Source organism: Rattus norvegicus, chromosome 8 (assembly GCF_021556685.1).
Source record: "Rattus norvegicus strain SHRSP/BbbUtx chromosome 8, alternate assembly SHRSP_T2T, whole genome shotgun sequence".
In the NCBI taxonomy this organism is placed as follows: Eukaryota; Metazoa; Chordata; class Mammalia; order Rodentia; family Muridae; genus Rattus; species Rattus norvegicus.
The window spans coordinates 77,764,121-77,825,068 of NC_141541.1; the positions used below are offsets into that span (position 1 = coordinate 77,764,121).

The window sequence follows — 60,948 nt, forward strand, 5'->3', positions numbered from 1 at the left end:
ATTATTTTAAAATGATAATAATAATAATAATAATAAAAAGCTATTTTCTGACAGTTCTTTGTGCTGACTGGTGGAACACAAAAGGGTAAATAATAATAATGATGATGATGATAAGCACCTTATGGTTGACTTACTGTGAATGACAATCCATCTTGGTGTCAAGGACAGAGCCCTGTTGTCTGGAGTGGGGGCTGAGAGTCAGAAACACTGTGCTCAGGGAACTTCTAAAACTCTTAAAACAGGGTGGCCAGTGGACTGGGACAAATTGTGGTTTTACTATTAAAAACAACGATGGTAACAGTATCCCTCCAAGGCACAAGCGAACTGTAGAGAAGTGTCTGTCTGTCTGTCTGTCTGTGTGAATTCTTCACTGTCTCATCTTGTTGAGTTCAAAATTCCCGTGTTTCAAAACACGTTAACTCCTGAGGCTGTGTGAATGGAAGATGAATCCGGGAGTGACAGCCTGTCTGCTGTCCCCTCATAATTCAAATGCTCCTGTGAAACTCATCTGTAAACAATTTCACATTCTATGTGTTATGAATTTAAATGTTTTTAAACCAGCAGGAAGACCTACCTATCAGTGCAGTGGCCCACAACAGAGTCCTTCAGCGCTAGAAAACAGAGGGGTATTTCACTGTATTCTCCAGGGGCAAACCAAACCCCCATTGTGCAAAACAATCCCTATTCTGCATCCCTAGCATTTTTGATTTGTGGTGGTGGGGGTTGTTTGTTTTCCTGAAGAGCTGCCATTTAAAGACAAATTTGTCCCTGCGTGGCATAGCTTTAATTTAAGGGAGTCTCAGCTCAGAACCACAGTTAGTTCAGACGGTCCCATACACCACTTTCCATAAAGCCAAAGAAGCTCATTGTAACTAATGGTTCTGAGCCTCTTGCCCCATAGCACACACTTGGCAGAATTACATAGCTTCTTACTACAGTAAGCAAACTTGAGGTATGGGAAATCTGTCCATCAGGTGACAGTGATACCTCACACCTTGTTTTGAGTGTAGGTGACAGAAACCTCCCTCTTCCCCCTTTATCTCCCATACATGCATACACATGCATGTGATAGACATTCTTATACACCATCACAGGGCCACTAACAACTCAAAAAGCTGTGGTATAGAACCCTACAACAGCGGTCTTGTACTGTGGATCACATATGTGCCCAGAAATGCAGCTGCCACAATCAAATTCTGGTCAACGGTTGCTGTCTGTCATGCTGGTCCTTGCTGTATTCCCTAAACACTAATGCATGAAATGCTTCCATCGGCTCTGATGATAGGGACCATCCCACTGCTGTTTAACTAACGCAAAGACCAGCTATCAGTGTTTTCAAAAGCGATTGGCTGCACTTCTGTGTGTGTCTGCGCGTGTGCGCAAGCCCTGCACCTGTACGTGCTTGTATGTGATCAGTCTGTCAGACTCTCAAATTATTATTTTTTTAAACAAGCAGGAAGACTGGCTTCATACCAGGAAGCCACCATGAATGGGGGCAGAGCATGCTCGACCACAGCCTCAGAACTTAGAGCAATAAACACTATTCGAGTCGCTTACTTACTTGTAAATGGGTGACAGAATATTTGATCCAAATAGAAACCTTTTCCCAGGGTCTAGTGTGGAGAGTGGAGATGAATGTTTGGAAGAGATCCGTGTTCTCTGTTTACATCCAGTGTGTTTTGCCACATGAGCTGTCCCTATGCTTTTTCTTTGGTCCTTCTAGAAGCTAATGCCAGCCAGATAGCGGTTTGGCTTTATGGGCTGTGCGTGTCCTTGCATTGTTCCCCTAGAACAGCAGGCTTCTCTCCAGTGTTCCTGTGTGAGCCCTCTCATTCATTATGACTTGTGTGGAGGAGTAACTAATAAGATCATAATCACTCAACACAGTACACAGATAAATGCAGATACTTCTTGAGCAATATAGTGACTATGACTTCATACACACACACACACACACACACACACACACACACACACACACAATCTGTACGTACTGTACACATCTTCCTGAATCCCCAAGTCTCTGCTTCATCATAATGGTTTGAAATCTCATCTACAACAGTGGTGGCTGCTTTAGACAGTAGGACATTAGCTGGCTGCTTCTTTAAGTGTACCTGTATTATCTGCGTGCTTCTTTAAGTGTACCTGTACTGTCTGCGTGCTCCTTTTGCGGAGACAAGTTTTTGTATTGGATGTTTGGGCCAATGGGAGGCTTCAAGCTACAACATATTTTCCCAGTTTAAATATATTGAACTTATGACAAACCCCAGACAAGGCTTTTAATCTGTAAAGAACTGCAGTGTTGGGTGGTTTATTTACAAACCGTTTTCAATGTTGTCCATTTTTATGGCACCTTTAACAATATACTTGTTTCCAAAGTACAAAAAAAAATAGGTTAAATAATCTAGCCATAACTGAATGTCAAGCAATAAAACAGACGACTTTTGTGCATAGACTTTAAAAACTACAAATTTTAGACATCTGCATGTAAATGCAATCTCTTGTTTACTGCTTTCTTCAACTCAAGCAACAGATTCCTTATTTACTATTAACTTAAGAACTGGTAACGGCCTGTACACATTTTCTCTCCTACTCTTCTTTCAAATTTACCTTCACCCTGCTTTTGAGTCGTAATATTTAATGTTGTTCTGCACACCTCTATACAGTTAACTTTCTGGCTTTTGTTCTGTATAGATAAGAAGATGTTATATTATAAACAGCCTACTCAGTGCAAATATTTATCTGTTTATCAAATCCACAATATGCTGTGTAATACTGGTTTTCCTATATAATCTATTTTAGACATAGCTGTTTAGAACTAGAGTGTGCTATTTTTGTGTTTTTCTGATGTGTGGTGCTAGATAAGTTACTTTTGTGAACAAAAAAAAATCCCTTTTATTCCTAGACAAAACCACCTTTGGGTCTTGTTAATTTCACTGAGTATAACTATATATTTGTATATATATACATATATATATATCTATATATATATCTACCTGTACCCAACTGGCAACTGTATCAGAGTGCTAGATTTGGGACATGCTTTTCTCTTTAAATACATAATATCATTATATAAATTATTCTAGAGTGTATTTAATTAGGATAAAATTACTTCCTTAGTGTGGATATTTGACATGTTGGGTAAATTTGTTCATAAATATAGACATGGAAAACTGTTACCATTTATTTCAGTGTGTTGCTCAGCTCATCACATCTCCTGAGCTGAAAAATAATTTGACGGGCCTTGATCCCAAAGCAACAATCTTGTTCAGTGGAGAAATCCTTTCTTCCCTTACTGGGAACTCTGTAATTGGCACCTGACTGGACTGTACATTTAACTTCTCGTATAGATAATATGTGGAATATTCATGGAAGATTGCTAGGACCCTAGGCCATTCACCTCATCTGAGTCACAAGATGTATAAGCATATACATTGGGATAAATGTAAATTCAACAAGGGACGATGTTCTAATATGACAACCAGTTCTGTGAACTGAGTGGAGGACCTTTGCTTTAAAACTTGTTTAATGATGAGCTGAGTAAACACTCTGACATCTTTCCCCAAGAGTGATTGGCATTGTTAAAGTTGTACATCAAATAGCTCACTAAGGATGTAATTAGCCTTCTTAAATATTGATTAGAATTGTTCTGTAATATTACTGAATTTGTAAGATCTTTAGCAAAGATTTTTGAGCAATTTATAAACATAGAGCAAACGTTTCTGTTTATTGCACTTTTTGTAACTGAAGGTGATAATTTCTCAAGTCACAATTAGTGAACCCCATGCATCCCACTGCATCCTTACCCACCATGCTGGACAGTCTCCATTTTTATTGCTATCCCCTTGGTTTTTCAATGCAATCAGGTGGTTAAAGAAAGTTGATGAGAACAATTGACTTTTTAAAGTGAATTTGTTACAATTTAGAGAGAAATCTCTTTTAATGCAATCATGCCATTCCTTAACTGTCTAGCTTGAAGAGAGATTGAAACTTTTGTTTGATTGATGGATGGATCGATTGACTGGTTTGTTTTTTTTTTGTTTTTTGTTTTTTTGTTTTTTTGCACAGTTTAGTATCCCAAGCTTCCCTAGGGCAGTGATTTTTCTCTCTTTGTACTTGCACATGGCCAGCAAATGTCAACACTAGATAACTGTTTAAAATGACAGGTGTGCCCACAACTAAAACACTCCCCAAACCAGGGTGTTTTTGGCAAACGGATCAAGCATGCAATGTCTTACAGTTAACCATTATAAACAAGTCTAAGAGTCACACTGTCCTCCTGGAGGACATGAAACGCTGAGTCTACTTGTGTGTGGGTCTCCAGGATCCAGCACACAAATGTCACACAACTCTACGAGTGACAAGACTGGCCTGCTGTGCATAGTCATGAAAGTCTGGAAGCAGCGATGCTGAGCCTGTAGCTAAGACGCTGTCTCTTCTGTGTACAGGATGTAAAGCTTCTTTCTCTGTCACACTAGAAATGCAAACCATTTACGGGATTCCTAAGAACCATAATATGGACCTAAACTTTGCTAATGATCTTTCCTAGAGGCTCATCCCACTTTTCACTGACATTGGGTTTTCTTTTCACAGTCCTCTCTCTACAGTCGTAGATCGCTTATTCCCAGCTGTTTATTTTATTGAGTCCTGAATTTAAAGAAAAAATATTTTGATTCATTTTGTAAATACAAGCTGTAAAAAAAAAGAGAGATTTAATGTTGTCTTTTAAATACTCCAATTTTCATTCTAATATGGATGTTGTTATATTGTACTTAGAAACTGTACCTTTAACATTACAGTACCTTTATTAAAAGTGCATTGAACACATCAATTTTAGATGTGCTTTGTGTGCTATTATCCTATAATAAAACTTCAGCTTCTAATGGAACACTTGTCTCCCATTTCTTCCTTACCGGCTGGCACTGTGTACTTTCCTAACTGAACAGCTGATAAGTATGAGTATCACATCATTTTAATGGTACAACAAAATTATTGTGATTTTTAGAATAATATCAAAAAACCTCTTAGGGAGTGTAAATGTATAAGAGTGTGTGTGTGTGTGTTCCTCAGTGGGATCTGGGCCTCATGAAGTAGACTAGGCTGAGTGGCCAGAGAGCCCCAGGGATCCTCTGTCCCTGCCTCCTCAGCACTGGGATAACAAATGTGTACTACCAGCCACATCAAGAATCGTATGTTCATATTCAGTACCAAACCCAGGCCCTTATTGCTGAAGTGGCAAGCACTTTAAGGTGTGGGGTTTTGTTTGTTTGACATATGGCCCAGGACAGTCTAGGGCTCCCTGCAATCCTCCTGCTTCAGCTGTTGTGTACGTATGCATATTTTAAAATATCCTGAAGCCAGAATACAGTGTCTTTGTGTGTTGACACACACACACACACAACACTCTAAGCATTTTTATAAGTAAGGGATGTTCCATAAATATCTGACCTGGTCTGAAATTTGATTTCATGTAAGAAAATCATCCCCCATCTTTTTCTTCCCAAGTATGTAAACAAAGAGGGAAAGATCTCGCACTTGGCTGTCTTACAACACTGCCCTGTACAACTACAACTCCTCCCTTCTGCTGTCTCAGGAAACTGAGAGTTAACTATGAAGTTCACAATCATAATCTGTCACCTCTAGATCTCATCCAAAGCCATTCCTTCTGCTTAAGACAATTAATTCCTGGGTCCATGAGACCACTCAGATGGGAATATAAAAAGAATTTCTTAGACTTCTCCTCATAATGATCAAACAGGAAAGGCAGAAAGGAGAGCAAATTCAGGTCAGGAATAAACTCTAGGAAAGAAAGCAAAAGCAGCAGCCACTGACCAGCCAGTAAAACCTGCTCACGGGAATGTTTTAGTATCTGGTTGGAATCACTAGGCTCCCCGACCTCCAGAAAAAATGAAGCTGAGAAGCTTCCCAGTGTAGAAATCTAATGTGCACACAACTCAAGTGCACAGGGACCAAGGGTCTCAGTTTCCCCCAAAGCCTGTGAAAATGCCAGGCTGAGTCCATAGTGCCAGGGAAGCCCCTGCTGTGCTGGGTATCCTCTCTTTTTAACACAAGTCTGGAGATGTGGTCTAGTGGTATTCAATGCCACCATCCAAAATCGATATTAAGGTCACAGAGGCCACTAGCGAAAGGACAGTAAAAGTAAAAAGGATGAGTAAATGGGTCCCAAAATACAATTAGATTAGGAAGAGAACATTCTCCTGTGATAATGTTACAGCAAGCAGTAGGGCAACTACAACTGGTAACAACACTTTGCATCCCCCAGAGTTCCCAGGAACTAAACCACCATCCCAAGAGTACACAGGGATGGACCTATGGCTCTAGCAGCACATGTAGAGGATGGCCTTGTGGGCATCAGTGGGAGGAGAGGCCCTTGGTCCTGTCAAGATTTGATGGCCTAGTGTAGGGGAATGTAAGGGTGGGGAGGTGGGAGTGAGTGAGTGAGTGAGTGAGTGGGGGAGCACCCTCATAGAAACAGGGAGAGAGTTTTCTGGAGGGGAAACTGGAAAAGGGGAGAACATTTGAAATGTAAATTAAAAAAATATCCAATAAAAGAAAAAATGTCAAAAAACAAAACACAGAACTTTAGTCTATAGCCAATCAGCCACATCTTGAGAATCTAGTGACCTAATTACGCTATGAATGGTTTGACTGATTGTATCTTTTGAGGGATACTAGGTTAGTGGGCCTTTGGCTATTCACAACAAGGATCCTTCTTAAGGAAATGTAAATTTCTGTTCTATAAAAATAAAACGCCATGCAATAGATGAGTGCCAAAAAAGAGAAATAAGAGGATTTGATCATTACCAACACAAATGAGCAAACTTCAAAATGATGGACAAGCTCATTAGTTCGACTTAATGCTAATACCTTGATCCAAACATCACTCGGCAGTCCATAAACGTGGACAATTATTTTTACCTACGACAACTGTAAGAGATTCCTCCTGAACCCCATGCCAGCCTCACCCCCACACCCCCACACTCCCCGCCCCCCGGAGATGCAGAGGCCTCCTGCTCAGAGATTGGCTCCAGCTGTGGGCTGAGGAGTTTGCCTTGTTCTGGCATCAATGACTTCTGGTGTTAGAAACAGTTAAAAGTGGTGTCTCTGAATTTAATTGTATTCTGAATTTTCTCTTTCTCTCATTGGAAAGCAAAATAATTGATTCCAATAAAACACAGTCACCTCTCAGGAACCACATGTTCCCATCCACTTGAGGGAATTCTGGGGTTACATTTCTACCCACAGACGACTTTCCCTTTGGGGAGGAGAAGTTGCTTTATCAATTATTATTTATTTTTTAAAGCCAGCATTTGAGAACATACATTTTTTACAGACTTATTTATTTTTATTCATATGAGTGCACTGTAGCTGTCTTAAGACACACACCAGAAGAGTGCATCGGATTCCATTACGGATGGTTGTGAGCCACCATATGGCTGTTGGGATTTGAACTCAGGACCTCTGAAAGAGGAGTCAGTGCTGTTAACCGCTGAGCCAACTCTCCAGCCCTATCCATTATTTTTCATTTAGAAGGCATTGTCTTTACTACTAGCCTAACTCATCGTGGCTGTGAACCAGCTCCACCCTGCAGCTTCTAACATTGTTAGCCTGTCCTTCTAGTAAAACACTCACAGATCCTAAAGACAAGAGGAAATGATTCATTCATTTTCAAAATTAGCTGTTGCAATCAACTTCTCTGAGACATTTAGGCACACACAGAAAAGATCACCATTCCAATGAGCAATTATTTTGGGGTCCCTTTTGTTCTGCCCAGGGCCCACATAATACAGAACATAGTGAAACATGCTGTAGAAAACATTAAACACCAAGTATGAAATTCTGCAGGCTTTTTGACACTGCCCCTGAGCCACAGTATATACTGTGTTGATTGCATGATGGATCACTCACATGCACGTACAAGCACGCACGCACGCACACACGCGCACACACACACACTCTGAAAATACCACTTTATTGAAAAGCCAGACTTATGCAAACTGTTACTAGCAACATATCCTCACATTTCTAAACCAAACATCTTTATTTTGGGAATATTTCTGGACTCCCACATCCAGAGTACCTTATGGATGACTAGTGATTCGTGGGGCAATTCACAGAGTGAAGTGTTTATCAAACTATAAGTTCCCAAAGCCTACTTCGCTCCACATCAACAAAGGAAGCTCATTAGCTGAGGGGTTCTGGAAATGCCTGAGACCTGATGAGGTTAAGGGGACAGGATTTTGTCTATTTCTGCCTTCATTTGGTCTGCAAGAAGAAATACACACCTAGTAACGACTGCCATCATCAAAATTCTGGCCCAATAAAAAACACTGTACAAACACAAAACAAATATAGACTCTTGTCAATTATTCCAAAGTCAAATGGGCTCACTCAACTTAGGAGTCTGTCCTGAAGTTTTGCAGAATTTAATAGAAAGCTGAGGCTTTCACTGCTTCAAAGTGCAGAAAAAACAATGGTACAATTAACTTGGAAAATGATCTGGCAAATCCTTAAAGGGTTACTCAGGTAATTTCTCATACTAGTAGGCAATGCCTTGCCTAGGGATCTACTCAAGCAAAACAAGACCACAAAGGTCTCACAAAGACGCTCAATGTTCTTAGCCACATTTTTCATACTCTCCCCAAAGTGGAAACCGCCTCCAGTCACAGATGTTGAATAAGCATATTTGGATCTGTTCATAAGTGAACTACTACCTACAAAAAGCAATGGATTACTACAGCAGCGTGGGCAAATCCTAGAAGCCCTGGCTGAGAGAGTATGCACAGAAGATCATGTGTTGGACCACCCTGTTTGTATGGAATATCCAGGCAAGGCAAACACACAAAGATGAAATTCATGATTGTCATAGGGCTGAGGCTAGAAAGGATTGAGTGCTACCGGACACAAAAACAGGAGTAATAAAAGTGTCCTGAAACAAGGTAGGGTTGGTGGTTGCAAGCCCTATACATTCACTTCAAGTCACTTGATGATACAGTTAAAAATGAAGGGCTATGATATGTAATCTAAAATGATACGTAGATTACAGCTCAAGAATCTGTTACACAAAGTTGTTTTTCAATAACCAGAAAGTCCAATTCGCTACTATCTTAAAGACAGTCCTTGCTCCAATCCTCTTTCTACTCCAGAGCTCCCCCTCCCTCCCCCTACATAAGGTAGCCACTTTTCTTCCCTTCCCAACATCCAATGGTGCTTCACACTGGAGGGGGGAGGGCTTTTTACACAGCTGAAGCAACTTCTGTCCTCGCCCTTCAAGATCCAACACAGGAAGAGCAAGATGGCCTAACAGAGGCTCCCAGCACTCACCTGCTCCTCCAAGAAGGAGATACTAAAGCAACAGGTGTCCCTAGTACACAGTGAGAAGAGCAGCTAGGATAGAATCCTGGACTCAATGGTAGGGAAGGGGAATCCTGTAAGAGACAGATAAATAAAATACCCTGGTCTTTGCCATTCTGGAGCTGGGGTGGGAAGTGCCCCTCAGCAGAGAGAGTGGAAGAGAGAGTCCCAGCAGACTTAACCAACAAAGGTCATGGTGCCCCTAGCTAGGAGTCTCCTGGGCCCTGCAGGCTTTATAGGTTAAATGGTGGGAGACCTCAGTCAGCACAGTGCTCTGACTCTGGACAAGGACTTCATTCAAACAGCTTCTCAAGGCTGTAGCTGGAAGCCATCTTGAGGTGGTACGTATTGTCTAAATTTGAACTACATTGAGGGTCAGAGATCCTCATGTATTCCCATCTCAGAAACCCCACAGACATTGCCCTGTACTGGTCAGTGGGTAGGTGCCTCACAAACCAACTTTGGGGTAACTGAATGACTGTTACAACCTAGCATGATTCTTGTGGGACTCTTCCTAAGGAATCTATTTTTAATAGACACAAAAAAAACAAAGAAGGGATCCCATCCAATTACAGTATGATGAACCCGGACTTACAGGATCATGAGCCAGAGGAAGCTGGATCATGAGGAAGCCTTCACAACGCTGAGGAACAGGTACTCCACAAGGCATCATCTCTTCCCTGAGAGTGCTTCTGACTTTTATAACCTTGGGAGGGGGCGGGGCAACATGACTCACACCTCCCACCCACACACGCACGCACATACACACACCTGAGGATGTTAATAGGTCCAATCTAAAGAGAGCTGTCTGTTAATTATCACAGATGCTCTGCTTCAAGATGGCAACAATTATGTCATTGTAGAGGAAACACCTGCTCTCTTTAGGGCCACTGCACCACTGATTAGGGGATAACCAAAGGAATGAACCTAGAAGATCCTGCCCTCCAAGGCCACCAATGGAAGGCAAGCAGTGAACTGAGGAGGGAAAAGTACTGCCCCGGGTCCATGATACACTGGTAGGTAGGATTTGACATCCTGTACCCACAGTAGCTGCTGTCCCCACACTTTGACCATATGCTTTTGAGAAAGCTAGACATGAGCACAGCACAAATGGACCACCTGGTAAAGGATTCAGTAGACTAACTTCAAAAAGCTCCAAGAAGCCCAAGAGAGCACAGTTAAGTGGAGCTAGGAAGATTGTGTGAGATATGAAAGAGAAAATCAAGTGAAAAACCACTTCTGAACAAGAACCAAACAGAAATGCTTAAAATTGGGAGTGGATCTTTTAAAAAGTTCACTTGAGGATTAGAGAGGTGGCTCAGTGGCTAAGAGCACTCAGTGGTTGCTCTTGTAGAGGACCTGAGCCCTCTACATCATCACCATCGTCTGTAACTCCAGTTGAAGATGATCCAACACCCTCTTCTGGCATCTGATACTACATATACATAATACACATACATACATACTATGTATGTACATACACCCATAACATAACATACATGTGCAAACATACAAGTAAAATTAAATTAAGTTAAAATAGAATGGCTGGAGCGATGGCTCAGCAGTTAAGAGCATTTGTTCCAGCACCCACATAGTGATTCACAACCATTCATAGATCCACTTTCAGGGAATATAATACCCTCTTCTGATGTCCTACAGGTACTGCACACACATGCTGTCCAGACATACATGCAGGAAAAACACTTATACACATTAAATGAGACACATAAACCTAAAATAATTTATTTAAAAAATATATTTTAGAAAAATCATTTGAAAGCCTCAACTACAGAGCACATCAAGTGGGAGAGAGAATGTGAGAACTTAAAAAAGACATACCTTTCAAAATATAGAATTCAGACAAACTAGGAAAAGAGGACATTCAAGATTTGAGGGATGGGCTGGAGAGATGGCTTAGTGGTTAAGAGCACTGACTGCTCTTGCAGAGGACCTGAATTCAATTCCCAGCAACCACATGGTGGCTCACAACCAACTGTAATGGGATCTGATGCCCTCTTCTGGTGTGTCTGAAGATAGCTACAGTCTACTCATATAAATAAAATGAATAAATCTTTTTTAAAAAAGATTTGGGGGACAGCACTGAATGGGGGACAACCATTTCTATCACTGCCATACCCAAGTCAAGAGAATAAAGTTTAAATGTGTAGAACGATGAAATGCTAGGAGAAAACTTCCCTAGCTTCAGAAAGGCATGGACATGAGCAGAAAGAACCCTCATCGTTACACAGCCACAGTTACTGTCAAAAAGACAGAAGAGCACTGGGGCTTTAGCTCAGAGTGCCTGGTTAGCATACATAAGGCTCGGGGTTAAATCCCCAGGACAGCAGCAACGATAACCAATCAATAAACAGCTAAATACATGACAGAAAAGAGCTGCAAAATCTGCAAAGCGCTAAATCACATTTAATAGAAGCCTGGTTAGAGTAAGAGGAAATTTCTCAGCAAAAGCCCTATAGGCAAGGAGAGCTCAGAATGACATATTTCAAGTCCTGAAAGAAAACAACTGCCAATCAGGATCACTATACTCAGCAAAGCTATCCTTCAGAAATGAAGGGGAAACAAAGAACTTCCAAGATAAGCAAAAACTGAGGAAAGTGGGGACTAGCAACCCCACCTTACAATGGGGTATTCAGAAGTGAAAGAAAGATATCATCCTGACAGTATGCTAAAACAGTAATATTAAGAGACACAAAAGAGAAACCAAAGGATCAAATATTGTCCATATAAGTAACCATCACATCGGGAAGATGTGTTGGAGGGAAACAAAAAGTATCTAAAGCAGCTAGAGTAAAACCAACAAGGCGGCAACCTGGATCTTTCAGTGAAACCTTTGAGTGAAAGCAACTAAATTCCCCAAACAAAACATAGAGGGTAGTGAGCACCATAGTGTATGCCTATGCACACACTTCCAGGAGTCAAGAGGCCCAGGCAGGAGGACTGTGAGTTCAGAGCTATCCTGCTACATAGTGAGTTTGAGGCTAGCTACATGATGAGACCCTGTCTCAAAACAACAAAGATTAAAAAAAAAATCGAAAAACAAACAAAACAACATCAAAAGAAAGAAAGCTCACCAGCATCTGCTGCTTCTAAGAAGCCCTAACACCAGTAAAGGCAAACAACAGTTAGTGAGAGAACGAAAACGACTTCAAGCGAATGGACGTGGGGGAAGATTAAGATGAGTAGACTTAAAAGGGGGATGTTTATGGTCCTAGCCACTACACCTAGTCTGAAAAGTATTTTTATTTAAGTGTCTCCACGTGTGTGCCCCCCATGTGTGTGGGTACTCACAGAGAACAGCAGGTACCAAATTCTCTGGAGCTGGATTACAAATGTTTGTGAGCCACCTGATGTAGGTGCTGAGAACTGAACTCGAGTCCTCTGGACGAACAGCAACAAACATTCTTACTCTTAACCGCCGAGCCTTTTCTCCAGCCCCAGTAACACTTTAAGTGGTTCGTCGCTTTCTTTTTTCATCCGTTTACTCAAGATGACTTGGAGTCCCAAAGATCAAAAGTTCTGGAAAAGTCAGTATTTAGTCTTGGTCCTTCGTGTGTACTCAATACCGAAGAGAAAATATATGTGCTTAATCCATCTCTTTTTTAAAATGAATTGTGGCAAGAACAGTGTGAGAGACACGAAGGCCCGCTAGGAGACATTGGCATGTCTCTAAAATGGGACAGAGAGTGGAGTGGAGAATTTGGGTGTAATGAAGGTCTAGTATGTGTTGAGTAGTGCGCTAAATACGGCTTCATTCTTTGTCTTATTTAGACCTTTCCAAACTCCACAGCAGTATGTACTAAAAATTGATCAAAGGGGCTGAATATGTAACTTGGTAGAGTGCTTGCCGGGCATCCTAAAGGACTAGGTTCCCTTCCCAACACTGTATACATGGGGTGTGGTGGTGTATGTCTATAATCCCAACACTCAGGATGTGGAGGCACAAGGATGAGAAGTTCAAGGTTAGCCTTGGCTGTACCTCGTGGGATGTTTAAAGTTAACCTGGCCTACTTGAGACACTATTTTTAAGACAGACAAAAAATCAAGCACACACATAAAAACTAAGTTAGGATAAGAGTTAGGGAAGCCTGAACTCACAGTCCGGTCTACCTGGTCTCTTAACATTGTGGCCTGTCCTCTGTGTGCATTCGCGCGCAGGCCCCTCCCCCGGCGCTCCAGTGACGTCATCACGCGCAGCCGTGCGGGCGCCCTCGGGGCTTTTAAATGGGGCCTTCCTAGGCGGGAAGCAGCGAGTTCAGCAAAGCGTGTGTGGAAGTGTCGGCTTTTCTCGGGGCCGGAGCCGCTTGGGACCCTGAGGTGGGCGGAAAGGCGGCTGCGCGCGGACTCCGGCCCGTCGGGGACGCGAGGGGCGGGAGAGGGAACATGGCGACCCGGTCTGAGGCAGCGAGCGCCTCACCGGACTTTCCTCCCAGGCCCTCCTGGGCGGCTTCCCTCACAGGCCCTAAGTGGCTTTCCTCCTTCGTCCCCTCTCCTTCCCCGATACATTGTCTTCCTTTGCTTCCCTGCAGTTCCCTCGGCGTTCACTGTTCCCTCCTCCACCCCTTCAGCCTCACACTAAGGGGAGAGGAGAGGTAGGTGGGTGGAGAGGGAAGCCCGTGAGACCCCACAGGTACCCAGAGGCCAAATCGTGCATTTGACTCCTAAGTATCTCAAGGCTGCACGGGGTGACTGACAGGACAGGCACCCAGCGTGAAGAAGTCCAGAGACAGTTTTAATTCCGATGATACCTCTAAGGGTGCCAGTTGAATTGTTTTCTGGAATTGCTCGCACCTGAGTCTCATAAATGCAAAGTTCTCTTTGAAAGGGACAAGCTCCTTGGGATCCAGAGAGCCTTTTCTTTGTGTATCGCATGTCATATACTGCCCCCATAACTATATAACTGGAGGAAGTAGAAACACGATTTATATTGATGGTAAGGAAGTGACGTAAAGGGAAGACATCGATAACTCTGCCATAGTATAAACAATGTGAAAACACCCTTGGTTTTGGTTCTTACTAACTCAGCTAATGTTGAGGGTAACGCTCCTTGGATAAGTTAAAAGAAACGGACTCCGGTGTCATTCTTGCTACTGAGAACCAACCGTTCTGCCTGCCTGTGTGTTTTATAGTCAGTTGAGGGTAGATGTTAATTAAGCAAAAGTTCTTTCTCACCTGCGTTAAGATGGGTTTGATCTTGACCTTTCGTTTTTTCTTCAGTTGAATGTAGATTCTAGGAAGGATCCAATCCTCACTCTCTGGAAACCTTCACTTCCAGGCTGAAGTAATTGTGGGCTAGAGTGAAGGAGAGTTCTAGGAAGATGAGCTCTGGCATAACCATGAGTGAACCAAGGCTGAACTGGTGAGTTGGACCTCTTCCTGATCCACTGTGGAGGAGTGATCGGGAGATGGTGGCTATCTTAGGGACATTTCTGGCCTATAGAGAGTTTACAATTTTTAACCCCCAGGCTATCAGAAATTACCCTATTCCTATACCAAACTTATTGAGTTATGGCTAAAACTCCTAAAATGAAAACTCAACACAGGTTTTTAGTTATTTCATATTGTGATTAGAGTTTAATTCTTTCACTCAAGCAACATTGGCCATAACATATTAGTCTCAATTATAATGGGATTTTTTGTGGGTGGGCGGATGGGGGCTGGGTTTCTCTGTGTAACCTTGATTTACCTGGAGCTCACTGTGAAGACCAGTCTGGCCTTGAACTCAGAGAGAGCCACCTGCCTCAGCCTACCTGAGTGCTGGATTAAAAGTGTGTTCCACCATGCCCAGCCTGTACTGAATTATTTAAAATCCTTCCTAGTATTAGAAACTAGTATTCCCAGGCTGGGCAGATACTCCCACACACCTCTGGCACCGTGAAACCAAAGTGGTTTCGAAGTGTTACAGCTTCCATTCCCACAGATTAATCCTTGGATTAATTAATCTCAGTATTTCAGTTCTTTATTTCATCTAACCAACATTGGCTGTATTAGTCTCAAACTAATTTTGATGTTATAAAACTCATTTATTACTTTAGGGATGGGTTTAGGATAATTACCTGATTTAACAAGTCAAATCAAGTTAACAGTAAGTAGGAGAGCCAGTGTTTTCACTTGACACAATAGTACATAACCCAAAAATAAGTTGTTACGTTTTTAACATTACCATTCATGGCCAGAGGTGAGCCCGACCCTGACAGACCCTTGATTCTTTGTCATTTTGTTCCACCTTTAATGTTCAAGCTTCTGAATTTGTATACTACCGGAAAACAGACTGTCAGAGCTTGAGAGTTCCATACTGCCCCAAGCTTAAAGCAGTCTAAGAAGTAAAACATGTAAACACACAAGGCACATGAGATTAAACTGCCTAGGAGGTGACTATCTGGGAAAAGCTGGGGTAGAGGTCATAAGTTACAGCTCTAACATTATGCTTCTTTGTCTAGCATGAGATTTTGAATTGTCAAATACAAGTAAATTACTTTATTTCACAGGGATGTTACACCCAAAAATGGCCTTAAAGTCTTTTTCTCTCCAGAAAATTATAAAGATCATTCCATGGCTCCAAGTTTAAAAGAACTCTATATTTTGTCCAACAGGTAATGTTCATTTGGTTATTTATTTTTGCATTTCATTGCTGTTTTACTGATAACTGAAATTTTATGACTATGTTAGTAAACATTCGAATTATAAAAATGTGAAAAATAAAAGAAAGCTACTGTTAACTCTTTGATATTTACCTTTCTCCACACATAGCTGTATGCTTATATACACAGAATGAGATCATAGTTGTAATTACCTCAGAGCACCATAAAACATTATAATTTTATCATTGAAAATCAGTGTCTTGTATTTTTTCCATGCATACATATGATATTTTACCCTTAATCTTAATAATTGCCTATTCTCTATTCTTTTTTTTTTTTTTTTTTTTTTTTTGGTTCTTTTTTTTCGGAGCTGGGGACCGAACCCAGGGCCTTGCGCTTCCTAGGTAAGCGCTCTACCACTGAGCTAAATCCCCAGCCCCATAATTGCCTATTCTTAATATATGTACTCTAAATTCCTGTAGCAAGTTCTATGTGGGATTTTTTTTTAAATTTTGCAATTATTTTTGTAAGGTAAATAGAAATTTTGTCAGACTGTGTATATTTTATATTTTAAAGATGGTACCAAATTGTCACAATTTTTTCTTCTCTGGTATAAAGTGACTACTCAGAGACCTTCCTCCCCACATGCCTGTAACATCTCCTTTTCCTATTTTGATTGACTCTGTCTGTTCTTTTTTGGGTAACTCTGGAGACCAGAGATGCAGAGGAGCTTAGATCTTCTGTGATCCTGTGAGCTTTTCCAATGGAAGGTCTCTCTCTCTCTCTCTCTCTCTCTCTCTCTCTCTCTCTCTCTCTCCACCTTTTCCACCTTAGTGTTCTCAGCCTGTTATTCTACTTACACCTCTGTCTTCATTTTCTCTTGCTTTTGATCAACATTTGAATATACTTAAATTTCTGTTTTAAATAAGCCCTTCCACATTCTTTTCTGTTCTCTCTTCTTTCCTTTGAACTTACACTATGTTAGAGGTATATATGTGCTGACAAGAAGTGAGGAAAGATAAACTGTAAGGCATATTGCAAACATTAACATAATCATGGCGGTCTTTCCACAGCAATAATTATCTTAAGTATAGGTAGATAAGACTTCTCAACTTAAGGCAAATCAGCAGATGATTAAACAACAGGAACAAGTCGCTTTCTGAAGCGTTCCTGTGGCATGATGGGGGAGCTTTGACAGTGGAGTGTCCCTCGGTCTCCTTCCAGGTGCTCTGGTTTTATAGTTTTGTACTCTCAACCTAGTCTATCGAATCCAAAACACTGAGAATCAAGGATGCTTCTGTGCTTAGTTTATAATAAGTGTGTGTGTGTCTTCTACTACACATATCAAAGTACCCTCCTCTTTTTTATATAATAGGAGTTATGGTAGTATACATTATGGTACTGTTCCTGGATAACTACTTCTGAGAAAAGCATGTTTGCATTTATTTTGATAGATCCTGCCAGTTTGCTCTTTAAAACATTAAGTCTTTATTAATATAGTCTTTGGTAGTGTCAGCTTTAGAAAGTTAAGATTTATATATATGCATCTGTGGATTATTTAAAGCTGTTATTTATTGATGTTCAATTTTTATCATTTCCTGGTGATAAACTAAATTTTTAAAACTTTCCAATAATTTAGTACCTTTGATTATTTTAAACTAAATAATGTTTATCAACCTTTATATCTTTTTCCTTTTATTTTAAATGTTCTTAAGACCAAAGGAGAAATAGTCTGGGATTGGTCTGGTGCTATGTTCAAACTAAGACCCTGGAGAATTGCCAAGAGTCCCAAACTAAGTTCCAGGTTATTACTTGTAAAATTTCAAGGGAAGAAGCCAGAGTGCAAAGTCAGCACAGTGCCCAAAAATGATGTACCAAAACACTCACGAGTGACTCCTCAAAAATGTTTAAGAACTTAGCAGAAAGCACTAAACTATGAGTGAGCAAAAGGCCAAGTAACTCAGTGTACTGGCGAATTAAATGTCATTTTGATACAAGCTAAGGTCATTTTGGAAGGAGGAAACCTTGAGAAATTGCCTCTGCCAAATTGGCCTATGGGTAGCCTGTGGTACAATTTCTTGATTGATAATTGATGTGGGAGGGCTCAGCTCAACTATGGGCTGTGCTTCCCCTGGGAGTGTGTTCCTAGATGCTATAACAAGATAGACTGAACAAGTCATGAGGAGCAAGCCAGTAAGCAACTCCTCCATAGTCTTTGCATCAGTTCTTGCCTTCAGGTTCCTGCCCTCTTTGAGCTCCTACCCTGATTTGCTTTAGTGATGAACTGTGATATGAAACTGTAATCTGAAATAATAAATCCTTTCCTCCCCAAGTTACTGTATTTGGCCATAGTGTTTTATCACAGCTATAGAAACCCTACCTAAGACAACTCAACAAAATACTGAATGATGGCTCAGCAAAGCCCTAAGGGTGACTTGACAAAAGTGTTCAGTTGTCACTGAACACACAGCAGAAATGTCAGGTGGTGAATCTGAAATATATTGCCCAAAGGTGGCTTAACAAAAATTCCAAAAGATGACTCAGCAAAATTCTCAATAGTAATTCTGTAAAATTGCTAGATGGTGACTCAACAAAAATCTCCCACAATGGCTCCAGGCACAACTGTGAGATGATTGTACAATACCCAACAATGAATTCAATGTCCAGTCATGATAAGGACAGTATACTCTTAGTAGAGAAAAAGCAGGAGCATTATGTATACAACCCTTTGGCTTTATTTTCCTGAAGAAAAAAATCAAAGAGTCCAATATCTATATAAAAAAAAAAATCTTCAAAGGGGATGACACCAGTCTCTTTAATGTCAGTTCAAACCTGTGAGCAACAGAAGGGTCTCTGACAGACCAACTTGAGATTCGAATAACAGACTGAGTCTCAGGAAGATCTCTATATGCAAATCCTGAGTTTAGGACAAGTGGATGATGTGATGCCTGAGAACAGCTGATGAAGTGACCCATCATCTGGGAAAATACCCAGCCACAATCAGATTAACAGGTACTTGATTTCAAAACAAATTTCAGTATCTTACAGATCAGCATAGGCAGTAATGTCACTGGGTCTAAGTTAAATCACCTCATCACACCATAAGAAAAGTTATCTGCTCATGCTTGCAGAGCTGAGTCGTGATGACGTAGATGACAGCTTAGGGAGGCGGTCACCTTGTGTTCCAGATCACAGAGGAACAGGGGATGAAAGAATCTGGACAGGGGTTGGGGATTTAGCTCAGAGGTAGAGCGCAAAAGCGCAAGGCCCTGGGTTCGGTCCCCAGCTCCGGAAAAAAAAAAAAAAAAAAAAAAGAATCTGGAGACAAGAAGGCACCTTGTACAAGTTCTCACTTCCTTAGTAATTGAGCAAGGCAAAGTCTATATAAGCTAACCTGAAATTTATTCATAGTCACAGAACTTGTGGAAGAACACTGCTGTAGAGAAAAAAATTCAAACATAGCCAAGTTAGAACTTTAGCAGGGAATACCATTATACCCAATTCTTGGATTCCATGAACACATTATCCAATTCACTTGTCTGTGCATCTACCTTTAACCCTTTGCTGTATTATTGCACCTTGTTTGGTCACCTTTCAAAATGAACTGCTAACATTTGTACTTCTGAAAGTAACATAGTGTTGTTTTTCATTTTTCATGGAATCATTTAATATCTCAATTTTATAAACCATGGTATCAGGGAAATTTACAAAGTCACTAGACCCAATAAATGTAAATTTACATGTTTCTTTCTTAAGGACCTATCTCCAAGGCTCTTGAGGATTTTTTTTTTAAGATTTTATTTATTTTATATAACTGAGTACCCTGTCACTCTCTTCAGACACACCAGAAGAGGGAATCAGATTGTGTTGCAGATGGTTGTGAGCCACCATGTGGTTGCTGGGAATTGAACTCAGGGCCTCTGGAAGAGCAGTCAGTGCTCTTAACCGCTGAGCCATCTCTCCAGCCCCGAGGATTTTTTTTAAATGTGCATTGGCATTTTGCCATGTCTGTACCATGTGTGTACAGTGCCAAGAGAGGCCAGAAGAGAACATCAGATCCCCTGGAGCTGGAGTTAGAATTGTGATCTACTAGAAGTGAATGCTAGAAGTTGAATTCTAACAGTTAGTCTGCAAGAGCAGCCAGCTCTAAACCACTGAGCCATCTCTCCAGCCCCCTTTAGGATTCATAATGAGAGCAGAGTGGACAATGACAGAGCCTCCAAGGAACACAGGCCTCTGTCTGTGCTGCATGTTCTCTTCTGGTATCCTGTTTTCTCATTCTACCTGTTGGAAGTTTCTTCCTCCAGGATTCATCTTGTGCATCTATAAGGAGTACATGTGTCTTGTAATGAGAGAGGTTATTGAAAAGCTTTCTGAACTCCCTCTTTCCCAATGTCTTTCCTGAACCCTTTGGGGACCATTTTTTTCCTTGTGTTGTTTGTTTGTTTGAGTTTTTGTTTTTGTTTTATTTTAGGTAAGCATATAAAATAAGGGGTCCCATCATGCTATCTTTATATATACATTTCATTATACTGTTTCCCATTCATTCCCTCTGCCCATGTTCTCCCTATCACTGCCCCAGACAATAACTTGTTGCTGTCTTACTGCGTGCTGTCTACTATCCTCTTGATTTCTCACCTCCCTTAAAAAATCTTCCTCTCCACCGGTGATTCACTTCCTAATTTTATGACCTATAAATACACACACACACACACACAACACACAATATATATATATGTTGAACACAAATATAAAGTTTTAAATGTAAGTCCATTATCCCTTGTTTGTTTTTTTTATTCTGGCTTATTTTGCTTAACCGAATAATTTCTAGTTACATCCATTTTCTTGTAGATATTCTGATTTCATTTTTTTCAACAGCTGCATAAAATTCCATTGTGTGTGTGTGTGTGTGTGTGTGTGTGTGTGTGTGTGTGTGTGTGTTTTAAAGTTCTTACAATTGTTTCTGCCTTCATTGTTTTAGGTAAAAATTTCTAACTTCATCTCCTTATGTAAGTCTGGTTAGCTCAGAGCTCCTCTGACCTTTTAAAGCTCTGCCTGCATCTGCGTCTTTGAGTGCTAAGACTGTAGGTGTGGCCACTGTGGCTGACTTTGATAGTAGCCTTCATCCTACTGCTGCTTCTTAGTTACTTCCATGGTTCTTTGTAGTCTGTTTTCAGCATTTCCTAGGCATGAGCTGTATAAAGGAAATGATATTTTGCTGGAAGTTAGGCTAAAAAAAAAAAAAAGACTCCTAAAATCTTTTTCTTAGAATATGCTTTCCTTTCTTCAGATTTTTTTGTACAGCATGATTTATTAGTATGACTTAAGTTTTAGTGTGTAAAAGCACAAAGCATTGAATTAATTCATGTTTCTGGATTTTTTGTTATACCAAGGAACTGGTTTTGGGGTTCAATTATTTAGAACTTTGCTTGTTGGGGGAAATATTCTTCATTATTATCCATAATATAGCAATTGTTATGTTCTCTAGCATGTTGGAAGAAAATATACCTTTAATTGTGTTGATTTCAAACTGAAATCAGCCCCATCTCATCGCCAAAAGGTGTTTTATTCTTAATTTCAGTATAGGAAGCATTCACTAGACCTGCTGTACTCACATGAATGTTTATAGGATAAAAGGACCACCAGACTAACATGGGGTTAGCAGTGTGAGTAGGGTAGAAAGTCAGTATGGCTTTTCTCCTGGGAACATCAAGTTCATTACAGTATTTGAAAAGTTTAGCTGAGAGTAAATGAGAAAAACAAAGAACTGTTCATGGAGAAATAAATACCTGCCTTTATCTAAAATTAAACATTCTGATTACATATCCTTATAATTGAGTTTTAAGCCAACAAGTGACTGAATAGTTTTGAATTTGATGATCTATAGTTACTGTTAACCTGATTAATATAAAAGAAAACTAATCTCCAAGATTTGGGTAGACTTTGAGATGGAGCCCAGAAATATCATCTCCAAATGTGTTTTTTAAAGAAACTGCCAAACCAGTCAGCCTAGAGTCTAAGAAACGGCTTGGGACCTTCTTCTATCTCTGAGCAACTTGAAGTAAAAAGGGAAATGGTAGCTGACAAAATGAAGGAGGAAACTTCAAACTATCAGCTGAAATAAGTGCAGTGGTGTAATGTATGTGGGAGTGCTGTTGGGTGCTTGTGTGCACCTGATGAAGATTTTGACAGCACTGCACTTGAAAATGATCTTGATGTGCTGCCTGCCGTTTCATTCTCTGCTGGATGTAGCCAATTTAAACTGCTAGAATGTCTTGACATTCCTACTCGGGCATATCTGAGTCAGCATCTCAGTGCTGCTGCAGCTTAATTAAATTTGCCAGTTTGTGCCAGGAGGACAGACATGTTCTCATATTTAGAGAGACAGCTGTGAAGCAGTATTGTGAAGAGTTGCGGACACAATACTGTTAGGTTTGAATAGCTCTCAAGACATATTCTAGTGAGAAATCAATTTGCTGTAATATATTTCTACCAAGATCAGCAGTTAATATTCATTTTGTTAACCTAAAATGAGATAATTTTATACAGTTATTGGAGAAACTTTGGTAGCTAAGTATGTGTTTTCTTGTGTGTATTTTAGAGTCAGCCTGAACATAGAAATTTTAATTTCCAAAATTCACTTCCCTTTAACTAAGTTATTTGTTGAGTTTTTCATTCATAGTTTATCTCTGAAGTGTTTTAAAGTGACTTTGCTTTATTTGGGGGAGTAAGGTTTTTAACCCTTTTCTAAAATGCTATTTTCAGACTTTGGAATTTATACTATATTTATTCTACTATTATAAATTACTAGTTCCTAATATAAGTCCCAAACCCTTTTTTTAACAAATATTATAAGAATTAGTGTACTTTTTAAACATTTTTTATTGGATTTTTTTTTTTAACATTTCAAATGTTATCCCCTTTCCTGGTTTCCCCTCCAAAAACCCACTATCCCATCCCTCTCCCTCTGCTTCTATGAGGTACTCCCCTACCCAACCACCCACTCCTTTCTGCTTCCCTGCCCTGACATTTCCCTATACTGGGGATTGAACCTTCACAGGACTAAGAGTCTCTCCTCCCGATGAGGCCATCCTCTGCAACATATGTGGATGGAGCCATAGGTCCATCCCTGTGTACTCTTTGGATGGTAGTTTATCCCTGGGAGCTCTGGAGGTGGTCTGGTTGGTTGATATTGTTGTTATTCTTATGGGGTTACAAACCCCTTCAGCTCCTTCAGTCCTTTCTCTAACTCCTCCATTGGGGACCCTGTTCTCATTTCAGTGGTTGGTTTCGAGCATCTGCCTCTGCATTTGTCAGGCTCTGGCAGAGCCACTCAGGGGACAGCTATATTAGGCTCCTGTCAACAAGCACTTCTTAGTGTACACAATATTTTCTGAGTTTGGTGGCTATATGGGATGGATTCCCAGGTGGGGCAGTCTCTGGATAGCCTTTCCTTCAGTCTCTGTTCCACACTTTGTCTTCATATTTCCTCCGGTGATTATTTTTGTTCCTCCTCCTAAGAAGGACTGAAGAAGCATCCACACTTCCTTCTACTTAAGCTTCTGTGGTCTCTGAATTGTATCTTGGGTATTTAGAGCTTTTGGGCTAATATCCACTTATCAGTGAGCGCATACCATGTGTGTTCTTTTGTGATTGGCTTGCCTCACTCAAGATGATATTTTCTAGTTCCATCCATTTGCCTAAGAATTTCATGAATCCTTGTTTTTAATAGCTGAGTAGTACTCCATTGTGTAAATGTACCACATTTTCTGCATCCATTCCTCTGTTGAAGGACATCTGGGTTCTTTCTAGCTTCTGGCTATTATAAATAAGGCTGCTATGAACATAGTGGAGCATGTGTCCTTGTTATATGTTGGAGCATCTTTTGGGTGTATGCCCAGGAGTGGTATAGCTGAGTCCTCAGGTAGTACTATGTCCAATTTTCTGAGGAACCGCCGGACTGATTTCCAGAGTGGTTGTACTAGCTTGCAATCCCACCAACAATGGAGAAGTGTTTCTCTTTCTCCACATCTTCACCAGCATCTGCTGTCACCTGAATTTTTGATCTTAGCCATTCTGATTGGTGTGAGGTGGAATCTCAGGGTTGTTTAGATTTGCATTTCCCTGATGACTAAGAATGTTAAACATTTCTTTAGGTGTTTCTTAGCCATTCAATGTTCCTCATTTGAGAATTCTTTGTTTAACTCTGTACTCCATATTTTAATAGGGTTATGGGATTCTCTGGAGTCTAACTTCTTGAGTTCTTTGTATATATTGGATATTAGCCCTCTATCAGATGTAAAGATCTTTTCCCAATCTGTTGGTTGCCATTTTGTCCTAATAGTGTCCTTTGCCTTACAGAAGCTTTGCAGTTTATGAGGTCCCATTTGTTGATTACTGATCTTAGAGCATAAGCCATTGGTGTTCTGTTCAGGAAAATTTCCCTTGTGCCCATGTGTTCGAGGCTCTTCCTCACTTTCTTCTATTAGTTTGAGTATATTTGGTTTTATGTGCAGGTCCTTGATCTGTGGCACAGGGCCAGCTGCAGGTGCAGACTGAAACCGGAAGGATCCTGTCCCAGACTGCTCCTCAGTTTCTGTGTCCCAAAGGCTCCTCCTAGGCCAGGTATCTGAGCAGAAGTGGTGGTCTCACCTGTGCTCTCAGGTGTGTCAGCAATCCTGTGAGTTCAGCTCTCTCTCAGAGGGATCTGGGCACAGAGTGCTGTGGCAGAATCAACTCCAGGCGCAGATGGAAACTGGAAGGATTCTGTCCCAGACTGCTCCTCTGTTCTTGTGTCCTGAGGACTCTGGACTGGTCCCTCTGAGCAGAAGTAGTAGTCTTAGTACTCTCAGCTGTATCAGCACTCCCAAGACCAGCTCTCTCCCAGCAGGATCTGGGTAGAGAAAGCTATAGCACAGGGTCAGCTCAGGGCACAGACAGACAGTGTACTTTTTTTTATTAGAAATTAAATTAATAGCTCGTTAACACAAATATAGCTTTTAAAAATAGCATGATGTCCTAAATACGTGCTGTGAAATAAAAACAATACCTATGCTGCATTGTCTAATGCATTTGTGCTTATATACCTGCAACAGAAAATGTGATGATTTGCAGAGATGGTCTGTTTACAGTGTATGGTAAATGTACAACCTATAAGAGGTCCCTGAATTTAATTCTCAGCGCCGAAACCCATAAAGAACAGGATTGTATTTAAGAGAAACAGAATGAATCATACGAAGAAGTAATTATTGGAAAAAATGTAGTGTCAGAGTAATAATTATAATTGTTTTTATGCAAAAGAAAAAAGACCTTTACAGGTTGTGTGGAACTGTCATATGTGCTAAGCATCTAGCATTCCTTCCCAAAGTGTGGTCAACCTTTCCGTCTTGTGATGAGTTAACTGTACCTACTAGAAATTTATATCATAGGGAAAGTCATAGTGTCGTGATTGCAGATTATTGTTCCCTTCCCTTTCTTCCTCTTACTCCATGGTCTTCATACCATTCTTCTCAGCCACCTATTTAGTTTGGAAACCTAATAGCATCAAGTTGCATTAATGTATGTGTATAAGTGGATATATTTTCCTTCTTTCACATGGATGTAGTTGTCTTTCATTCATTTTGTCAAACCACTGGCTTAAATGAACATTCTGGTGATTGAAGATTCACTGTGATCTGCTTGTTAAACCTCTTGGACATAGCATACACTACCAGTTATAAATATCAATACATATTAATGAATGAAGTAATAGATACTCATCTTTTTTATTAGCTTCCTTTTCTCCATGAGTTATTGTTTAATTTGGAGTCAAGTTAAAATGCAGTGGCAGTGGTAGAGTCAGAGTTGTAGAGACCAAGGACATAGAGCGTTTGGAAGAGTTCTACCGTCTTACTGAAACTGTAGACTGAATAACTGAATAGCAGAGAGACACACTGTATGAGCAAGATAATAAGCTATAGTGTGTGTCTCACTAGAAGTAGGTGATTTTTACGTATCGGGGGTGTCATTTTACAAACAAGTCTAGCATCAGGCTCTCTGGCTGCTACTACTCATCAGCTTCTCTGGTAGCACACTTCCTTACAGATACGCCAGCATTTTTTTTTTTTTTTTGCAGCCATAAAAAGCATAGAGACAGTTCTGTGAATTTAGCCATATATGTGATAGAGGATTGTCCAATCTTTCTAAAATCACTACTGCTTCCATAAAACGTGGCAGAGTAGAAACCAGAAGATTTAAGAATTTCAGAGAATTAATTAACTTCAAGTTTGTGACCCCATTTCCTTCTGTTCTTAATGTTCTTTGTTCACCGTGTTAACCTGCGTGCGTACCTTAGTGGAGAAAGAAGCACTGACAGCCGAGGAGCACTGTGAGAAGTAAATGCTAGTGCAAGTCACAATATGGTTTCCCCGTTAATGTAAGGGGCAAGTGCCAGAGAGAATAGTTAGTTGGAATGTGCCTCTCCCTCTCTGTCAGGTGGCTGAAGGTAAGCCTGCAGTGAGGTCTTTTTCATGTAGAATACTTAATCTACACTAAATGACTGAACGTGAAGATGCAGGTGGCAGACTTAGATAATAATCCAGGAGTTACTGTTAATCATGCCTTATTATTCTCCCTTTGATTGAGAACCACAAGTTCCATGCTAGTCATCTTCATGTGAAAAGCACATATTTGTAAATTGTATTTTTTTTTCCAGACGTATAGGAGAAAATGTGAGTGTCTCAGCAAATTCTGTAGAAAATGAGCCTGCAGTTAGTTCAGCAACTCAAGCAAAGGAAAAAGTTGGGATGATTCTCCTTCCCAAACCAAGAGTTCCTTATCCTCGTTTCTCTCGGTTCTCACAGAGAGAGCAGAGGACTTTTGTGGATTTGTTGGTTAAATATGCAAAGATCCCCTCAAGTTCCAAGACTGTTGGAACAAATACAAATGAATTTCTACAGTATCTGGTATGTATGTATTCTGTCCATCAACTTCAGTAAAAATATCAAGAATTAGGAAATAACTCTGCATTTCCATTCATTTCTCTTTGCCATTGTTAATGTATTATTTATTTCTCTTACTATTAGGTAGTTTAATTACAGGGTTGGCACCTTAACCCTTCTGTTGACTTTCTTGTGTGTAGTCCTGGCACCTGCTCTGCTGCTGCATGGCAGCCTTATTTCAGTTCATCTTACTTCCTAGCAGAAACACCTTTACGAGCTTGCTGGGATCATTCTGAGTAAATTAGGTCCATATCTCTAATTACAGAAATGATTCTATGCTGAATATCTTTCTAATAAAATCTTTGTTTAGCCCAGTCATTTTTTTTTAAAAGATAGATTCTTTAAAGTATTTTTAAAGTTTTTATTTATTTATTTATTTTTTTTTTCGGAGCTGGGTACCGAACCCAGGGCCTGCGTGTGCTAGGCAAGCGCTCTACTGCTGAGCTAAATCCCCAACCCGTTAAACGTATTTTTTTTTCTTTTTTTCGGAGCTGGGGACTGAACCCAGGGCCTTGCGCTCGCTAGGCAAGCACTCTACCGCTGAGCTAAATCCCCAACCCCCTTAAAGTTTTAAGATCAAAGGCTGTACATATTTTTAAAGCACTGGTCTATAGTTATGGATCAATAAATTATTCTTCCAAAGATTTGAATTGTTTGTCTATACTGTAAGACAAGAGGTTGTGCAGGCACCTTCACCAACACCAGATATTGCTTTCTCTCTTTTGACCTCTGTTGCATGAGGAAATGGGTGATTTCTTGTTTTACCTAGATAAATACACTGATTTACTTATAAACAGAATCTTCCATGTATCTATAAAGCATTGCTTTAAATCTTTCTTACTTTTTTGTTTTCGAAACAATGACTTACATATCCCATGGTGCCTACAGTCATTGGTAGCTAAGGGTGACTGAACAACCACTCCTGCACTACCTCCAAAGTGCTGTGCTTGTGCATCATAGCCAGCACGGGCACTGGCAGTTCTGCATCTCCTAGACAGTTTGCTCGTTTTTCTCTTAGATGATTGTCTTTTTAAAAAAAAAATAGAAATGACATTTCCTATGCATATTCTGTAATTTTGATCACTTTTCTATTTCTGAAAAGTTTTTAATGGGTTTGGGAGGAGGGCGGGGTTTGGGATTGAACCCATACCTCACACATGCAAAGTCCACAATCTAATAGTAAATTATCTCCTAGACTTTTTAAAACAAGCTTATTATTATTATATAGTAATACTTAAAATGTTTTCTTTTTGGTTTTACTCTAGTTTTTTGTTTTACTCTTTGAAATTCAAAGTATTAGGGCAATTATTGATGAGTGATTAGTTTTAGCAAAAGTTTAAATGTGTACTTTTTTTTAAGGATATGAAAAAACATGTGAATGAAGAAGTTAATGAATTCCTAAAGTTTTTACAGAATTCTGCAAAGAAATGTGCACAGGATTATAACATGCTCTCTGATGAGGCCCGTCTCTTCACGGAGGTAAAACGACCACATTCCATAAACTGTTGAACGGTTGGTGGTAATAGCTGAGGACTCTATGGCTTGGGAACCGTGTGTTTTAGCTATGTAGTTACAAGACCAGGGCACTACTCAGTGTATGAGGTAGAACTTCTGACAGTTCAGGAGTGTGGAGGTAGGTAAGCTGCAGTTCATACCTGGGCTTACTACTGAGGAAAAGATTTGTTTGCACGGAACTGGGTATCACAAGGCTTTGTTGTGCTGCTCAAAATTATTCACAATTTAAAACTTAGGAATTTCTTGTTTCTGGAATTTTAAGTTTTTCATTCCTTATTTGATAGCAGGCAACAGGCGCTATTACATGGTGCCATGTAAATGCTTCCTTCCTCTCAGCTAACTAGTTTGCTTTTTTTTTTTTTTTTTTTTTTTTTTTTTGAGCAAGGGCTGAGTTAAGTAAGTATAGTCGCAAATGTTGAATGCAGTGGGGCATGTGTATCAGGAAAAGGAACAGGATATGGAGCTGCAAGACCTGGCTTAGCCACTAAAGGCACATGTACCAAGCTCATCTATCTGATTTCCATCCCAGGTACCCCCAACCCATGTAGTAGAAAGACAGAGCTGACTCCTGCCCCCTGCCTGCTCCCTCTCTTTCTCTCTGTCTCTGTCTCTGTCTCTCTTTCTCTCTCACTCTCCCTCTCTCTCACACACACAATAAATAAATAATTAAAATGTACTGAGCTAGTTATTGATTTGTAACTTGAAACATTTGTAACTATGTAGAAGGAGGAGGCATAGATGTAAGTTAGAGTTTCTGTGATCTAAAATACATCCTAGCTGTTTGTGATGGCACATGCCTTTAATCCTAGCACTTGGGAAGCAGAGATAGGCAGATCTTTGATCTCTGTGAGTTCTAGGCCAGCTTGGTCTACATAGTGCATTCCAGTCCAGCCAGAACTATCCAGTTAAAACCTGACTGAAAAATAAAAATAAAATAGAATACTTCCTAAAAGTTCTAGATACCACCCACTGACAAAAGATGACAGGTAGGGATTGGGGATTTAGCTCAGTGGTAGAGCGCTTGCCTAGGAAGGGCAAGGCCCTGGGTTCGGTCCCCAGCTCCGAAAAAAAAGAACAAAAAAAAAAAAAAAAAAGATGACAGGTATCTTAGAAGACAGCACATGTGTGTTTTAAAACGATCACAACTTACCCCAGTGATGGCTCTGCTCCTTGAATTACTTACATGTTATCATAGGTATATGCTTTTTTGTGGATGGTGCTATGAATATTCCTTCCCAGCTACATTTCCTGGTTAGTCATTAATGTTTTGGAAACTGGAAAAGACATTCAAGTACTTAGTCATTTTCTTTTCAAAGACAGGTTTTCATGTGACCCAGGCTGACATCAAACTAGGACTCTCCTTCCTCTCCCTTCTAAGTACTGAGAGTTGAAGAATGTGCACATATGTCCAGGCCCAGCTTCATGTAGTGCTCTACTGTAATATGTTATGCAGAAATTTACATGTAGCTTCATTTCTTTTGTCAGTTTCCTAAGAAGCATAGAAAATATCTTAAGTTTTCTCTATTTAATTTTAAAATTTAATAAGATCACTAATTTTGGTATTATTAAATATCACTATTTTGGGAAATTAGGTTAAAATTTGTTATGAAAACAAAGATTAGCTCAAATAAGAAATAAACTGAATGTGTGGATTATTGGAAGAAGAGGGGATGAGTGAAATGGATCTTCTAACTGTGCAATTAATAAATTTATAGTAATATGTAACCAAAGAACATTTGTCAGAGAAGTATAATCTAAATGAATAGTTTTTATTTTCTATTTCCCAGCAAATCCTAAGAGCTTGCATTGAGCAAGTGAAAAAGTACCCAGAATTTTATACGCTTCATGAAGTTACCAGCCTAATGGGATTCTTCCCCTTCAAAATAGAGATGGGACTGAAGTTAGAAAAGACTCTTCTTGTTTTGGTAAGGTTTATTCTGTGGACGTGAAGGGGGCAATTGCAGGCTTGAGCTAGAAACCTCATTTATGTCTCATGTGGACACTGTGTTTACACTTTTGAGATACACAGTGCAGATGCAGAACCTTACATTTTTAAAATACAACTACTAATTTTGTTTCTTGACTTTTTCCCTCCCACTTTTCACATAAAGCAGAGAACTCCATTTAAAGGAAATTTATTCACAGATGTTTGAAAAATAAGTGTATGGAAAGGGTATTTTAGTGCTTCCGTTCTTCTGTATTGTGCTTTATGTTTTATTTGAAAAAGTGAAACTTAAAGTGGCAGGAGGATTTCAGGAGACCTCCACTGGATCTTTTTCGATGCAGTAGCAATAACAAAAACATTGCTTATGGTTGTCAAGCAAAACTGTGAATGAGTGTCTTGGCTTAAGGAAGTTCTAAGATTGACATTTGAAATTTCAGTTAAATTTTCTATGTTGCAAGAAAAATTGTGAAGGCTTTCACAGTAACATTGATTTTTCACTTATTCAGGGCAGTGCAAAGTTTGTAAAAACAGCATTTCCCTCGATGCCTGTGAAACTGCAGCTCTCCAAAGAGGACATGTCTTCCATTGAGAACCCACAGCAACAAGCCGAAGCGATGCACTGCGTGAGTTTCACGTGGCTTCCCTAAATACTTAAGATAATCTTAATAATCGTACTATACAAAAAACATAAAGCCTGGTTGTTGTAACATTCTCTCCCCTCCTCATTACTTTGTGGTGGTAATGTTGAGAGTGACCTGGATTATAAGGTACACATTGTTCTGTTGATTTATGAAATATGAATCACGATATAGACCACAATTGTTTTTCAGGATATTAGTAAAGACCCGAATGCAGAGAAACTTGTTTCAAGATACCATCCTCAGATCGCTCTGACTAGCCAAGCATTATTCACCTTGCTCAATAACCATGGACCAAGCTACAAGGAGCAGTGGGAGATCCCAGTGTGTGTTCAGATGATAGCTGTGGAAGGTTCGTGATTTGGTATGCCAGATACTCCACTCGGAGGGGCTGGAAGTACCTACCTTGTTTCAGCTGTGTGCCATACACAGATCTGCATCTTTGTTTAAGGAGAATGAGAATCTGACCGTTAAACTCAGCAGAGTTTATCCAGCTATATAGTTACAATAAAACTGACTGCTGGAACCTCTGGAACCTGCAGCCATGTGTAGGAGTCAGACAGAGAAGGAATCATTACACAGGCTACCCAGAAGTGTATGGAAGATGTGGAACTCGTATTTTGTCACTGAGATGAAGGAATGCATCACATTAGACAGCTTGCAGTGGGCAAATTTCCAGGACTTCTTTGTCTGTAATTGGGAACCAGAATTAAAATGTGTTGACAGAGGATAGCCTCTGTCATCAGTAAATTAATGTTTGCACATTAGTTTCCCTGTCAGTCTGGTTCATATTTGGTCATTTTATCTTTCAAATTAATATTAAACACAAGGACATAAATAAAAGACTATTTCGTTTATAAAGACAAAACAGAACTATGAGTTAAAGTGCAATCTCTTGTAAGAGCGTTATCATGTTTTGCAAGTTCCTGGAAGAACATAACAATAACAGTACAGTTCTAAAGCCCAGAAACCTTTAAACATTGTTAGAACACATTTCCCCTGCTGGCTGGGCCCTCTTATCCTTTAGTACTAAGGGGCTTAAAGACATGTAGTCCAAGGGAGACAGATGCAGGGGCAAGACACTATTTTCCTATCCTGTCTCTTTTTAGTTATCCTTCTGCCATGCATCCTTTTTCCTCTTTTAAAACTACCAGATAATACCAACCAACCAGAGTTCCCAGGGACTAAACCACCATCCAAAGAGTATACATGGACAGACCCTGGCTCCAGATAAATATGTAGCAGAGGATGGCCTTGTTGGGCACCAATGGGAGGAGAAGCCCTTGGTCCTGCCAAGGCTAGACGCCCTAGTATAGGGGAATATCATGGCAGGGAGGGGGGAAGTGGTGGGTGGTTGGGTGGGGGAACACGCTCATAGAAGCAGGGGTAGGGGGAATGGGATGGGGAGTAACATTTCAAATGTAAATAAAAAAATAGCCAATTAAAAAAAAACTACCAGATAGTAATCACCACTTGTTTCTGTTTCTATTTTAAGGTTCCAAACCAGTTAAAGTAATTTATATCAATTCGCCACTTCCCCGAAAGCAAATGACAATGAGAGAAAGAAATCAAATCTTCCATGAAGTTCCATTAAAACATATATTCTCAAAAACCACATCTGTTCCAGTCTCTGCTGTCTTTATGGACAAACCTGAAGAGTACACCTCTGAGGTGGATGTATGTAATATTTTTTCTCCCCTGTTTAAGATATATTGTTTATCCTTGTTTATCATTTTGAAACATAAACTTATGTTGCAAGTAAACTTTGTAGTTAAAATAGTCTTTAATATATATGTAATGAAACATTACATGGTATATGATTAATACTGCAGTTTTTATGTATCACTTACAAGTTTTTAAAATATTTATTTTTACTTATATGTAGGTGTGTGCCTTGCATGTGAATATGTATACAAGAGCAGGTGTATTCAGAGGTCAAAGCCTCAAGTTCCCTGAAGTTGCAGGCAGTCGTGAGCCACCTGATGCAAGTACTTAGATCTGAGCCTGGGCCCTCTGGAAAGGCAGCAATTGCTCTTAACTTCTCTGACCCCCTTACCTAAAATAAATTTTAAAAACCAGCACAACAATTTGAGTATACATTCTAAAACAAGATATATAAGCAGCTGTCATGGAAATGCGAGTGAAAACCATGAGGTACTGAGGAGAAGGCTTAAGCTCGAGGATCTGGGTTCTGATCCCTAGCACCCATATAAAAAGCAGGTAGGACTGAGCATACCTGGATGGGTAAGGAGAGAACAGGTAGATCCCTAGAGTTTATTGGTCAACCAGCCTAGCTAAATGGAGAGCTCTAGGTTCAATGAGAGTATTCCTCTCTCAGACAGTAAAGTAGAGAATGAAGAAGACACATGGCCTCAGCCTTTGACATACCCACTCTCACCCACACAAACACTGCAGTGAGGTATCCTCTTCTCTGAGGAAGAGTAGAAATAGCAGGGATGAGTGACAAGTGCTAGTTAGGCATGTGGCTCATATGCTGACCCTAATGCTTGAAAAGCTGAGGCAGCATTGTGAGACCTGTGATAGAATTTACAGGTAACAAAAGGACAAATACTGAGGAGGCTATGGAGCACTTGTTCACAATGCAGATTAGTTCAGCCACTACAGAAAACAGTGAGGAAGTCCCTTAAAAGTGGGACTGCCATATGCTCCAGCAACTGTCTAGTGAACATTATTTCAGAGAAAATAGCAAACCAAAGAGCTTAGACCCTGTGCCTAATGTTGATTGCAGCATTAGGCACAGTAGTGGCCCAGATACAGAGTCAACCTCAGTGTCCAGAAGTGGGCAACTGGATCAAGAAAATGGGGTGGGAACTAGGAAACCTTTAAAGATAAGAAAATTCTGTCATTAGCAACAGTATAGATGTACCTGAAGATCAGAATGTTAAACCAGTTACAGAAAAACCAATACCATGATTTCCTTTTCTAATGTGACATCCAAAAGATATGGTCATGGCAATGGGCAGAAGGGCAGTTGGGAAGAAGGCTGGAGAGGGATTAGTTAACAGGAACAGAGTCACAGTGAGACAGAGGTAAAGGTTAGTATGGTTCTGGAATACAAGAAAGTGACAATAGTTAACAGTACTTTGTAGTTCAAAACCAAGCAGAGAATGAGTGCTTTTATCAGAGACCATCTGTAAGGTGGGTGTCACATTAACTTCTTAGCGATTTGAGTTCAAATTACATGCAAAACATTAGAGTGACAATTGGCATGGTATAAATATTAGTTTTAATGATGTGTACATAAAGGTAATTTTCTATGATTATTAAGGTGAAGTATTTTGTTTATAGAAAAGAATTCCGGGGTTAGGGATGTAGCTCAGTGGTAGAGCTGTTTTTGCAAGGCCCTGGGTTCAGTCCTCAGCTACGGAAAAAAAAAAAAAGAATTCCATTCTGCAGACATTGATCGTGTAGACTCAGTTCTGTGTGCTGAGGGTGAGTGACTAGAAGTGCCGCCTGTGTCTCTTTGCTCACACTGCGGACGACAACACAGATGAGACAGAATAGATCAGGAAGGGTGAAAGTCACAGAGGGGCTCTGGCAATGGGCCTTCCCTCTACTGTGACACCTAAAATTTATTGCTGGACAAAATAGAAAGAACATACTCAACAAAAAAAAAAAAAAAAAATAGATTGTTGGGGGGAGGGTGGCAAGGGGGGGAGGATGGGGAGGGGAACACCCATAAAGAAGGGGAGGGGGGAGGGGGATGTTTGCCCGGAAACCGGGAAAGGGAATAACACTCGAAATGTATATAAGAAATACTCAAGTTAATAAAAAAAAAAAAAAAAGAACATACTCCTTACCAGCATGAGGGAGACTAATAAGATAATAAGAATTTACAAAGATGAGAAAGAGGGGAGTGCAGGAGTCTAGGAGGCAAGCCACAACTTAGGGTCATTCATGCTTTTGATGGTATTTGCTAGTTCTGAAGAAACAACCAAAACCCTATGCTTTGGCAATGTCAGGACGAGGGAAACAAGGCAAAGTTCAGTTTCCCAGCAAGGCTTTCACCACATAGAGCGTTGACAGGGTGGCACAGAAGGACCCCATTTCCTCAGAAACTTTCATCCTAACCTTTACCGCCTTGTATTTACGGTAATATGGTTCTTAGATAGCTAATGTCTTCCAAGACTCCAACAACAATGTGTAGAAATGATTCTGAGGGGCAAGTGGTGTCTGCTGAGCCCCCAATTGTGCTATTTACCCCAAATAATTACTCTAATTTTTGTTGCATAAGTGTTCTAAAATTTTCATCTCAACTCCTTTTATCCAATAGTTTTGGATGTGTTTTCATTTTCTGGGCTTTTGAATTTATTGTTTTTTAGATATTCTTAATAATTTCTAATTTTATTTCTTTTTTAACTGGAGCAGAACCTTAGCAAATTCTGCTCTGTGTAATGTTGAGATTTTACTTATAGTCCACTTTTAGAAAGGCCCTTGAGTTCTCAGAGGAAAAGAGGATACATAGAATGTATAGACTATACATTTCAGCTCCTCATATGTCTTTGTTTCTATCAGTATTTATACTTTATGAATCTGCATAGGCTTACCTAGAGACAGTACCATCGAGCAGGCATGGTGACATTTCTGTCATATTTGCATTTTTTTCTTCCTTTTTCTCTTGCCCTGAACTCTGCTAACATTGCTTCTATTCATTTTCTCTTTATTTCTTCATGCTATGTCCAGTTCTGTTTTAACTTCACTGTGTGAGATTATACCCCTGTTAATGGCATACAGTCTCCCTTTGTGCTAAATTTGTTCATTTAGTTAGAGCTATCAAGGGTTGAGAGGCTGCTTACTATGTGCCAGACACAATGTCAAGAAAATACTTGCATATAATTTCTCATTTGATCTTTTGAACAAATAGAAAAAGTAACCTTATTTTTCCCATCTTAGAAATATGGAATCTGAAGTTCAGAGAGATTAGGTAATTTCTATATACCAATTTTGCTGCCTAGTTAATGTCAGACATACTCTCCCAAACTCTATCCTAGAAGTCTAGTACATATTTAGCTCATAGTCAAATTTTCATGGCATTTATTAAAGTACTCACTTTGCCAGGACTGGAAATTAAGCTCAGTAGTAGGGTACTTGCCTACTATGCAAGTGTCCCTGGGTTCAATCTTCAGTGCTACAAATGGTAAAATAAATAGCTAGTTTGAGTACAGCATCCCTATAACCTTAGCACTTTGGTATGTGGAGGCAGGAACTTTTGGATGTTCAGGGTCAGCTTTTGCTACATAAGAAAATCAAGGTTTATGCTGTGTGTGAACCTGTTTGAAAAAAAAAAAACTAAAATTAATAAATTTTTAAAATGAAGGGCTCTTCCAGATTGAGGAGAGATCTTTAGTATTTTACTAGAGGGTAGATTATTCTTGAATAGTTTAAAGCTATTTGTATGTAGTTTTGTTATCGCCAAAATAGTATATAAAGACTACAACTTCAATGACTTTGTGTCCCAGAATACCAAGAGCCACTTCCTATCCATCTTTACCTTATAGCATGTTACTCAGAATTTACTCTAAATGGATGTACAAAGAATTTCACTGATTGATATTAGAGAGATCCTTGGCCTAACAGCGATTAAGAAACTGTCCTCCTGGTCAACTAAGTCCAAGGTTCTCTTCCAGAGTATATGAAGCGAGCATGAGCGTCTCTTGTTGCGTCTTCTTGATGGTCTTGTCTGCTTTCTCATTTGTAAATATTCCTCTTTGTATCTGGCATTTCACAACTCATTTTCCTGTTCTTTTATACCTTGACTTTCTATGTGAACATTTTCAAGGAGAATACAGAATTAAGTACTTGAATGTAAGTTGTGTACATTTTGGAGCCATTAGACTTCTTTCTGCTGTGTTGTATGAATATGAAGGTAGGAGGGACGTGTAGTATATGTATGTATATGTGGAAGCCTGAGGTCAATATTGAGCGTCTTTATTATTCTCCACCTTAGTTTTTGAAATACAGTCTCTCACTGACCCATGAGGGTAACCTTTTCAGCTGAATTGACTGGCTAGCAAGTCCTGGGATCGTCCTTCACTCTGCTCCCTCCTCTCCTAGAACACTGGGATTGCTGGCACACATCACCTTGTCTGGCATTTGCTTGGGTGCTAGAGATCTAAACTCAGTTCCTATGCTTGCATAGAAGTCCTTTTACTCACTGAGACATCTTTCTACTTTTAAAAACATGGACTATGATGTTAGGGATAAAAGCATTAAGTAACTATGACGTGACTTTTCCTAATAATTTATCAATATACTTTCTTCTAAGATATCCACTGAAGCTAGTGAGTGCCGAAAAATTGAGACTCTGGAAAATTTGGATCTGGACTTTGATGGTGATGTCACAGAACTTGAAACCTTTGGAGTAACTACTACTAGTCCATCCAGGTCACCAAGTTCAGAAAGTGACTCCTCTGCACCCATCATGACAGATGTCCACACAGCCCCCAAAGTAACAGCTATACCTGTGGCACCAGCTGCTCCTGTGACACCAGCTGCTCCTGTGGCACCAGTTGTTGCTCCTGTGGCACCAGTTGTTGCTCCTGTGGCACCAGCTGCTCCTGTAACACCAGTTACACCTGAGGCATCAGCTATACCAAACATTACTGATGATTCTAGAAGTTTATGTCAGATTCTGATGAAACAGTTACAGAAGGAGAAACAGCTATTCTCTGGTGTGGAAAGTGGTCCTGAAGCATGCAAAAATAAAGATGATCAAGGGCTTGAACCATGTGCTGAAGAGGGTCCCAGTGCCAATGCAAAGTCTTTAACACAAGACAGTGAAGTCCACAGAACTGAGGAAATTTCTAATGAGAGTGATGTAGGTGCGCTGTGTACCAGTGATGAAAGACAAAGTGTTCAGAAGAACGCAGACAATCCCAACGAAACAGCCACTGCATCAGAAACAGCTGACACTGAGAAAGGGATACCTTGTGGCAGTGATACAGATGAGGACTGCTTAATCATTGATACAGAGAGTAAAAGTAATAGTGATGGAAGGACAGCTGGTTTAGGTTCTAGTCCAAATTCTTCAGCACAGGCTTCTGTGGAAAACCAGACCACCACTACTGTTTCTGAGGAATCTTGTGTTTTAAAGAAACCTATCAAAAGAGTCTATAAAAAATTTGATCCAGTTGGAGAAATTCTAAAAATGCAGGATGAGCTTTTAAAACCAGTTTCCAGGACAATACCTGAGTTGCCCTTGACTAATTCAGAAGAATCTAAACAGCCATCTGCTTCTGAGCAACCCTCTGCTACTTTGGACGCCTCCACCTGGCCAAAATCCAGTTGGCCCTCTGCATTTCAGAAGCCTAAAGGACGTAAGTGAAAATCAAGAACTTGCCAGTTTGTCTATTCCTTTTCCTTAGCTTTTCTCCCTTCTTTCTTACTATTATAACCCATTTTGTAATTTTTACCTAGTCACTAATATTTTACTTCAGTCTGTTGATCACTATTTCAGCTTCTACTGTGTCCTCTTTGTATATCTATCCAATTTATTCATGTGCTATAACCTGTTTGCTGGCATGTACCTAGGCTACTAAGCTTGTGGAGGGGATCACAATCATTGATCCACCCATATATTCTGTAGGGTCTGTAGTGGACTACACAATGAGTGTGACAGTGCTCCTCAGTCCTCCTGGCTTGGGAATAGCAGGATACTTTAAGCTCTTCCTTCTTGATACTTATCACCCTAATGCAGGTTTTACCCAGTGCTCATGGAGGTATTTGTGAAAAGTCAGAAAACTAAAGCTCTGGTTGGCAGCTCTCCGATGCAGTGTCAGTAAATATGGCCCAAGGTGGAGAATTGACAGTCACAAGAGTTAATTGAGTTGCTATATCCCAGATTACAATGCATAAATGGGTCACATACTTCAAATGGTAATGAGGACTGTTTTTAAAGGATTGCCATATGAACTTCAAGACTATGTGGAAGACACATCAGAATATGTAGCTCCTCAAGAAGGAAACTTTGTCTATAAGTTGTTCAGCCTACAAGACCTGTTGTTACTTGTGCGGTGCAGTGTCCAGAGGGTAGAGACAAGACCACGCTCCAAAAAACGGAAGATCAGAAGAGTAAGTTATCTGAGAGTTGTGATGTGGCAGTGTGAGTGATAATACCAAATGCTGAACATGGTGTTCTAACAAAATTTGATTTTAAATTACTGATGGCTCCTATTATATTTCTGTGTAACCTTCTTTTAGCAAGATGTTGAAATCAGTCTTAATGAGATACACACATCATCATCATCATAAATGCTGGTAATCACCTTGATTAGTCCATGTGAACTCTAGGGGAAAATGTCATTTAGATTGATTTGACCAGACAGGCACTCCCATCTGTGTATGACTTTGCATTTCCTTGTCACCTACAACCCCTTTCTTTACCCTGAGACACTTCTCAACATCTTTTAGAAACTGAAGCTTTAAGAGTCTTGGAGCTTAGGGCTGCTGGGGTGACAGATTCTGCTCTTTCCTGCTCTGTCTTTCCTCTGTGGCTCCTCTTGGAGTGTGATAAAAAGTCTCCTCAGAGCTTCTCTTAGATCACTTGACACTTTGCATGTGATTTCTGGAGTCTGGTGAATAAAGAGAAGCATGTTTTAATTAGTTGCTAAGAGGTACTGAAGTGTCTACTAAAAAGTACTAAAGTGTCTTTTATTGTTCCTTATAAGCATTCTTTTTTGAAATTTCCATTTATTAAGAGAGGGTGTGTATTTGTACCACATGTGTATGGAGGTATGGAGGTCAGAGACAACTTCTTCTGCCATATGGGTTCTAGGATAGAGCTCTGGCCAGGAGGCTTGGTGGAAGCAACTGACCCAGTGAGCCATTTCACCAGGCCAAGAGAACTTCTTAAATTGTGTTCTTTTTTAAAACTTTTTTATTATTTTCTTTTATGTGCTTTGGTGTTTCCCCTATATGTCCCTTTGTACCACATCTGTGTCCGTGTTGTAAGAAGATGCCAAAAAAGGGAGTTGGGTCCCTTAGAACTAGAGTTACAGGGGTGTGGGTGTGGGTGTGGGTGTGGGTGTGGCTGTAGGTGTGGGTGTGGGTGTGGCTGTAGGTGTGGGTGTGTATCTGTGTAAGTTTTGTTTCTATACTTATTTGTGTTCTCAATTTTTGTAGGCAACTGCATTTATTTCACATTCTACCTTGTGAATCCATACCATTTTATCTTTTTATTTATATGTTCAAAATACCCGTTGATGCCAATATTTTCTAAGTAAGAATAGCACAGGGAAATTTAGGACACCAATTTAATTCTTGACCAACATGACTTGGAAGGATAATTGTCATGCACTCAAAAAGTGAAATTTATAAATACTGAGCTATAACCATTTAGGAGAAAATTATTTATCAAGATGTCAAAACAATTGAACCCCAAAGAATATCTAAGTAGAAGTCATATTTCTGACTGTCAAACTCGAAGTAAAACTTGAAAGCTTTCCTGGGAGTGCATGCCTTTTGTATATGTTGTTCTTTATGTGCAATAGGTCAGCACACATGATATAATTTCCATACTGTAATGTATCCCCCTTGGACTTATGCCCCACTTTCTTCTTTTTCTGAAATGTTATAACACAGAAACTCATAAAGAGATGAGAAAAGTTGATGGATCTAGAGTCTAGGAGTCTTTGTAAGGAATCCATACTAGTTTGAAAAACTTTAAAATACTGCCATTTAAGAATGTATCTTTGCAATATTTCTTCCATGAGAACCAGCTTGTTTAGACAAGGTTTTCAGGTTTGCAAATCTAACTCCTGGTGTTCAAGAATCTCATCTCTGAATGTTTTTTCCTTAACTCTGCAGTTTTGTGTTGTTGATATCTTCCTCAACAAAACTCTGATTAATAATAATCCCAGCACTTGGGAGGCTGAAGCAGGAGGGTTATCAGCAGTTGAGGCCAGCTACTCTACATAGTAAATCCCAGGCCAGCCTGTAGCCTAGACTACAGAGTAATAAGTCCCTGTCTCAACAAAAGCAAACCTGGGGGAAAAGCCAGCAACACCTGTACTCATTAGTAAAAGCAGCCAGTTTGAGGGAACAGAAGTGAAGAGGCTGATGTGGACCAAAGCAAAACTGAAGCTTACACATTCTGTGTAAAACTGTGAAATCCAGACCACCTAAACACTAAGTAGCTACTAGCTCTTGACTGTCAGTTAACCATATAACCTGGGTGCTGCATTTTAAAATGGTTAACAATTTCAGATACAGTTACTGAAATTTTAGGATGGCATCCTAGGCCCTGAGGGAAAAAAAAAGACTGCTTAAAGGTGCAATATGTTAGGAAGAATAGGAGTTACTCAGTTACTGAGAAGACTTGACCTGTCAGTTTAGGAATGGAAGTAAGGGTTTAAGAGGTCTATGTAAAACTGGCAAACAGATGCAAAAAAAGCTTTCTCCTGGGCCGCACAGACTACAGCTGCTGCCCTTCTGGGGAAAAGGGAAACTTTTACATCACAAATCTTGATGTAAATTGTGATTTGCACTTCAATTGTAGATACTAAGAAGAGAGAAAACATTCAGGCCCTTCCCCTGACTTCCTGGAGATGGCAGTAGAATGCATACAGAAATAAAGTCAGATTTAAGATTTAGTCATGTATCAAAGAAAAGCACACTGCCTCAAACACACACACACACACACACACACACACACGCACACACACACACACACACACTCTATGTAAAGATAGATAGATCTTAAAGATTACTTTCCCTGTGTAAATAACGTTATTATCCAGAATGATGATCATCTTCGCTTTGCTTTGCATCATCTGCTCTTTTCCATTTCTACCATAGCCAGCCACATCACTGAACACACTCCTTAGCTCTCTAACATGACGGTTGAGCCCTTTGTTTAGGCTTTGATTTATTGTATGTATGTAAATGGCATATGGGCACTCATGCCATGGGACATGTATGGAGGTCAGAGGACGACTTGCTAGAGTCTGCTGTCTCCCTCTGTATTTTGTGTGGATTCAGATTGCTAGGTTTCAGCAATCGTTTATCTGCTGAGCCCTGTCAGTGGCCCCAATTTCTCAACATTCTGGAGATGGAATAGAAAATGGGAATTTTATCTCCAGCTTCTATCTGCTTTAAAGTTAGGAGGCCTAATCATATTTATATTTGCTAAGAAATTATCATATAATTCAATGATTTTAATCCAATCACAGTATTTTTTTTTTAATTTATAAGCCACTTTGTGTTCCTTACTGCGGGTCCAAATTATGGTCCTTAGAACTGCAACTTCTAAGAAATGCAAAACCTTAGGCACCACCTAAGTCTACATTTTAGCAGGGTCACCAGGTTATTACATTATAGGCAGCATTACCTTTAGGAGTTACACTTCAACATCTTTCAGAAATTAGTAGTCACAAAAACCACAGCGTTCTGTGTGCTGATGGCTGAAATGCTGTGTTTGGATTTTTCTTAGCACCACTGGTGTGCAAAAGACACTAAACCAACTTAGGAGAGCCAGAAACTGAGAAACAATGATTAAATGATGTTTTTAGATCTGTGAAAGACAAAATAATTAAAATTATTTTAATTTTAAAGTGCTAACTTGAGGTACTATAAATCTTGTTTCTTTTGTAGCAAGGACTGGAGAATCCTGTTGAAAGTAGAATTTTCAGGCTGGGGATGTATCATAGCTCAGTAGTAAAGCACTTGTATAGCATGCACATGACCTTGGGTTTAATGTCCAGCACCGTCAGAAAGAATTGAGTTTTCATTGGCAGAAAACACACCTGCTACAGTATTCTGCAAGAAGGTACTTGCCTGCACATCTTCCCTTAGACCAGTAGATAGTCATCTATCTTAGATGACTTAATTCCCTTAGATAGTCATCTCTCTCCATCTGCTTGATATCCTAACCAGTAAGCTCTAAATGGGTAATTTGTCACATGCTTGGAATAAAGCATTTTGTGTTGTAAACATCCACAGTTGTTCTTAAAGGTTGTTAATGCTCATTCTTAGAAAACCAACTGCTCAGGGAGTTTGCGTAGCTGATGTCTATAAAGAGGGGATGGTCCTCTTTTCTTTTGAGAATTATTAGTATATGTTAGTTATTGCCTTCTAGCATTTAGCTTTGAACCTATGAACTAGGCTTTGTCCCAAAGAATCTGCTGTGAATCACATTCCCTGGCAGGGAGTATGCCTATTTATGTTGGAGATGACGCTGATGGTGAGTGAGCCCTTATTTCTTAACTGTGCATCTTGATTCTACCCCTCAGAGGCAAATGTATCCATATCTTCCTTCCCATATCCTACACTATGCAAAATAAAATTAAATTTTCTGCAAGCATTCAAAAGTTTATTCTGGATATATAGGCAAATGTATTTTCTTTGGAAAGCAAATTTTGTTTTTGTTTGGGTTTTGATTTATTGTATATATGTATGATTTATGGGCACTTGTGTACCATGGAATGTGTGTGGAGATCAGATCTAGAGCTTTGACAAAATGCAATTTTGCATTGCAGCAATTTCCAGTTTACGTGCTACCAAAAGTAGAGTATCAAGGTTGTTATGGAGTTGAAGCTCTGACTGAAAGCGAGCTCTGTCGCTTCTGGACTGAAAGTTTATTGCATTCCAACTGCTCGTTTTATGTTGGTGAGTCTATAGGAGTCCTCCTCCCCTTTGTAATTCCCTCTAAGTACTTACCTTTAAATTCGCTGTGCACACTTCCATTTTGTACTTCTCTGTTTTCCATTCTGCTTGAACCGACTCTGTACTTAAATAATGGCAGAGGATTGGTAAGCTGGCAAATTGATTAATACATATTTTGTAATTTTCTTATAATTATAATGGCATTGCCTTAGAAATCTCATCTTGAAACAGCATTTGACTTTATTTTAGTTTTGAAGTTTTGAGCAGAAGGAAATTAGCAGGACTTTGAAAGATGTTGCCAGGGTTCTTGTTAGTTAATGTGCTTCACATGACAAGTTACTTGCTCTCATCGTTCATTCTGTTCCTTCACATTGGAATGTTACACGCTGAACGTCTCTGTCATCTTGTGTCCTGGTCTCTGCACCAGTATAAGGTGATATTGATTGATCCATCTGCCCTACCAGCTCCCACCTCCTCCAGTCTTCTTTTGATCTCTAAATGTGTTCTTTCACTTGCCTTTGTTAACTTCCCACATCATTGTTCTTTCTTAGGCTATCACTTTTTCCTATTAGACAGAAAGTAGCTTGAAGTTGGAGCCTGGTAGAACTTTGTATCCTAGGACAGAGCATAGGCATGCCCTGCATATAGTGAGTGCTATGTGTCTTTCTTGCCTGATCTAGATAAAGTGATTATTTGAAAATTTGCTTTCATTCTGAGTAATCAGTATTTTGGGAGAGTTCTTACTGTTTTTTTATATAGCATCTGGATGGCCTCAAATTCCTAATCCTGCCTTAGCCTCCCAAGTGCTGAAATGAGTCCCGTGTTGCCATACCTGGCTAATGTTTCAGCGCTGGTCCTAGAGTGTCTGACTGAGTGGTCCAAAATGGGATCTGGATCTTCATGTTTCTAACCTGATCGTAGATAATAATGCTGCTAATCTAGGGCACTCTGGGAATCACCATAGCTTATAGTCTTCAGGTATATTAAATACACTTGCTTTTTTGTTTACTTGCTTGCTTCGCTCTATATAAATATGCTCAACTCCTTCTCTAGATTACAGTGTCTCTTGCACCTTAAAAACCTTGAGTTGCTCCTTTAAGAAAATCTGTAGTGTCATCACAACTTCTCTATCTGTTGTCCAGTGTTACAATGTTTATTAAATCTATGGAGGTGGCATTCAGTCAGTTCTCACTTTACACGGTTCTTGTAAGTATGACCTTCGGTTATGGCAATATATTAAGAGTAGAAGTTGCATATAAGCCTCACTGCCAGCTCCTTGGTCCACTAATTATGAAGTAGATTATAGACACACATGGTCAGTGACTACTTACGTCCCTTCAGTCTGAAAGAAGCTGCTTTGTACCTCTTCACAGTTCATGTACAGAAATCAAATGTGCAGTGTGGCTCCTCCTTGTTTGCCAGTGACCAACTGTTTGAAATGTTATGAAAATAGATAATGAAAACAAGGAATTGGCAGCAAAGATTAAGGGGGAAAACACAAAAGGTGGTAGTGCTAGAAGTGAAATTGTAATCAAACTTGCATGGAGCCGTAGAAAACACAGCTGACTCGGAATGGTACACTACCACTGCGCAGACTCTAGTCACTGCACAGAGACTTGGTGGAAGGCCAGCTCCCTCGTGATGTACAGGAGCAGTGTGTGACATGAAGGGGGGGGGGGGGAGCACCAGTGCAGGCTTTAAGTAAAGGGACTCCTGGGTAGAGTATGGATGGGGTCTAACTAGATGAGAGTATGACAGCTGCCACAGTGGTGAAAGATGCTCCTCTCTCAGGAGCTGTCTTAAGAAGGCAGTGAGCACTGTTCATAGTACTATTGGTCAGACCTTTTGAAAATGTAGAATCATGCTGCTTTTGACATTTTAAATTACAGTGTACTAAATACATTTTTTTTTTACATTTCGTTCCTCTAAATACAGTCAATGGAGAATTTGTTTTGGTAAAACATGTAAAAATAGTGAAACAATTGTAAAATTTCTCATTTATTACCAAAATACATGATTTCTACTTGTATGATTGTTTTTACAAAGTTATACTACATTTAAAGCTAGAAATACCTATGTGCATTTTGTGTGAATGATTCACAAACATAGAGGCTTCATTTTTGCTATCTAAAGCAATGCCCCCCAAGTGTAGCTCAAAGTATGATCTAAAAGAGATTGGTTGTTACTGAAGGACAATGGCCAAGCTTTCAGCTTCTTAAATCTGGTTCAAGTACCCCAAAGGCTGAGGAGACAAGAATTTCAAGCTCTAATAGAACTCAAGTGACCCCTCAGGCTTGAAGGCTCCACTGTTGAGAGCTGTAGCTTCCTTGAGAAGGTAGGGCCTTCCGGGCACTCAGCACAGGATCGATGGCCTGTCTAGGTCTTTGATAGACTGTGCTTGCTGGATTCTTTACTACATACTTCTATTGTTGATTTTTTTTAAAGGTAAGTTCTATTAGTAGTCTCAGGTTTATTTATTAAGCATCCAAAAATACATTATTGCACTTAATATCCTCTTTTTATAGCTGTTAAACCATTAAAATGTGTCTTTATTATTAGGAATGTCACATATAATGAGCATTAGAAATGGAGAGGTGAAACTTAAGTTGGCAAAGAAATAACAAATGGCTATGGGAACGGATATGTTGTCTTGGTGGGAAGACATCTGGTAAAAATGTTTCTAATTAACTTCTTTGAGCATAAAGCAAATGAGATTAAAGTAGGCTAGATATGGAAAGGAGGTAATAAAGTATATGCAATTTTGTAGTCCTAATGACTGATACCTACTTTCTAAGTAATTTGCTTTGGCAATAAAATATTAGGAGTTAAAAATATAAGTAAAATCTAAAACATAAAAATATAAATAAGTCTAAAGCATTATTTCTCGCATTGGTGACTGTTACTCTTTTTTTTTTAAGATTTATTCACTTATTTTATGTATACAAGTACACTGTCTTTATGAAGATAGTTGTGAGCCACCATGTTGTTGCTGGGAATTGAACTCAGAACCTCTGGAAGAGCAGCCAGTGCTTTTTTACCACTGAGCCATCTCTCCAGCCCCTGGGTATTACTCTTATACTGTGATGTTTTTAGCTTTCATACACTAGTAATAGCATGGCTTTCCTGTTGACCCGTGTGTATTACGTTTGCCTCAGGACCTCCTCTGTCATCACAGCACCTCTGTGTGTGCCTCTGCTTATTTTGTTTTAAAATGTGCATATTACTTTCTACAACAGAAATATCATTTTAAGAATATAATGTTTTGAATTTTGTGAATTGTAGATTTATTTCAAGCATGTAAGAAAAGACTTTGAATAGACTGCTTTACCCACAGAAACATTTATGATTGCTTTAATAAAAATAAGCTATGTTTTTATAATAAGTTTCATAATAGTGTGTCTTCGATACTTATGGAGCATACCAAGTCCATGGCTTTGATTTTTAATTGCTTGTTTACATGGTGAGCACATGCTTCTCTTTACAACTTCATGAAGATGCTGCTTTAGTGAGAGCCAGAAGCACCAGTGTCTGAGCAGAGTTTCCTCTTAGAGGTGTTGGGTAATAATTCTCTTTGGGGTGTATGGACAGGTGCCAACTTTTTTATATTTAACAAGTATTTTACCATGAAACATTCCATAATCTGTATATCTTTTTAAATTCAGGTTTACTTGATACCCAGTGAAATCTCTCTCTCTCCCTTTAAATACAAAGTCCTTTATAGTTAAACATCTTTATATAGAGAGAGCCTAGTTAACTTTTTTATATATATATACATACATATATATATACATATATATATATCAACAACAACTTCTGTTTCTTTAAGTTTTATATTTTCTTTTAGGTCATATTGATGCGTTTACTTCAAAGCTTTTCATGCTAGAAGAAATCACCTCAGAAGAATTAAAAGAAAAACTTGCAGCACTCAAGTAAGGAAGTGCTTTGTGGTGGGCATTGGAAAAACTAAACTCATGCAATGTGATTGTGGCCTTTCCTTTACCTCTAAATAGTGATGGTGTTTGATTACTCTCTAGACCTTGAAGTCCCCTAACCCAGTATACTTTGTTTCCATCTGCAGAGAAACACACTGCTAACAACTGCTACTTTATGCAAAGGAAGCTAGAGCCCCAGAGTGTTCTGTAAAGTGTGGGGAAAACACACATTTTAGCCCTGTGTGGAGAAGGGGAGGATGAGACAGCCAAGGACTTTCAGCCCTCAGAATTATGTGACTGGTTGGACAGTCTGACTTCTGAAATTTCTCCATTATACTAAATGTTAAACATTAGAAGTAAGTTAGTGGTCCTCAGAACTCGGAGTGCCTCACTGTGAGGGAAAAGCTTGTGCAGATGATCTCATTTTATCACACAAGTTGGCAGGAAAGGCTGTGGTAGCATCGTGGCCATTTCATATACAGAGAAGTTGGGACTGAGAGTGGTTCATTCCATCAGTGATAAAGTCACCACTGTTAACTGCCAAGCTCCACTTGACTTGACACAGATTTGTGAAGGAACAGTCACACTTGAACCCTGCTTACACAAAAGTCCACTCTCTAAGAACACACAAAGAACACAAAAGTCTTTCAGTATATAACTAACCCTTTGCCTCACTTCTCTCAGTGAAAAAAACTTTTTAAAGAGAAATAATAGTGGAAATACTATTGTATGTAGATGAGGCACCAAATAGTTAAAATGTTATGTTTGCTTTCCTTTGGCTGGTCTGACCCCACTCTGTCATCACACATCAATAGTCAGTTTTCTTGGCAACTGACTCTATATTTTTATTTTATTTGGATATTTTTATATTATATGATTATAACTGCTCTAACACAAAATACTTCATGAACATGAAAGGAAATTAAGGAATGTATGTGTCTCACCCCGACATTATCTACTTGCTGGTCCTTGTTTGGCATTAGTAGCCTGCTGCTGCCTTTGGCTGTGAGCAATAGGCCACATGTGTTGTTAGTGAGGTTATATTTACTAGGTTTATTTGTTTCAGTTTAATTTCACATCAGTTTCTCTTCCATTTAATAGGATTTCAAGTTTATTTAACATTCTCCAGCACATTTTAAAGAAATTATGTAGGTAAGTACTTTGGGGTATTTGCATAGATATTTTGATTTTCTTTGCTGGAAGTTATTAGAAGCTTTGATAATGTGCTGTTAGGAATAGATGAAAAAACTAGAAGTGTAAAAAGTATTTTATCAGAGTTGAAAATTAAAAATAGTAGTGAAAGATAACATGATAGTGTCTGGCTGTAATGAAATTGCAAGTGTGTTTTGTTTATATCTCTCTCTTTCTCTCTCTCTCTCTCTCTCTCTCCTCCCTCCCTCTTCTCTCTTTCTTATACACATCATCCACATGTGCACGCGCACGCGCACACACACACACACACACACACACACACACACAGAGTATCTTGCTGTATAGCCTAGTTTGACCTCAAACTGTCAATCTTCTAAGATACATGAGTTTCATTGATTAGAATCTCAATATTTGAAATGTTATTTATTCTTTCTACCAAATAGTCATTTGCTTCCTCATACAAAAGTGATGAGAGAGGGAAAAGCCTCCCTAGAAGCTAAGAATAATTCTCTGACCTCCTTTGTCAGCACTAGTTACTTTGAGATTTAAGAGTTGGTGAGAATGCAGCTCATTGTGTCTGTGGGCATCATCTCTGTGTAACTAAAGCTGCTCATCTTCATTTAGTACTGCTGGGGAACTGTTCTCTTCGGCTCTTTCACCTACAAGCTGTGTGTTCTCAAAAAAACATAGCCCACTACCCATGCACCTTTTGCTCTTTTTGGTGATACATTGAGTCCCTTGAAGCCTTCCAAAAAGCAAAGAAAATGTAGTAGATTGGCCATCATCAATCTTTGTGTTAATACAGGGTCGTGATTGAGGTTCTGACTTGTGTGCAGATCTAAAAGCCAGATCTGTATTGAACCCCACTCTTTGCAGAACTGTGGACAAATTGCTTAGCATCTCTCATATTAGTTTATGCCCAATTGGAGTTAATCTCAGAAGCTTATGTGGAGGAGTTAATATGGAGGTGGGTGGGGTAGTATAGCAGGTAGCTCATTAACACATAAGCCTGCCGTGGTCCTACATCTTCCCTGCATGTTTCCTTGCCTGTTTCTGATACCTTTGAATCCTGGACATGTCACATTCACTTTTGTGTCTCTATTCTCTTTGCTATTAGAAACAATGTGAGTAATAGTGTGAATGAATGAAAATATGGTTGGAGTATATCATGGATTAGAGAGGTAGATAGATTGTTCATCCATTAAATGACTGACATTTACAGATTGCTGAAATGGTAAAAAGGAAATGGCCAGATATTTTGAATTTCAGAATAAAAACTTTGATTAGTTGCCTGAAGTGTATAAAGCAATTTTAAAGGCTTCTGAAACCTTTACTTTTTGCTAGTCCTGAAATACTTTCCAAAATGGCGTTCTCTTCCTGTGGCAGCTCAGTTTTGCTCTGTGGGGTTAGGAGAACATGATGAGATTGACACCATAAGCCTGTAAGTTGAATCTCAGTGTTGGATGCAGCTTGCAGGAAGGGTCCTACTTGCTGTCTCACGCAGCAGAAGATTCTTCACTCCTGATCTACAAGACCTCAGATGGAAAAGTTACTAGAACAGCGTATAATTTGCATAAGGCACATTGTGACCTTCCTGGTGTACCCTCCAGTCTCTCGGTTCCTTGGGTCCCATTAGATCCCAGTTACCTGTTACCATATCACATCCATCATGGACGAATACCTTGTACTTTTCCACCTAAATCACTGCGCCCTGCAGCACAACCAAAGGTAAGATTTGTTTTACAATTGCATATTCTATTCTCTCTTGCTATATGTGTGCATGCATGAGGCATCCAAGAGTTCAGTGCCTGAGTCTGCCCAAAGCAAACTTGTATTTTCTTAGTTACTCTCTCTCTCTCTCTCTCTCTCTCTCTCTCTATATATATATATATATATATATATATATATATATATCCTCTTCCATTCAACAACTGAGACAATTTGCAAGAGTCCATATAATAAAATTATGATATAATAAAAAATTAATTAGTAAGATAAAGAAATACTTAAAAGCAAGTATTAGTAATTAGTGAGCAAAATGGCTTATTAAAAATACAGTAAAATATTAAGAGCTAAGTTTTATGCTAAGTATTTTATGAATTAATATTTCTTAGGGCTTATTGAATTATTATTAATGTTATACTCATTATAAAACCCTTCTAGAAATATCAGTTGAGTAGCCTTTTTAACCTAGAGTTTGAAGATGCAGCTGCAGTCACTCTCTACACTGTCCCTACCATGCCACCCATTCCTTGTCCTGTCACCAGTTCAGTTTTAAACATAGTCACAGGAAGGACACTGCTGTCTGCAAATGAATCCCAGTGTCCAGTAAGCACAAATCCAGTGCGTTTCCCCATCAGATGTTGCTAAATACCTTCTAGTCAGATTACTGAGTTCTTTCACCTCTTCTGGTTCCCTGGGAGCTCACATAGAGCTCACATGTGTGTCTTGTGAACAGTCTTCTTTTTCCCTTTTTCTGTTATGCCCAGTTAGTCTGTGAAAGTCCCCAACTACTTTTGAGAAAATAGCTTTGCTACAATTGCCAAGAGCTTTTTAATTGTTAATGTTGTTTGTATTGTTCACATTGGATGGGGTTGTGTATGCTCCTCAGTTCTCCACCCGAAGTCACCATTTGAGAAGATCTGTCAGTATTTTGGAGCATGCCAAGTAGCCATTCCACCTCATTCCTAGTGAGCTTTCACGAGAAAGTAGAATGTGCTAAACTGGGTGAGAAAATGAGAGCATGGAGAAAGTTAGTTATCACTGTGTTTTTCTTCGGTTTTGTGACTGTTTTCATTTATAAATACTCTAAGTAGTGATTTTTATAATCTAAGGAAATTTCTTAAGTACTTAAAAATAATAATTGGAAAAATGTTTTTGAAAACCTATATTCTAAAAAGACAATTTTCTTTTAATTTAGAAACACTAATTATAGTCTGCCAACTATAACATATAATTCTGTATGGGGGTGTTTGATTCCTTTTTGGTGAAAATGAGCAATGTAATACCTTAGAACTGAGCAACTTTAAGTTGAAGAAAACTTTTTTTTCTTTGTTTTTAAGACAGGGTTTCTCTGTGTAGCCCTGGCTGTCCTGGAACTCACCCTTTAGACCAGGCTGCCTCAAACTCTGAGATCTGCCTGCCTCTGCCTCCTGAATGAAGAAAATATTGTTATACAAGGTGGTTTTTAAAAGAAGTGAGTGTACAGACTAACAATAACTATTGAACCAACCATTCTAACTACATTCTAACTATTCAGCCATGTGTGCTACTGGGCAGTGTCCTGTACAGGAACAGATGCTCTTGAGATTTTCTGGGACCAGACTGTTGCATAGCCCAGCACTGGGGACGTGGACAGTTAGATAGCTAATGTTCCATCGTTGTGTTTTGAAAGTCAACAGAACCCCTCCCATCACAACTAGTCTATAGTAAATGCATGTGTGTATCCCGTGGACACACTGTTCTTTTCTTTCTCTGTTATGCAGTCAGTAAGTGTCCTGAAGCCCTTTTAAGAAACAGCTTTTCCTACAAATACTGAGGACTTCTTAGTTGTTTATTTTATCATTGTTGGGTTTTGATGTTCACATTGCATAGGATTGTGTATACTGTGCAGTTCTCCACCCTGATTTCACCTCTCCACCTTCCTAGCCAGGCCATAGAAATGGGACTTTAATAATTTCAACCAAGCTAAGCACCTGTAGGCTTCTAGTTTTAGCATATACATAGAAAGATCTGAGCTTTCTGAAAACTGGAAAGTCAGAACCTGTGTGAAACACTTGTCTGCATCCCTTTCTAGTGTAGCCTTGCCTTAGTCTGATTGTCCATCCCTACTGCTCTCGAATCAGGTGTTTATCCTTGGACAGGGTTTGCAGCCCTGAACTACTGTGAGGCATGTTCCAGTAGACCTGCATCTGCCATCTACACCAGGCAAGAGTTGGACTGCAGAGTCCCATCTGCTCCCCTTTCACCACTATAGGTTCTGTAACAGACATTTACTGAACACACACAGTTTTCAGAATGTTTACCTTCCTCAAAAACCCAATTAGTGAGTACCTTCAGGAAAAATGCCTGCTGAGTGGGCAAATGACAGGCATCTTGAGAATCAGCACTTACCAGTCGATTGTATTGCTAGACATGAGCGTCAGAGACCAACAGACACACTGGCTGACTAAAGCGCTCAGGTCTGCCCCATTTCTAGTCATATAATTTAAAAAGAAACCAAAAAAGCTTGGGAAAGAAAAAGTAGAGACACTAGATTTTAGTACATTTTTTCCTAAGGTTTATTTATTTCATGTATGAGTACACTGTAGCTGTCTTCAGACACACCAGAAGAGGGCATCAGATCCCCATTGCAGATGGTTGTGAGCCACCATGTGGTTGCTGGGATTTGAACTCAGGACCTCTGGAAAAGCAGTCAGTGCTCTTAACCACTGAGCCATCATCTCTCCAGCCCTGTAGGTTTTGGTGCATTCTTAGTGAACCTCAGTGCTGGCGTTATGTTCATTAGGCTAGACTGTGAGGAGTGGATTTGAATGTATGTATCATACTCTCCCTCCAATCTGCAGGATTGACTGCATGGGATGTACAGAAACACTGCTGGTGCAAGGTGGCAAGGGGAATCTGAGGCAGATACAGGCAGCTTTGTGGAAATGGTTGCAGCCTATATACAGCTTTGGTCCTGTGTGAGGCCTCTAATTGATCAGGAAGGTAATAGTATTTCCAAGTCTTCTCTTTAGGCAGGACTCTGGTCCTGGGATGGGTGCAAGTTGGAGCAGGCATGAAGAGGAGCTAGGGTCCTCTCACCTCTGCCATCCCCGCTTCCCTTCCAGGCCTTTTCCTCCCCGTTCTGTTGGCGTCCTCTTCCCCTTCCACCTCCAGTTTTCTCCTTCTCCAGTTTCTCCCCTTCTTTCCTTTCATATTTTTATTCCTTCTTCTTTAGACTCCGTCTCTTCTTCCACTGACTTTCCTTATCTTCCTGCCTTGCTCTCTGTCCTCACTTTTCTTTCCATCCCTTTGTATTTCCTTTTCCTGTCCTCACTTTCTCCTTCCTCCCTTGCCCTTCTACAGAATTGCAGTTTTTCAAAAGGCCTAACCTTTTCTCACTTTCTAATTTCACATCTCAGCATCTTGCAAACGTAACAGCAGTTTATAGCTGAGCTTTTTTCCTCATTGTTACTAGAAGTTTAACGTTTTAAAAACTGGGTCAGATTAAAACTTCTTAAGTTAACCATGCGGCTGGGACTTAAAAATTTACAAAAGGTCATTCCCAAGTTGAGAGTCTGTGTAAATGAGCAGAGTGGGTCGTGTGCAGGCGAGTTGTGAATGTATTAAGTTATTCTGCTCTTGCTTCGTCCCTTAGGTTGGTGCGACAAGAATGCCTACCCGGAACCACAGGAATCCAGTTTCCAGGGAAACCAAAAGCAGTTGCCTGCCTGTTCAGCAAGTTGAAAATGAAGGAGTGGCTCAGAATAAAAGGAAAATAATGTAAGGGCTGGACCACAGAAAGTAAAGTTTCAGAAAACTCAGTTATAACAGTGTTTAATGTTGAACTTTAAGGGAAACATGCCCAAAAGACCGGCTAGCAAGAATGTTTCTCCTCGCTATCCTGGAGTTCTTACAAAGTGCCTTGGAAACCTACTGACTGCGGGAAGAGCAGTGACAGCAGAAGTTAGTCACTCCTCAGCTCTGGTGCATGGAGAATCTAGAATGCTCCATTGGCAAGGTAGCAAACTGAATAAGAAAAATATTTTTATAGCATTCTTTTCTAAAATCATAGGTAGGAAAATCACTTGCTATTTTAGGAACAGTCATATATTATATTATCAATTTGATTATATTGCTACTCAAATGAGACTGGCCTAAACAGTTAAATATCGCCAATGTTAGAGACAGCTGTGTGCATTGCTTATGACCCATTTTTGTCAGTAGTAAAACTGCTGTTGATGTGTTTGAAAACCTGTTGAAATTCCTTTGTGGACACCAGAAATGAAAACAAGAAAAATTCTCATCTCTGAAAAGTGGCAAATTAATATTTTCCTGCTAGGCAACCATCCTTGTGTTTTATACAAACATAAAGCGTTCTGTGGTGTGACAGCTTTGGTGACAGCATCTCTACTGCTTTGTACAAATCCCATGTAAATGTGGTGAAACACTTCAGAAGCAGAGACAGCATGAGGATGCAGGCATTCCAGGGAATACACTCCATCATTCTATCAGACATGCTGAAGGTGCCATTAAGCCTAGGATTTTATCTTTTTTTTTTTATGTTAATTCAGAAAGCAGCATCAGCAGTGAGGTGTGACCAGTTTGGATTTGAGGGGACAGATAGACTTACTATTTGTTACCTGTTTTTTAATAAACACTAAAAGCATCAGAAATGTATTTGTCATCTCAGAAATACAAGCTTTGTCTTCATTCTTCATATACAATTTTCATGGTTTTTTGGGGAGAGAGAGAGAGAGTGTGTGTGTGTGTTTTCCATGTTAATATAAAAGGTTATACCCAAAAATTGGAGTCTAGAGAAGTGACTTATTGCAGAGGTTCCAAGTCTGATTGTTGTTGTAAAAATATAAAAATAAAAAGTAAATGTTGGTCTTTTACCCGCTGGGTCTTCTCCTCGGTGCCCCAAGATATCTGCTAGATGTCTTGGCCGAAACACAGCCCAGCCACATACTTTGCTACACTCAAACCCTCACATAAAAGAACACACAACACAATAATCTTTGACCCAGTTGGTAAGATATAATTGCCCACTTAAACATACAAAGCCTGGTACCATCCATCCCTTAGGAACATTGATAACAACCTGTAAATACACGGAGCGGAATCTTAACGTCACCTGCCATGGCTTCTCACCCTCTCTCTGTCTCCTCCCTCTCCCTCTCCTATTCTCCTCCTCCTCCTTCAAACTTCTCTCCTGCCCATCCATCCTTCCTTCTCCTCCAGTGACAGGCCTCCTTCTATCCTGTACCTGCCCCTCACCTGTATTTTATAAATTCAATGGGGAGAAGGTTCTGTTGAAGTCACCTGATTCCTGAGAATGTGACTAGGCAGCTGTCCTAGGGGCAGTGGAATTAGCATCAAATTACAGATAACTTCAGGGCAAACCACCACATCTGATTCTCAATCACTTGGGTGCGCACAACCCTCTGTAACTCTAGTTCCAGGGGATCAGATGACCTATATTCTGCCCTCGGTGGGCTCTGCATGTATGTGGTACAATTATATACATACAAACAAAACATTCATACACATAAAATTTTCTTAATTTGAAAAAAAGGAAAACCGAAAATCCTCAAAAATAACTTAAGTTGAAATTCTTAGCTTCTACTATCAAGTTCTCTTTACAGTTATTCTCTGGAAGGCTGGCTACCTGAATTATTAGTACATACAGATTTTCATGTTGATTTTCTGAGATGGGTTCTGTACATAGCCCTGGCTATCCTGGAACTCTGCCTCCTGAGTGCTGGGATTAAAAGTTTGTATAACACATCCAATTACTGTATAATTTTTTTAAAAAAATATGAGTGTACTGTAGCTGTCCTCAGACACACCAGAGGAGGGCATCGGATCCCATTACCGATGGTTGTGAGCCACCATGTGGTTGCTGGGAATTGAACTCAGGACCTGTGGAAGAGCACTCAATACTCTCAACTACTTTGCCATCTCTCCAGCCCCTTAACTGTACAAATTTTACAGTTCACTTAATGTACTGATGTACATTAATATACATTTAATTTAATGTATCATTTGCTCAACCTACCACTCTCCTTTTAAATCATTTCACCTTCCCCCTAAACTCTGTGACATGTGCAAATTCAGAACTATTCTCGTGGTGACTCATTTGACTTTCAGCCTAGGTGTGACAGTGGAGGAGCTCTTGGAAAGTAGTTCTCTTCTGAAGACGGACCGTGCTTGCTGCAGTCTGCATGTCAGAGGCTTCCGCTTCAACCAAAGCTCTAGGCAGCTCAGATCAAGTAGAGCTGACTTTCCACTTGTGCTTAGCAAAGGCTCTTTTTAAACACATATTTAGTGTCTGTTCTGCATTGCTACAAATACGAAGGGATTTGTAAGCTAGGAAATAATGTTGATGATACTATAGCAACATTTGTATCGTTTTTTTATTTTATTTTTTTTTTTCAGCCAAGCTGGGGAGTTATGGTCGAGTATACACCTGTCATGCCTGTAACCAAAAGCTCTATCTAAATGAGATTTTACAATACCATGAACCTAAACCTGGCTAGTTTATTCTTCTATGTGAAAGTATACTTTTTATAAAGTCTTAGAAAACGAGTTCAAGAATTCAACTACAGCTTTATGTCATGAAACGTCTACTAAATCTCCATTATTGTCCTCTTGTTACATTCAGACCTCACAATATTGTTCACTTCACAGTAGACAATAAGCTCTTGAGGGACAGAAGAGTATTTGTTCATCATTAGATAACACATTAGTATAGTATAGTATAGTACTGTACAGTACAGTTACCATGCTCAGTAGATACATGTTTCATTCAGGAATGAATAAACAGATATCAAGAATAGGTGATGGCTATATGAGCCCCTGCCCCAAATCAGATTTTTCTTTTCCTTGTAGGTGTACATTCTAGTAGAATTTGTGTGGTGAATGCTCTGATAAAGTACGTGTTAAAAGTCATCCTAGACGGGGGCATAGAGCTCAGCGGTAGAGAGCTGGCCTAGTACACATGACGAGAGCCTGAGTTCCATTCTTACAACTACAAAAGGAAGAAAAAGACATACACGCAACCAAGTTTCTGAAATAAAGCCTCAGCTGATTGGTGTGTGTGTGTGGGTGTGGGTAGTGGTGGTGGTGGTGGTGGTGGTGGTGGTGGTGGTGGTGGTGGTGGTGGTGGTGGTGGTGGTGGTGGTGTTTTTAATGAGTAGGAATTAGAAAAGGAAAGCTGCAGAATATGGAAAGGTCAAAGTTGGCTGAAACCAGGCTGTGAACATGGAGATGACTGAGGAAACTATGGCTCAGACACTGGGATCCTACCCCACACAACTTGCAAGCCTGTAGTGAACTTAACAAAATAAACAGTGTAATCAGGTCTGGACAGGGCTCTTGTCAGCTTTTGTATCCAGAGTGCGTTGGTGAAAGGTTGGGTATTATGAGGTACTGTTTGGAAGCGGGAAAGTTTCAGAACTGATAAGTCGGCACTGTCAATAAGCTACAGCTTACCTAGAAGCATCTGTAGTGCTGGGAGAGATGGTGCTGATCACTGGGAAAGGCAAAGTGTGGTTAGGCAAGAAAGCACACTGCAAGTATTTGCTTTAATCATTTCTACTCCCTGGATTCTGGCTTTGGATACTATGGTTGTACTTGGTTACCTAATACAACATGTTTAAATGACAAATACTGTCTCATAGTCACAGTGAGCTGGAGTCCAGGTGCAGCCCAGCTTACCTGCCCCAAGCTCAAGGACTGTAATTGCAGTCATGCCGTTGAATGGAGACATCCACTTCCTCCAAGCCAAGGGTCACACAGATGTATGTAGCTGGAAGGCATACATACACACACGTATGTACATCTGTTGCTGGCAGTAAGCCATGGGCCCTTTTTGCCTGGACTGCTGTGTAGCATTGCCTAAATGTCTTCATGACACAGAAGCCTGCATACCCTAGCATTAGCAGCCCTAGAAAGGAGCAACAGGAAGTGATAGTGTCTCAGAAATTAAGCACTGACTTCTGCCATATTCTTCTGGTTAGAAACAAGTCACTAAGCCCAGTCTTGAAGAGAGGAGAGCAATATGCAAAGGCTACATAACTATTTACATAATGTTTATTAAGAAATTTCACACAGTGTGTTTTGATCATATTCATTCCCCCTTCCCCAGCTCTTTCTGGATCTACTCCATGTCCCTTCCTACTCAACTTTGGATTGTTTCTTGTTTGTTTTTGTTTATAAACACACTGACTCAAATTTGGCTGTCCAGATACTCTTAGTTACAAGCCCTACTCTGGAGCATGGTCAACTTACCAGGAGTCACACCTTAAAGAAAACTGACTCCCTCTCCCAGCGGCTATCAGTTGTCAATAGCATTATAATCGTTTTAGGGAGAGGACTCCATTCTCACCTTCCCTCTTCTCTGCTGAGATCTGTCTGACTTGAGCTTCAGACTATGACAATCACTGAAAGTCATGTGTGCATCTATCATTGTGTCTCAAAAGTGCTGTTTCCTTTCGGTTATCCACCGTTCTGGCTCTTAAAATCCTCTACCCCTTCTCCCATGAAGATCCTTGAGCCGTGTGGGGATGGGTGTGATTTAGGCATCCCGTTTAGGAACAAGCAATCCCCATTCTCTTCTTCTCTGTCCATTGGCCAGCTGTAGATCTCTGTTTATGGCCATCTGCTACAGGAAGTGGCTTCTCTGATGAGGATCTAAAGATGCACTGATCTATGGCTAGAGCAGAAAGTCATTATGAATCTTTTTAATACTGTGTTCCTTTAGCAGACTAATGGAGGATTCTCCTCTGGGGTCTATGACCTAGCTAGTCACAGGTTCTTGGCCCTATTAACAGTGGCAGATATGGGTTCTGTCTCACAGAGTGGGACTTAAAGCCAATGATTATTTCTATACCATTTATGCCACTATTGCACCGGTGGCCATAATGAAGCTCACAGGTCTATCTTTAAGCGGCCATACATGCCATGTTCACATTTAGGGGTGTAAAGGAGACAGTACATGGGGAAAAAAGAAACTTTTTAAAAGGAACTGTCTCAGCCCCTGGAAGGCTAAGGTTAACCTGGGCTACACGACAAGACCCTGGTTCAAAAGATGTCAGTTACTATCAACACATTAAACTGAGGTAGAAATGACTTGTACCTTAAAGACTTGAATGTAAGCTAGAAGGCATCAATACAGATTTCAGAGTCACTGGTGTATCCGTGGTGATTGAAATCAGAGCAAATGGCAAGATGGATCAGCAGAAATGAATAAGAAAAAGGCTATCAGGGGAAACTGGACATTTTGATTTGATGGCCAGAAAATGCCCAGAGAGTGGTGGGGGCAAAAAAGGACACAGGGCTAGCTAAAAAGGAGTCCCAGGTCCAAGAAAATTTAAACTTTAAAAGACTATAGTAATCATCTGCAATCCTCTGAGTAAACTAGTAATTCAAGAGTCCAGACTGATCATAAATGAGTAAACAAACAGGAGGGAGCTGTTCAGTTCTATAGAAGGCCAAACAGCAGATGGAATGATGGAGTTAGAAGAATCACCCAGTTATAAGTGCTAAAGTAACAACTATTTAGCAGTCACCAGATGTTAAAGTTAAGAGTGTTTTGATGCTAAATAGGAACAATTACATAGTCTTATTTAAAGAATCACCCTGAAAATTGTTATTATTTGGTGAATATGATGTTTATTAATTTACTTAGAATTGAAGAAACATGTCAGAAACTGTCCTAAGACAAAAGGTAGCCACTAATAAGATTCAGGAATACAACAGTTAACACCAGGAGGAAGAACAGTGTCAGTAATGTGGGATCTTCACGTTCATCGTGGAGACACCCAGAGAACCCAAACCAGAGACAGTCTACAAAGCAAGTGGTTGGAGATTTCCAAGAATACCATCTTTTCTACGAAAGACAGAGGAAGGCTACCGAGTTGTTCCTGATTGTAGACACTAGCTAACTGACTCATGACCATGGTTTGGACTTGGTTCCTGGTCAAGTGGAGGGTATCATCAGAGCGGCATACCTTGGCACACGTGGGCTAGTGAGTACTGGTAGATGAAGGCTAATCTTGTTTTAACCTTGCAAGGCCAGAGAATGGCCATACTTGGGAAGTAAATGCCTGTGTGTATATTGATATGAGATATGATGTCTAACTTATTTACAGTTGAAAGACTTAGATGTGGAAAGGGCAGTAGGGAGCTGTGATATTGAGTACACAAGAGCAATGTATATATTTATATGTATTTCTGCAATGTCATGAATTTAGGGTTATTACAGAGTAAATCTTTTTGAAAGGTACTATTTGCATTATCATGGAATTCAGGGAAAATAAAGACTAAGTAAGAGTGTTATTAGACTCAGCCCTTCTCAGATTCCTTGATGTGAAATAGCCAGCCGTACAAGGGAGTGGTGAGAAAGGAAACCATGGAGAGTAGAAAGGCCCTGAGCAGAATGTGGAAAGGTAAGTCAGTAACCAGGAAGAGTACCTAGGGAAAGGG

General features: G+C 39.8%; 2 protein-coding genes across 27 annotated transcripts in view; both read left to right on the plus strand.

The window, feature by feature from the left end:
- Rora (RAR-related orphan receptor A) overlaps positions 1-4,888 on the plus strand; it is a 733,322-nt gene extending 728,434 nt beyond the window's left edge. For all 7 annotated transcript variants that reach the window (NM_001427367.2, XM_087561152.1, XM_087561156.1 and 4 more), the window contains 1 exon segment: positions 1-4,888. This exon segment is cut by the window's left edge and continues 4,700 nt beyond it. The gene's annotated coding sequence lies outside the window, so the exon portion shown is untranslated.
- An 8,698-nt stretch (positions 4,889-13,586) lies between these two features.
- Ice2 (interactor of little elongation complex ELL subunit 2) lies at positions 13,587-55,153 on the plus strand. 20 transcript variants are annotated; one of them, XR_015627009.1, is made up of 17 exons: positions 13,587-13,710; positions 14,611-14,752; positions 15,882-15,986; positions 26,668-26,917; positions 28,313-28,432; positions 30,256-30,393; positions 30,920-31,036; positions 31,244-31,415; positions 32,547-32,728; positions 37,338-38,388; positions 38,970-39,142; positions 43,546-43,675; positions 47,517-47,601; positions 48,706-48,756; positions 50,226-50,484; positions 53,322-53,463; positions 54,116-55,153. XR_015627009.1 is itself a non-coding variant. In XM_087563859.1 (16 exons), exons 9-16 carry the CDS (start codon positions 32,600-32,602, stop codon positions 54,242-54,244), a joined length of 2,007 nt encoding a protein of 668 aa, XP_087419985.1. In that variant the 5' UTR covers positions 13,587-13,710; positions 14,611-14,752; positions 15,882-15,986; positions 26,668-26,917; positions 28,313-28,432; positions 30,256-30,393; positions 30,920-31,036; positions 31,244-31,415; positions 32,547-32,599; the 3' UTR covers positions 54,245-55,153.
- The last annotated feature ends 5,795 nt before the right edge of the window (positions 55,154-60,948 follow it).

Coding starts and splice junctions, on each gene's coding strand:
- Ice2 (XM_087563857.1), top strand. CDS start 28,316: ATGAAAAAACATGTGAATGAAGAAGTTAATGAATTCCTAAAGTTTTTA. Junction 28,433..30,255: donor AGGCCCGTCTCTTCACGGAG/GTAAAACGACCA, acceptor TCTATTTCCCAG/CAAATCCTAAGAGCTTGCAT. Junction 50,485..54,115: donor GCCCTGCAGCACAACCAAAG/GTAAGATTTGTT, acceptor TTCGTCCCTTAG/GTTGGTGCGACAAGAATGCC.